This window comes from Rattus rattus, chromosome 3, assembly GCF_011064425.1.
Source record: "Rattus rattus isolate New Zealand chromosome 3, Rrattus_CSIRO_v1, whole genome shotgun sequence".
NCBI lineage: Eukaryota > Metazoa > Chordata > Mammalia > Rodentia > Muridae > Rattus > Rattus rattus.
Window position 1 is genome coordinate 183,169,515 of NC_046156.1, and position 71,830 is coordinate 183,241,344.

General features: G+C 46.2%; 1 protein-coding gene across 1 annotated transcript; it reads left to right on the top strand.

Annotated features, from left to right (window-relative positions):
• Positions 1-6,555: 6,555 nt before the first annotated feature.
• On the top strand, positions 6,556-32,817 carry Snx18 (sorting nexin 18). Its single transcript, XM_032898870.1, has 2 exons — positions 6,556-8,691; positions 30,176-32,817. Exons 1-2 carry the CDS (start codon positions 7,098-7,100, stop codon positions 30,427-30,429), a joined length of 1,848 nt encoding a protein of 615 aa, XP_032754761.1. The 5' UTR covers positions 6,556-7,097; the 3' UTR covers positions 30,430-32,817.
• Positions 32,818-71,830: the final 39,013 nt, after the last annotated feature.

Sequence of the window (71,830 nt, forward strand, 5' to 3'; positions counted from 1 at the left end):
AGCTTCACTTAAAAGTGGCCTGAGGGATGAAGCAGACACCGTATTCTTATCCTGGTGATTCCTTGTGTGATAGAAAGCAGGAATGATGACCTAGGAGAGGTATCTGGAAGATGTTTGGGCGTAAGTGTGGAGCTCAGAAGAGGACTGTGGCAGAGACAGAGGTGAGGTGCTCATGGTGATGCCGTGGGATGACTGTTCTTTGCCCATGGTGATGCCGTGGGATGACTGTTCTTTGCCCATGGTGATGCCATGGATGACTGTTCTTTTACCCATGGTGATATACAATTCTTTACCCTTGGGATGTGGATGACTGTTCATTGAGGATATGGAGACTTTCGCCCATGGTGATGCCATGGGAATCTCTTGCCCATGGTGAAGAAACCCCCAGATATCAGAGGCAATGGTAATGTCAATGTCTCTTTGCCCATGGACAAATGTCTGTTCTTTAGGTGATGCTGCTGACATCTTCCCATGGTGATGCCTTGGATGACTGTTCTTGAAGTTTGGGACTGTTCTTTGCCCATGGTGATATGAAAGATCTCCCCCAGATACAGAGGCAAGCTAATGCCCTATGGACAAATGCATACACTCTGGGTTTGGGACTGCTGAATGAAAATGATCAACATATGATTGGATTAAAATGGTCTTGGAACGCTGTAAGCTGGAACTGTGTTTAGTACGCTTACCCTATGCAACACCATAGCTTAGCAGCTCAGCCCACCTTAGAGTACAGGCTGGGTCATTTCCCCCTTGTGAGCACAGGGCTGACAGAATACCATGACTCCTGCTGTTGCAACGTCACAGGCAAATCAGGAAACAGCAATGTTTGAAATGCAAAGGATGGTTTCTCCTGGATACATGTTTCATTGCACGTCAGCAAGCATAACTTGGACAGACATGGTGGTACACGCCTGGGACACTGGAACATACCTGGAACCTCAGAATGAACCTGCAACTTCAGAACATGCCTGTAACCCGACACGTGGGAAGTAGAGGTGGGAGGGTCAAGAATTTGAGGTTGTTCTGGGTTACATGAGACCCTTTCTTAAACAAACAAATAAACATAAAGAGAAAAGAGTCAACAACAACAATAACAACAACAACAACACAGAGAGAGAGACAAAATCTCTGGACCAGACAACATATCTGGATCAAATTTGTTGCTCAAACCAAATACTCAGTCGGATTCAGGTCTTGGTTTAACAATTTGTGACTTCCCCTTGGGGAGGAAACATATTCCTCCCGAGAGTGTAGAAATGTGAATGTGTTAACAGTGGAAAGAAAACTGGAAGCCACAATTCGGCTAAAGGGAAATTAGGGAAATACATCCAAAAGAACGCAGCCATCAGCCAGCCCAAGTGGAGCACTTCTGAGGAAACAGAACCTTTATACAGGGAGCAGGCAGGTTGTGAATATTAAATTTGTGTCCTTGATTGGATTTTGGAGCTGAGCTGTGTATGAAGAGGGTCCAGGTATGAGAATGAATCTCTCCAACAGTGGTGGATAGATCTTCAGAGAACTTTATGTTCTCCTGTAAATACTGTAACTCCTACAAAGGAAATGAACGCAAGAGCAGCCAAGGAACGGAAAATCCATCCAGGTGAACCCTCTGGCTTCGCCTTAGGAATAACTTGTTAATCCAAGAAGCTGATTTTAATAAAAAGCTGAGCTGTGGCACAACTAGTACTACTAGTAATACGCAGTTATTATTTTATTAAATCCCGATATGATTTAAGGCAGGAGATTTAAAGTTTCTTAAAGTTCTATTTTATGTATATAGGTGTTTTGCCTACGGGTATGTCTGGGCCTCACTTGTGTGCCTGGTGTCCAGAGAGGTCAGAGCCTAGCAGATTCCATAGAATTGAAGTTACAGACAGCTGAGGGCTGCCATGCGAGTACTGGAAATCAACCTAGGTCCTCTAGAAGAGTAGCCAGTGTTATTCCCTCCTGAGGTATCTCTCCAGTCCCTGAGGTAGATTCTTTCTTTGTTGTTGTTGTTGTTGTTGTTGTTGTTGTTGTTGTTGTTGTTGTTGTTGTTGTTTGAGGCAGGGTGTCTGTGTAGTCCTGGTTGTCCTGGAACTGGCTACATGGACCAGGCCTGCCTGGAACCCACAGAGCTCTGGTTGCTTCTGCTTCCTGAGTGCTAGGATTAAAGGCAGGTACTCTCATAACTGACTCTGATGTGGATTTTTATTATTTCTATTTTCGAGGGGTAAGAGTGGAAGAACTTTGTCCACTTATTTATCCATCTGATGAGCATTTAATCTAGCATGCAGGGCATCATGGTGAAGAATGATGACTTTTAAAAAATTCGTCCCAGTAAAATTCGAATTCCAGGTGTCACCAAGTAGACCCAGGGACAGTCAGTGGCCGTCCTTTCACCTTCTAGTGGACCTCTGACACAGTTTCTAGTAGGCGGCCAGCCCTTTTAATAATAACAATAATTTTGAGGAACCAGCAAAATACAGACCCATGACTCAGGGAATGGAAGTTCTCAAGACAGCTGAGTAGCTCCCAGGCCACTCACCAGCCACATGCCTTAGCCAAACACCCAGTCTGTGGTTGACAGCAGTTGACAGCTATGTGCCTGGAGGAGCGGCTGCGAAAACAGCAGGGACTAACACAATGCAGGTGAAAGTGCTTATAAAATCACTTGTGTAATGCCTCACATATTATAGTCCTGGTTTCAGGTAATTATGTAAATATAGTGTTATTTAAAAATAATGACCCTTTCGGCCAACTCCGTGACATTTCCAGCGATCTCAGAAAGGCTGTAGTCCTGTTCTGGATGGGTGAGTCAGCGTTTTAGTTTGTTGACTTGAGGAGAAGTATTGTTCAGCTGCCCTTTGAAACATTTAGTTTCAGCCAGAAGCAGCAGGGCCCAAACCAGTGGACCCAGACACAGTGAGAGTCACTTCTCAGAGCTGACATCACTTGGGGAGGAAATAAGTAGGCATTTTCTCATTCCTTCATTAAACAAATATTTACTGGTTGCCCGCTCTGATTTGTTCATTGCTGTGCCCTTGGTGTCCAGAATAATACCGCTGCCCGGAAGCACTTTGGATTCTAATAGCGGGAGGTCATTAATACAGAGAGATGTGTTTGTGTTAGGTAGTGAGTGCTCCAAGGAAAAGGGAGATGGGGCTATGGGTGCGGGGATGGGGGGAGGGTGATGATTAAGGCCAGCTGTCTCAACAAACAAACCCTCCCCTCCCCCACGAGCTTTCTATCTCACTTCTTGAGTCTTCAGCGGAAAAAAAAAAAAGCAGCGGGGGGGGGGGGAAAAGGGGAAAAAGGGGGAGGGGACCAAGTCAAAGAACAGCAGAGGCAAAATCATGGGCGTTCCCAGGAAGAGTAAAGAAACCAGCATATCCTCCTTTCCTCCCTCTCTCTCCCTCTCCCTCTCCTCTCCCCTCCCTCCCCTCCCTCTCTCTCTCTCTCTCCCCCTCCCACTCTGTGGAAGAGGCAGGCAAGAGCCATGCACCTTAGGCCTCCCCAGCCATGGGAGAAAGAGAAAATACAGGTGTTAGGGCCATCTAGTGTCCCTTAAAGAACTGTAAATATAAAAACATAGCGAAATGGGAAGTAGTTGACAGCGACGCTGACCGTGTGAACTAAATTATGAATATGTTCCATTTTCTAGAGCAGCAGTTCTCAACTACGTATCAGACATTTACATTGCAATTCAAACGGAAGCAGAATTACAGTTATGAGGTAGCGACGAAATAGTTGAGGCATCCCAGCATGAGGAACTGTACTAAACGGTCACAGCATTAGGAAGGATGAGAGCCACTGCTCTAGAGAAAAGCTTCCCAACCTTTCCCCACTCGTGATATTTTTATCCCAAGAACAAATTATACAACCTTAGGCACATAGCTATGTAAAATCATTATACAAATTAAAACATTTATTGATCATAAATCAATTATTTTAAACAATTTTTATATGCTTATGATTTTACCATTCAGTAAAGATAAAATTGCATACTGATAAGTGTGCCTGTTTGTTTTAGTGTAAGAATTACATCTTGGATGAATGTTTGATACTGAAGGGCATAGTATCTTCAGTGGTTTTCAGCGTTGATTGACATTTGTTTTTATAATCTTCAGTTCTTGAGAACTATATATTTCACATAAATACAAAAATGGCAGAAGTATATCAAAGGTCATTTCAGAAATTACTAGCAAACTCTATCTTATTCCAAGCCAAAGTTCACTTTTTTCATTTGTTTTGTTTCAGACAGGATTTCTCTGTGTAGTCCTTGCTGTCCTGGAACTCATTCTGTAGACCAGACTGGCCTCCAACTCAGGGACCCACCTGTTCTACCTCCCAAGTGCTGGGATTAAAGGCATGCACCACTATGTCCGACTCCAAAATTTACTTAACAAGTTTTTACAAACTTAAGAAAGCAATTCAAACAGCTGCGAGGTTAAACACTCAGGACACAGTCAGAAGATGATTTCATACATACGTGTCGAGGGAGGACAGCAATGGCATTGCACGTCTGACGGCATGCATCCTGCAAAGTGTGCTTATTGTGTGTTTGAAACCAAGGCTGTAGGGATGTTGGTCACGGGACATGACTAAACATTGCCAGAAGCACCTCAGACTCTCTATGTATTTGATTCTGAATTAAATATTTCTTTTTGCTGCCTGTTCAGGAAAATTTTACTGTTGCTAATCATGATCTTCCCATTCAGTTATGTGGCCTCTATATGGGCTTGTAACCCACCGTTTAAGCTGCGTTCTAGACAAATCTTTTATAAACGCATTGATGTATTTACTTCTGTAGGTGAGCGATTGCAGGTTATCTTTTTTTTTTTAAAGATTTATTTATTTATTATATACATGAGTACACTGTTTTCAGACCCACCAGAAGAGGGCATCAGATCCCATTACAGATGGCTGTGAGCCACCATGTGGTCGCTGGGAATTGAACTCAGGACCTCTGGAAGAGCAGTCAGTTCTCTCAACGGCTGAGCCATCTCTCCAGCCCGCTTGCAAGTTATTAATGTTTAAACACGTTTCCTCCATATTCATGACCCTCTTGGGGTAGAGTATTTCTTACCATTCTGACCACAGGGCCAAGCATCATGGCAGACTGGTTCCCTCCCTCCCCAAACCTGAAGAACATAAGTCTGAAATCTTTCCCTCACAAGCTGAGTACTCACAGATCTACGTTCACTCAGGGTAGACAACATGCGCACTCGGGGTATTAATAAACCCAATACCCTGGAGGGCCTTGGCTGTTGCCTCTGCAGTAGCTTAACCCCTCTGAATGACCTTCATGTAAACTCCCGGAATTATTATACCTGAGATAAGCCTGAAGCTACGGTAACTAACTCTGGAATTTAAAGTTTATTATCAACTGAATAGTGGAGTGAATCCACTCTGTTTTATCTGGAATATCCTAGATGGATATCTCATGAATCGCTACATAATTTAAGCTGTTTAGTTAGTGTTCACTTAGGTTTCTGACCGTGACAAGGGATGAAGTGGAATCCCACTGATTGGTCTGCACGAGAACCGTCATATTCGGAATTCTGAGCTGAAAGGGCTGCACTTGAGAAGCAGCTCATGAGTTAAGGTTTTGCATTAGGATGCAGTGTGGTGTACCTTGGTTAGTGGCTTTGAACAGGATGCTTTGATAACCACAGTGCTTAGGATAGCGCAATGAAATATTCTTCTGGTCTGATTGCCAGATTGTCATAGAAGGGGTCAGAGGACAGGCTGAAATTGATGACACGTGACCGTAGAACTGCAGTTAGAGGTATCTTCAAAGGATTAGGCTAGACTCAGTAAGGAGAGCACGGGAAAACAAGCATTGGGCAAATTATATATTGAAGGAAAATATACGAAACAAGGCAAACCCAGGATGCTGGTGTTGGTTAAACTCTCAGTTTTGATCTACTTAACACAAATTTATTGAAATAGTGAGGCCTCCTCAATGACCGAGGAGAAGTGTAAAGTTGTGAGCATGGGGGCTGTCCCTGTGGTGTACCACACCTGTAACTGCAGTTCTAAGGACCCTTGTTTCTCTTTAGGAGAGAGGCCAGAGATTGTGTCTCCCCAAGTAACAGCAATGGCAAACAACTGAACGGTGCTTACTCAGTACAGTAGCGTTTTACTTCCTTCGCCTGTAAGATAAGAATGACATTATCACAGAATCCACAAACTCTGGGATGGAAGGACAAGGCAAATGACTCGCTCAAGGTCATACAGCCGATCAGTGCCAGAACACAGCCTGGCTCCCTGAAACTGGAGCTCTCATTTGTTGCACATGTGCTAGCCCTCGGCACATTCACTGGTAACTCCTCAGCTCCTTTCTCCCCGCACCACCCTTGCCTCTGGTCAAACAAGGTTCTTCCCGAACTCTAACTTTGTTCCGGTCAGTCTCCACTCCTTGTCAACAAGATCAGAGAGTACAGGAAGGAAAGGAGCCGTACCTTCAGTGACAAGATGGGTATCTTGTGAGTTACTACATATTAACCCTGGCAAAGGCGTACTTATCAGTGCAACAGCTAATCTTCTTTGTGAAAGCCTTTATTACACGTAGGGGTTAAGGTCATTTTAGGAGCATTTACTCTGAGCAGTCAGAGAAGGAACAGCGGGCTATTGTAGATACAAATACTCACTTTCGTAAAAAACAAAAAACAAACAAAAAAACCCCACCCCCCATTTTATGACGTAAAGATCTAAACAATTTCAGATAATTTACTTCTGGAAATCCTCCCACCCACCACGTGGTCTCTCAAGCTCGCTCCTTTTCCATAGCCGCCACAAGGGGGCAGCTGCGGCCGCACAGTCGGCGCACACACGACTGCTCGGCCATCCCTTGCTCTTGTCTGGCACGCGGCTCTCGGCCATGGATTAGCTCCTCTGGGGACGTGGGAGGCCCGGGCCCCGCCCCCGGCCGGCGGTGGCCCCAAGCTGCAGTCGCTGCGGTGAGCAGAGAGGATCTGCACGGAGGCTACGAGCGGAACGGGGAGCAGACCGTGCGTTGCCCTCAAGACTCGCTCCCTTCGGCGCTCAGGGGCGCCGGTACTGACCGCGGGGCCCTCGGACCGGCCCGGGCTCGGGGCGCCAGGCTCGAGACCATGGCGCTACGCGCCCGGGCGCTCTACGACTTTAGGTCCGAGAACCCTGGTGAGATCTCCCTGCGGGAGCACGAGGTGTTGAGCTTGTGCAGCGAGCAGGACATCGAGGGCTGGCTTGAAGGGATCAACAGCCGCGGCGACCGCGGCCTCTTCCCGGCTTCGTACGTGCAGGTTATCCGTGCGCCCGAGCCTGGCCCTCCGGCCGACGGCGGCCCAGGAGCTCCGGCCCGCTACGCCAACGTGCCGCCCGGCGGCTTCGAGCCTCTGCCAGCCCCGCCGCCCGCTGCCTTCCAGCCGCTGCTGCAGCCGCAGGCGTCGCCGGGTTCCTTCCAGTCGCCCGGAGCCGGCTTTACCTACGGCGGGGGCGCCCCGCAGCCGTCGCCCCAGCAGCTCTACGGTGCTTACCAGGCCAGCCTAGGCAGCGACGATGACTGGGACGACGAGTGGGACGACAGCTCCACAGTGGCAGACGAGCCAGGCGCGTTGGGCAGCGGCGCGTACCCGGACCTCGACGGCTCGTCGTCGGCGGGCGGCGGCGCGGCCGGCCGCTACCGCTTGTCCACACGCTCGGACCTGTCGCTGGGCTCCCGTGGCGTCTCGGCGCCCCCGCCGCATCAAGTGTCTGGAGCCAAGAGCTCCGCCACGGTGAGCCGCAACCTCAATCGGTTCTCCACCTTCGTCAAGTCAGGCGGGGAGGCCTTCGTGCTGGGAGAGGCGTCAGGCTTCGTGAAGGATGGGGACAAGCTGTGCGTGGTGCTGGGCCCCTACGGCCCCGAGTGGCAGGAGAACCCCTACCCCTTCCAGTGCACCATCGACGATCCCACCAAGCAGACCAAGTTCAAGGGTATGAAGAGCTACATCTCTTACAAGCTGGTGCCCACGCATACCCAGGTGCCCGTGCACAGGCGCTATAAGCACTTCGACTGGCTGTATGCGCGCCTGGCGGAGAAATTCCCGGTCATTTCGGTGCCCCATCTGCCCGAGAAGCAGGCCACCGGGCGCTTCGAGGAGGACTTCATCTCCAAGCGCAGGAAAGGTCTGATCTGGTGGATGAACCACATGGCCAGTCACCCAGTGCTGGCCCAGTGCGACGTCTTCCAGCATTTCCTGACCTGCCCCAGCAGCACTGATGAGAAGGCCTGGAAACAGGGTAAGCGGAAGGCTGAGAAGGATGAGATGGTGGGCGCCAACTTCTTCCTCACTCTGAGCACACCACCTGCCGCCGCCCTGGACCTGCAGGAGGTGGAAAGCAAGATCGATGGCTTCAAATGCTTCACCAAGAAGATGGATGACAGCGCGTTGCAGCTCAACCACACTGCCAACGAGTTTGCGCGCAAGCAGGTGACTGGCTTCAAGAAGGAGTATCAGAAGGTGGGCCAGTCCTTTCGGGGCCTCAGCCAAGCCTTTGAGCTGGATCAGCAGGCCTTCTCCGTGGGTCTGAATCAGGCCATTGCCTTCACCGGAGACGCCTATGATGCCATCGGTGAACTCTTCGCTGAGCAGCCCAGGCAGGACCTGGACCCAGTCATGGACCTGTTAGCACTGTATCAGGGGCACCTGGCCAACTTCCCAGACATCATCCATGTTCAGAAAGGTAAAGCCTGCGGGGCAGGTGGCACGGGGTCAGAAGGTGGTGACTTTAATAGGCGTACCACTCTCTGGTTTCAGGCTCCTGGTCGTTCTCCCTGTCTGGGGACCCTTAGGGTTGTGACCGTTGGGATTTTCCTTACCGAGTTTTCAGTGAGTTGTTGGATTTCCTTCTAGTCAGAGGCTGACACACTCTTCAGAGTGCTAGTTGTCAGACCGCGTTGTTATTTCAGAGTTTGAATAGGCAGGGAAATCAGCTGCTCTGATCTGTAAGCTCGTGGACTGGGGCAGAATTAGTAGGGGACCCACGCCAGGCTAGGCATCTCTTTGAACGCTGCAGTGCCGGCAGATAGGAGGGACAATAGGAAGAATGGATGGATGACTGGGAATAAAGGTAAGTCAGGCCTTCCCTCAGTCCCTGCTGTGGCAGGGGAGTTGGGCCAGCCCTGTTCACAATGCTGGGGCAGCACCGGAACTTCCTGTGTCAGCTTGCAAACCGGCCTAAAGGCCCAACCTTCAGGATCTCCGACCTCCTTTCGCTGGGTTTGGAGTTTATTAACCAGCTGACATTTGGACTGTTCTTTAGGAAAATGATGTGGGAGACTAGTTGGGGCGAAGTAGGAATGTTGTGTCTGAGAGCGGTGAATTCGCTGTCCCAGTGTTAAGAGTGCTTTTTAGTTTGGTGTGTTACTGGCTTTTGTTAAAGCCCTGACTTTGCAAATGATTTTTTTTTTTTTTTTTTTTTTTTTGTAAACTACAGCAGTCATGCCTGACTGACCTGAGGCTTTCTGATATAATGGCTCCATTGACTGAGAGAGAGATGGGAGGTGTTGCAAGAACACGACCTTACCTCTGGAAGGGTCCAGTGTGGGGGAGGTGGCAGTCACCTACTGTAGCATCCTGGGCTGGTGGAAAGCTGCGTGGATAACCAGATATGGCCTTGGGAGGAGGTGACCTGCTGCTCTCTTCCTGGCCATGTGGGACAAAGCATTTGTGAGCCACCTGATCTTTGGCTTTTGCTTTCTTGTGTTCAACCAAGTTCTTTCTCGATGGTCTTTCTGGCTCTCTGGAAGCAAACAGAGCAAATCTGTGTCAAGCCTTCAGCTATTTGGAAATATCCGTCTCCTTGCCACTGCCTTCCTCTCTGCCCCTCTCCTTCCCCCTTCTCAAGTGTGACAAGACCTCAGACTCTTAAATAGGGTGGGGGGAGAGGGGAAGTTCAGAGTCCATGCTTGCTGCCGAGAAACTGTGGGACTAGCTTCCCAGAGAATAACAACTCTCTTGCCGATTTGCAGTTCACAGATACAGCCTAAGACTGAATTAGCCCTTTGAGCATTAATATTGCTGCTGGCCTGTATTTATTCTTTACGTTTTTAAGTTACAAATCCCTGACATTTTGAGTCTTTAATGCAAGACGTTAGCATTTAAATTCCACTGTATTTCTTCAGTCAGGTCACATGCTGGCCGCCTACTTAGGAATTTCCGTGAGTTTGTACAGAAGGTTGGCAGTCACCAGCGGAGGAGGGCAGAACCAGTACAGACACCCGTGGGGGCGGGCAGTTGTCTGTCTGCTCCACCTCTGTGTAGGCTCATTCGCTGGTTTTACTGTCAATCAGGCCTTTGGCACGCCCTGCTGTGGAAACTGTGTCTCGGAAAAGCTGTGTTTGTCCCGAGGGCTGCTTGAATGTGTGGTGGTTCTTTTAGTCTAGTCAGCCATTGAACTTTTTTAAATCCTAAAACTTGGATTGTCTCCTGTTGCCTAGATCTGGAAGTCCTCCCCTTTCAAAACTAGTGCCGTTTTATGTGGTTTAAACAGCTCTAGAGATTAAACATCTGTAGGCATTGGTGGTGAATTTCGTTTCTGCTGTTGCCTTGGTGTGTAATGCACGGGAGCCCGAGTCTAGACGACCTGTCTTTAGAGCGTTGCCACTTAAGGCTGCAGTGTCCCATGCATACAGCCAAGCGCGTCTGCTTACACGATGTATCTGTTAAGGGCAGTACAGTGAGGGACTCGGGGGGTAGCGACTCTCCTCGGTTGTGCAGTGGCTGATGTGCTGGAGTGACCTGAGCACTTGGGAGTTTGTTTACTGCTTGAGGGTTTTTTTTCCATCCAAGGTCTCAAAGTATAATCACATCAAAGGGCTTAACTGACTTGAGAATAGCAACAGCAAAACAGGACAGACAGACAAGAACAATTCAAAGAGGCTTTCCAGGATTGTGTTGTAGGCACCCAAAGTTTATGTTTTTGTTTACGAAGAAATTTTATAGTTAAGAAGTTCAAAACGTTTATCTTACCCTGGTGAGCAAGGTCAGTGCCTCACTTTTCATACGTGGTAAATTAAAATTAAATCTGATGAGGACTTCAGTTCCTCGTCAAGAAGCAAGTGCTTAGGTGGGTTGTGACCAGAAGGTTGGGCAGGAAACACAGGCCTTGCCATCCATCACTGTTCAGAGCTCCATTGCACCCCATGCGCTCGCTGCCTAGTAAGTTGTGGCTTTAGCAACCCCTTTCCTAAGAGTTCAGTGCGTTTTCTTGGTAGTTTTCTTTTTATTTGGTAATTCTGTGGCAACCCTTAACTTCCCTTGTAAGTGTAATTGGTGAAGCCTGGGAGGGGAAACAGGTTCTGCGGGATCCGGGTTGCGATCCTCCCAGTCCTTCTTCCTGGGAGCATTGAGTCTCGGAACACAGCACCGGCGCCCCTGGGAGTCTGAGCCATCCTGGTTTGGACCCCCACGACGGGATGAGGCTGGGTGCTCTTAAATGTGGCTGGCTGGCCTTGCTTAGGCTAATAAAGGTCTTGGTTAATGCTTTGAGCAAAGGTGAAGAGAACCATCTGGTTCCATCAACTAAATGACAATTCTAGAATTGTGTTTTAAAATCAGCTAATGGACTCTTAGCTAAATAGACCTGCTTAGTTCACGGAGCCAAGTGGAGGCTGAAGGGGTTGCTGCAGTCGGTAGTAGGGCTGGGTGGAGATTTAGAATAGTGCTCTGGTTGCAGTCAGTTTTTTTGACAGGAGCCCCTTCAGTGCTGTAGTCTGGTTGGTGCATGTGCTCAGCTCTGTCACTGACCTGGAAACCCTGTGGCTTTGATTTTGCTTCCCTCAGTGGTAGCGGAGTTTTTTTAACTTTCTCCTGTTTATCATTCTTTCGATGTGCTGTGATAATGCTGAAGCTGGTGACTGAGCAGTTGTGTGGGAGAGCGTTTATTATGGGAGTCACAGCACACTTCAAGCACACTCGGTTTGCTTTCCAAAGATAGGATGAGCCACTCTAGTCAATAATAGCCACATCTGGATGGTGGCAACCCATGGTTTAAAAGTTTTAAGTTTATCTCTTGGCTGTCACAGTAGGGGGACAACCACAACAGTGAAACAAGGAGACCCCTTGTTTTCATCTTTGCTTACAACTGTGGACTGCAGGTCTGGAGGGAGCCACGCAGAGCGGCTTCTTTATTCCAAAGAAAGAGGCATGGGGCCGCATTACCCAGTGAAAGATAACCCAATTTGAAGGAGCCTCTTATTGAGGGGTCCCCAGAGCTACAGCTCAGTGGGGACTTTCAGTAGTGACAGACGTCTGCGGCTGGGACCTTGTTTGTATCCTGCAAAGCAGGACTAGAGAAAGAGAATCCCACTTTTCGCACTCTCCACTTGATGCTGCAAACTCTCTTTCTTTGCTCTCTGAATGTTCCAGAAGGCACTCACTGCCTTTTCAGACAAAAGCTAGCCCCAAGACCTGAGGCTCGCCAAGAAGCTGGCCTGCCTGTCCGTCCTGCTGGGTAGGATTTCACCACTGTACTGCCTTTCACCCACCTGAGGAGGGTTGGTCCCGTGGCCCTCAGACATTAATTAAAGATAGCCGATGTCCAGGCAGGGCAGGCAAGGCGAGGCCTTGGTGCTCCCGCCTCCCTTCAGTGCCCCTGTCCCCTGTGCTAAAAATAGCCTGAAGAGATGGGGGGGGGGGATGCAGAGGAAGACCAGGAAGGCGGGCTGTTTACAAGTCCATCCTTTTGCTCTGGGCCAGAAATTGAGGCCGGTCCTTCTCTGAGTTTAACTTTTATCTCAATTGGATCTTTTTTCCGTTCTCCTATCTCCACCCCAGCTGTTGACTTCATTTCTAGATGTAACCCTTGTCCCGATTTGTCCTTTTCTTAGCAGAACTAAGGTAACCTTTGGTTTTTGAAGTAGAGGAGTCAGTTGCTTGGTTAAAGCTTAAATGTGACTGGCCAAGGACCACTCCTGCTCCTGATCCATGGCTGTCCTGCCTGGCAGCTATAGATAGATGCCTCTCCATCCTCCCGGCCAGGGGTTTTCTAAACTTTGAACCCTGCAGTCCTGTTTGCCCCACTGGGAAGCCAATCACAGCTGAACTGAGCGGAGGCAGGGGACTTTCATTCCTTGACAGTTCCACTGGGAACTCTTGGCACCCTTGGGCTCCATGGGACTTCCTTCTTGATGGGAAATGACACCCTATCAGGTCACCTTAGGATTTCCAAGCACGAGAAATTCTGTGGTTCACTAGGAAACAAGAAATTGCCCTTAAACTTAGGTTTCCTATTGGCAGCTGTATAAAAATCTGATGTACTATTTCTAATGTTTTAGAACCAGAGTTTACGATTAAATCGGGTGTGTCATTTCTGAAGCCCGTAATGCATGATTGTCACCAGTCAAGTGGTCTAGTAGCTGAGCTGTGTTTAATGCCAGTGTATCCAGAAGACAGAGACTGGGCCACCTGGCAGCTGGTGTTGACAGCACAGACTAGATCTTACTGGAGGCACGGACAGCGCTCTTTGACTCTCAGTGAGTTCTGGACAACTGATAAAGGGTGATCGTCCTGCTGTGGCAGTGCAGGGCAGTGCGGGGTTGTGGGAGTGTGGGGCAGTGGCAGTGCGGGGCTGTGGCAGTGTGGGGCAGTGCCAGTGTGGGGCAGTGCCAGTGTGGGGCAGTGGCAGTGCGGGGCTGTAGCAGTGTGGGGCAGTGGCAGTGTGGTGCTGTGGCAGTCTTGGGGCTGTGGCACTGTGTGGGGCAGTGGCAGTGTGGGGCTGTGGCAGTGTGGTCCTGTGGCAGTGTGGGGCAGTGGCAGTGTGCGGGGCAGGCAGTGGGGGCTGTAGCAGTGTGGGGCAGTGGCAGTGTGGTGCTGTGGCAGTGTGGGGCTGTGGCACTGTGTGGGCAGCGCAGTGTGGGGCTGTGGCAGTGTGGGGCAGTGGCAGTGTGCGGGGCAGTGGCAGTGTGCGGGCCAGTGGCAGTGCGGGGCTGTGGCAGTGTGGTCCTGTGGCAGTGTGGGGCAATGGCATTGTGGTCCTGTGGCAGTGGGGCTGTGCCAGGCTGCTGAGAGCCCGTGGATAATGGAAACAGGGTGTGTTCTTAGTGTACAGGTGGTACAAGGGAGGTTGGGTGGCTCGGGTCTGACTACTGAGCTGCAGTGGCCAAGAAGTCTTGTGTGCAGCTTCTGTCTGTGCACCAGTCCTGTCTGTGCACCAGCATGGTGGAGTCTGGTGGGCCTCACACGTGAGTGAATGGAGCCAGTTATGAGCAGGTAACTGGAACCTCCACAACCTTCCGTGGCCAGGAGGAGACTTCCTCAAGGTCCTCATGAGGAGTAAGTTCTGTAGTGCTTAGTAGCTACTTACTAAATGTTGGGTTTTGAGAACAGGAAGGTGCTTTAAAAGAATGGGAATTACTTTCCATTAAAACACAATTCAAGTAAGTATGCCTCCCCTCCTAGCAGCCTGCAGTTCCCTGCAGGCCAAGTACAAAAGCTGGAGCAATCATTTGCACAGCACTGGGGGATTCTGTTTTAATCAAGTCATTCCATAGCAAATACCAGAAGTATTACTGGCATCAGAGGGATAAATGGAGATATTATCTGGAGCGATCAGTATATTGTTTATGTAAATTTTCCCTTGTCGGCCCTCCTCCCACATCAGATTAATTTTGTGAGGGAACAGATTGCTTCAACATTTCTGAGCACCCTTCCTCATATCCCTACAGATAGGATCTGGATTTCCTAGATACTGCTTTTGTTTAGATGATTTTTACTCTGCTAAATAACATAGTTTCTATATTGAAAGTAAAACAACTCCAGGCCGCAGTAAACATTTCGACATTGTTTCAGGCTGGTTTCAGTAGTGTTTTGTCTGCCCCTGTGACTACAAGCTGGGAGCATGAAAATCCTTTATCAACTGACAGTATTAAGCTCAGATCAGTAAACATGTATCCCTGGCTAATTCATCAGATGCTTCTAGAGGGAAGTACCTGGCCTCCGGGTGCCTGCAAGGCGTTGTGACACTATACTGCCTTCCAGCAAACATCTGCAGCTTCTAGAACCCAAGTAGGGGATGTAATGAGTGGGGCCGCAAGAGCAGTCCGTTGGAATGCTTTTTTTTGTTTTGTTTTTGTTTTTGTTTTTTCTGTTTGCAAAGAGAACTTTATTTTGAAATCTAAATACAGTCGCTTTTCCCAAAATAAAGAAAATCAAGTAAATAGTTTACTTTTCGTGTTGCAACCAAAAATAACAAGGCACTGAAGGGAGGAAGGGCTGACTTTTGCTTGTGTTTGAAAGCAGAGACCCCATCTGGGGTCCCATTGGGAGAGAAGACATGGTGGGTCCATGGAGTGGACCTGAAGTATACAGTTGAGATATTTGCCTGCTTCCAACTCTGGAACAGGAAGCAGAGAGGAAGACTCAGGCTTCCTTCCTCTTCCTCTTTAGCCAGTGTGAGACCTACCCAGCCTCTGTGTGATCCTCAGTTTGCTTTTCTTATTAGCCCCTCATAGATGCCTAAAGATGTGTGTCCTGAATGCCCTAATCTAATCAAATTGACAGTCAAAACTAGCCATCACGGTGGGTATACAGTCTGATTGAACTGAACTGTATCCCGAGTACTTCAACCAGGGTCTCCATTTCTGTCCTTTGTAACTCCTGATGTGATTGGATTTTCCTCTGTGCATTATTTAGTGGGTTGGGTGATGGCCATTGGGAGAAAGGCAAAATCATTAAGTTTATTCATAGGAACTTCTAAAAAATAAACTCGATTTTTATTGCATAAATATTTAAATAGACATCATAACCTAAGCACTGCCAAGATTACATTATTAACCCGAGTGATTGCCGCCCTTGTGCAGCTTATATTCCAGCAGGGGGACAGTAAAAGCCAAACGCAGCAAAGCATAGTGCATGACAGATTTTATATATGTGAATGATATGTGCTCAGAAATGGAGCAGGGCGGGAGGGTGTAGGAGGCAGGATGGAGCACAGAGAAGTATGGTCAACACAGACCTCACTGAGAAGGTGGGATTTAACAAGGCCCTGGATAGCTGTGGACTAGGAAGGTTGAAGTACAGCCAGGGTCAAAGGTTGGGTCTAGAGGCCGTCCTAGTAGGAGAGTCCATCACCTAAAATCGGATTGGTACAGCTTTGTGGGGTCATTATCAGGGCATGTTAAAAGTTCAAGCAAGATGGAAGCTCTTCAGGATCATGAGTGAAGGGATGGCATCCATTTGGACATTTACCAGTTATGCCGAGAAAAAGAATGGCTCAGAGACTGGAGCAGGTACAAGCAGGAAACCAGTAGAAGTGGTAAGAAGTCCCAGCCTTCCCGAGATCTGTGTTGAAGGTGCAGTCTGCAGGTTAGAAGGGACGTTTGTTTATGCCTTGTAGATACTTTGTGCTCTGCGTCTCTTTTTGGCACAAGCCCAGGCAGAAACCCCGGATCGGACATACTGCGTGGAGTCTTCTATTGACGGTGCATCCCCTCTAAGCAGTCCCTGTGGGGCTTGGGGATTGTCTGGAGTTTGGTGTCTTCCTTCTGTGTCCCTGCATTTTTTGAGTGTTTTTTCATTTAAAAGTGCACAGGACCTGAAGATAGAATCTGCATATAGTTTATGGATGACGTCATTAATACGTGAGTGATTTTATGATTTTAAAGCCTTAGATTTACATGGCTTTGAAGTGACTTTCCAAAAATCACCGGAGGGAGGAAAATGAATATGTACCTCATGATGTCTCTCTGTACGGACTGTTTGGTGTTTGAACATGGGGCCCTTTTTGTTTAACTCAGCACAGAAAACCTCGTGTGCATTGATGTTATCGATGGACTTGCAGTCTTGGAGCTCAGGTGCTGAGCCGGTGGACCCTCCTGGAATTCACTGCTCTGTTGGGTAGGATGTGAGTACGGAGAGTCCAGATAAAAGGCACATTCACCGCAGAAAGAAGGGTTGTCAGCTAGCATTAGCGGTCAGGGTGGTCTGGATGGCGGGTACTTGGTTTCTGCTTCGAAAGATAGTCATACTTGAGTTTTGGAAGAACATGGATGGAGAGTACCTGCCTGGCCCTGTTATGCTTTAGAATGGGTGTGATAAGCACATAACAGCTGGCGCATTGGTTCTAGCATTGAAGTCTGTGAAGGAGCGTGCACACGCGGGACACATGCAGGCGTGGTGCCCGCTGATGGTAGTAGATCTGGAGAAGGGATTCTTGGTTGCACAGTCTCATCCTAAGATAAGTTTTGAAAGCAGTTGTAAATTTGCAAGCAGGGAGGGAACCTCCCAGATTAAAGGAACTGTGTATGCAAAAATCAGTGCTGGCAGCCTCTCAGAATCAGCAGGGCCACCATCTACTGAGTGTCAAGTGCATGCTGTGTGGACATCAGTAGTTCTCAAAAAGTGCTTGTATTTAAGTTTCCGGGGTTCCCAGCCACTGTTGGAGTGGTGGCGGGAGTGATAGAAGGTCGGTTAACATGACAGGCGCTTTGGTGTAGGAAGCTTTTGAAATAATTGAGGCAGGACATAGTAAAGTCCTGAATGGAGGCGGCGTCATGGGATGGAGAAGAGGAGACGGGAGTGGAGAGAAGGGACCTAAAATGACCTACAGCATTAAGTATGGAGCGACCAGCGTAGATGCTGGCAGAAGTCTAGGCTGCAGGCTAGGTGTACGAAGGTGCTCGTTACTGCACTTGAGCTAAGGATGGTGCTTATGCTTCTAATGGTTCTGTAAGTGCTTGCATAATAACCCCAGTTTCGCTTGTTGATCTGCAAAGCCCGAAATATTTACTGTCTAGCCCTCAAGGAAAATGTTTGCTGAGCCTCCTGTTAAAGAACAAGCAGGACCGTGGAATGGAGGTACAAGTGGCGATTGCCACTGTTAGCGAGTTTGCTCTGTGGCTTTCACTGTTCAGGCGTACTAGGGGACATGATGTCATAGTTCTTTGAACAAGTGCTTCACACCTGTCCTTTATGGAATTAGTGCTAGGTGTTTTAAGCATTGGTATTAGCTGCTGTATTAGTTTCCTAGGGTGCCGTAACAGGTCCCTATAGTCCGGGTGACAAACAGTAGCCTTGTGTTCCTTTACACTTCCGCAGACTGGCTGTCCGGAATGAAGGTGCTGGCAGAACCATCGCTCCCTCTGCAGATACCACTTCCATTCCTGGTTGCTGGGCTGCCTCAGGGTAGTGTGGCTGTAGGTGGTCACTCCAGCCTGTACCCATCGTGACATGGCGTCATCCCTGTGTGACTGACTGGCTGGCTCTGTGCCCCTTTCCTCCCTGCCTGCTCTGTCAGGTGTGCCTCACATTTGACATCAGCTCACTAATTACATACATGCATGCTGTGTGGACATTAGTAGTTTTCAAAAAGTGCTTATATTTAAGTTTCTGGGGTTTACAGCCACTGTTGGAGTGGTGGAGGGAGTGTATAGAAGGTCGGTATTAATATTAATGTGCAGAGACCGTCTCCATGTGGACAGGATTGGGGCGATGTGGTTCAGTCCAGTGCAGTTAGCTAACTTTCCCCAAGGGAGTTCTATCTCCTGATGGTGATCGTCACAGCTGAGTCTGAGGCAGGATGTCAAAGGCAGGATTTGAATTAATCTTTCACCTTGAAACCGGTGTGCTTTTTGCTATGAGAATCCTCGCTAGGAAACAGAGTTGTTGTCAGTTGTTCAGCCAGTAGAGGTTTTTCAACTAAATAGTGACACCTTGACCATGTTCAAAGTAGCTGTCATATTTCAAAGGCTCACCACGTACCAGGCATGGCGCTTCATGTTCTATTTTCATTCTACCCGATTAAACCTCACGGGAGCTTTTGAGGTAGACACCCCTCTATTTCCACCGCTTCACAGGTGGGAACTGAGCCGTTGATGTGGGAGCCCGAGGTCCCCGCTTGCTCCCTGGCGCTCACTGTAGACCTCACTTTAGGAAGCTCTGCCCAGGCACGCGGAGAAGAGGAGGCTTTTGAGTAGGACTGCCATGTGTGCAGCCTTGGAAAGGAGTGCGTGAACTTGAGACATCTGTTAGCTCAGGTGACAGCACTATGACGTGGTGCTGGATGTGTGCGGGAGCCTGTGTTACCTTAGGTGTTGAGTTTGGGTGAGGCCAGCAATAGGGACAGACAGAGAGGGAGAGGAGGCGTGGGGTGAGGAGGCAGGAGTGGGGCTGGAAGGAATTGTGGGAAATCCTGCAGTCCCAGCTGCTTTGTTTTGTTTTGTGTTTTCAGACTGGCCCTGTAAGTAACCCAGGCTCACCTTGAATTTAGGGATGTCTTCCAGCCTTGGCCTACATGCTGTGATGGAAGACGTGCACCACTGTGGACCATCACTGTTCTAATTAACGGGAGAACTCTGCTTTCCTTTCCTCTATGACGATAAAGGGAGCTTCTGGCTAAAATAAGCCAATAGTGAAGCCCCTCCTCTTGAGGCTGGCAACCTAAACGAATGATACCAGCTCTTGACAGGGACCAGCAGAGGCTTCCAGTGGCCTGGGGCGGGCGTTAGGCCTTGGATGTTCATGGGCACTCAACTCCTGTTGTCCACAGCTGCATACACAGAGATCAGCATGGGCCGTCTCAGTGCTCTTGCTCTTCAGGCTTGTACTTTGAGTATACCTTTAAACTTGAGCTTTTCTAGGTCTTCTGTTTTTGTCTTTGGTTGGTTGGTTGTTCTTGTTCTCTCATCCAAGAATGTTCAGACATGCCAGAGGACACTTGGTCCCTGCCAGCACAGGGGCGCAGGGAAACCACGTGTTGGTGGTGGGGGTGGGGGGAGTTTCAGTATAAAGTGGCTGATTTAGGATCTGCCCCCAAAACTTTGTGATCATCGGGTGGTGTGCAGGGGCAGCCCTCATGGAGTGGGCACAGTGAAAGAAATAAGAGATGGCCTGAGCTAGACAGCAAAAATACATCCTCTGGAGCTCTTCTCATGGTTCCAGATTAACACTGTTCTCTTGGGAGCCTTCGAAGCCCAGCCTCCTGGGAGGCCCTGGCCCTGGGCTTCCAGCTCGCAGCTCCCAGGCTCCCGTGCGGTGCCTCTTCCCACTAGACCTGGCCTGCCCCTGCCCCTGCCCCTGCCCCTGCCCCGCCCTGCCCCTGCCCCTGCCCCTGCCCCTGCCCCTGCCCCTGCCTGCCCCTGCCCCTGCCCCATGGGGAGTGTCGTTTCAGTTTAGCAGCCCTGTGTAGACTTGATTTTAGCCCAAGCTCCATTTTATCTTCCCAGAACAAAAGAAACCACGATTTTTACTCCCAGCTAGATGTACTTTCCGAGCCCAGCTTCTCTCTCTGAGTCCAGCTTCTCTCCGGTATGATTCCTGGGTTGTTTTCGAAGGTCTGCTAAATATAAGTGCCGGCAGCTGGCCGACACTGCTTAGTGGGATGTTATGGCCAGAAAACATTCAAGAAAGGAAATAGTGCTTTGTCTTTTTTACGCTCAGAGTTTTTAAAAGTCTTCATCTGTATTTGCTGATGGAGGGGGCCTTCAGCCTTTTCCCCCTGGGACCCGCTCCTCTGAAGTAAAGGCATACTGTGTGCACAGAATCCTCTTAGAACTTCTGTCACACAGTAGTGTAAAGTCTCTTTGGTTCTAGAGATTGGCCTTGGGGTTTCTTTCTCAGGAGCTAAAGCATCGTGAGAGCCTTTATGAAGTTCCAGCTAAGGACTTTCTGTTCTTAGCACATTAACTGCAAGAGACCTGACTTCAGGCTTCACTGGGGGAAGGAGGCAAACTGAACCTTTGATTACTGAGTGCATCTTGATGTTCCCATCCCTGCTGGAGGTCCCTCTGCGTGGACCTTGGTCACTGGGGTCCAGCTGTGCTTGCTGACTGGGTTCTTCAGGGTATAGCAAGGCTTTTACCACGAACAAGCAACTTACGTTTTATTTTTAGGACCAAACCGAGCTTGAAGAATGGAATTCTTTAAATGAGTCTTTTTTTTTTTTTTTTTTTGTTCCCCCATTAACAAGCAGCCAGGTTTCACTCATTCTTGTCTCAGCTCTTAAAATATCTCCAGACTTGTCTTCATTTAGTGCAGTTACGAGTTGAAAATGAATGCAAATTAATTTACCTTTAAATATTTTAGTGCTTGGCTTCGGTGGCATTTAAGCCCTTCAAAGCCTTGTTTTGGGACCAGACATCTTAAATCCTGGAACTCTGAGAGGCTGAGTTTAGGGGATTGTGAGTTCAAGGGTAGGCTACCTACCTAGTAGGACTATGTCTCAAAAACAGACACAAGTGGACAAAGTGGTGCTTTCCCTGGCACAGTGTGTAAGCGTGCTCAGATCCTAGTGAGACGTGAATGGCACAGTGTTTAAGCGTGCTCAGATCCTAGTGTGACTTGAGTGTGTGGAATTTTTGAGGCAGTGTGCATGCTGCTACCTGTGACGTGGGCAAGGGAGTCCCTACCCACCCCGAGATCAAGCAAACTGCCAAGGTTCCTAGTATCAAGTGGGTGGAGACCCAAAGAGAGGAAGAAAAGGGGTGGGGAAGAGGCTGATGAAGGGAGGAGGGCTGCAAGGGTGTGGGTGCAGTAGAGGGAGGAGAAGGAAGTAGGCCATCTTGGCTAGATTAGCATTCTCTTTTAGCATTGGGAGCATAGGGAATGAAAATAACTGGGCTACCGTCCATACCTCCCATATCTGCGCTCTGCCCGGTAACACCGAGGCCTCTGTTTACTGAGGAAGCCCATCGGAAGACCAGAAATCTACCTATGCCTTTGGCACACGTGTAATTCCAAATCAAATGAGGTGGTTTTTGTTTTTTGGGTTTTTTTGTTTTTTTGTTTTTTGTTTTTTTTTACACCACTCCCCTTTTCTCTCTCAAGGGAAAAAGCAGCGGATCCCTGTTGCTTAGTGACTGGGCCTTTTGTGTAAATGGCTTTTGAGGGACAAAACCGGGAAGGCTGAGGTGCAGAGGGAGAATGTGGGGGGCACAAAGAGGGAGCCCCACACCAGCCCTGGCAAGTTTTTAGATGGGGTTGGGGCATCTCCTGAGGCCGTGTATAGCCCAGGAGTGAGGAGGAGCTTTTCCTGTTTCCTTTGCCAGTTGTGCTAGGAAAGGTGCTTGTCCCTGTAGAGCTCAGCAGGGCGCCGGCAGGCTTGAGGTGGGCTCTCAGTGTTGGTGAAAACCAGGGCTGTGGCTCCCATGCTCTCTGAAATGTTTGGGAAGCAGCTGTTTACAAAGGGAAATACTTTAATGACGTCGTATGTACAGTGTAGCTCTCTGTCACATGGTGCTGACTTCCTTGGCTCCCCAATGATATTAATAACCTTCGTTAATAATTACTTTTTGACTCAGTATTCATCGCAAACATGAGTAACATGTTCCTGATAAAGGAGCATGTGCAAAGACACGCCTCCCTGGCTTTGCTCATGGATAAGACTTTGCAAGGGGCCCTGCCCTGGTAACACACTAAGGTAGGAAGGGGACGGAAGTGAATCTGAGACCTTGGGGGTTTGTGGAGCTGATTTTAGTGCTGGAAATGTGGGGCAAAGTTCCTTCCAAAGGTGGGTGAGCGTGAGTAAGGTGTGAGAAGGAACCTTGCTGAACTTTGTAGTTAGAGTCTGCATTGAAGTTTAGGAGATTTTGTTCATAATAGCAAAGTAAAAACATTGGTTTATTTCCTCATAACTCTCAAAGTATGGAATGGGAAAGAGTCCTTTTGGTCTTTCAGGACTACTTGGTCTCTCTAGCCCAGGCTGGTCTGGAATTCACTATGTTGTTCAAGTGCCCCTGAGTTCATGGCGCGCTTCCTGCTGCTTCCAAGTACCTGAGACACTCAGCTCACATTGTGCCTATGGATGCGTGCAAAGCTGTGAGCAGTCAGACACCTGTGTAGTATGAAAGCCACAAGCGCCAGGCTGTGGCAGGTGGGAATGGTGGGTTCTTTGAACACATAGCCCTGGGACATTCTGGACAAGTGACAACCTCTAAGATTCTAGAATTATACCAGAAACTTCCGAGCACCGTTCAGCTTTAAATAAATAAGGAAGGGAACCGGGCAGCAGCAGTAGCCTGCGCACCTGGGCCTGAACTGAAGCTTGCCTCTCAAGTCCGTCAGGCCCGGAGTGACGGCACTGGTGATCAGTCACTGTCTGTGGACGTCTGACTGCTCCTTTAGAAATAAATCATTTGTTGAGTGAGATTTGGTTCTCTTATAGAGGACTCTGGGTAATTTGTCAAACTAATTTAATAAATGTCCCTTTCAACACCTATCTTAGTTAGACTTCCATCGCTGTGAAGAAACACCATGACCAAGGCGACTCTTATAAGGACAACAATTAATTGGGGCTGGCTTACAGGTTCAGAGGTTCAGTCCATTATCATCAAGGCAGGAAGCGTGGCATCCGCATCTTTTTGTTTTTGGTGTGTGTGTGTGTGTGTGTGTGTGTGTGTGTGTGCGCGCGCGCGCGCGCGCGCGCGCGAGTCTGTGTGTTTTCCGGGACATGGTCTCTGTGTAGCCTGGGCTGTCCTGGAACTCTGTAGACCAGGCTAGCCTAGAACTCACAGAGACCTGCCTGTCTCTGCCTCCTAAATGCTGGTATTAAAGGTGTGCACAACCATCGCCTGGCTAGAGTTCTACATCTTGATCCTAAAGCAATACGAAGGGACAGATACACTTCCTCTAACAAAGCCACATTTCCTAATAGTGCCACTCCCCATGGGCCTACGGAGGCCATTTTTATTCAAACCACCACAGTGTAAGCTTGTGTGTGTGTGTGTGTGTGTACGCGCGTGTGCGTGTGTGTGTGTACATGTGTGTGTGTGTGCGCGCGCACGTGTGTGTGTGTGCACGTGTGTGTGTGTGTGTGTGTGTGTGTGTGTGTGTGTGTGTGTTTCCGTCCCTTTGTCCCACTCACAGAGCCCTCATAGGAAGGGGCCATTAGTGTGTCTTAGAGTCCCGTCTGATGCTCTGGGACAGCCTGTGCTACCTCTACCTTCTGAGGAGGTTGCTTAAGTGTTCACCTCACTTCTGGCCCCTTCCTGTGCTTGGAGCCCATGTCAAGAGCACATTTCCTGTGGGTGACTCAGCTTGGACTGGGTCCACCACCTTCCCGTAAGAAGCAAGTCCCCTGACCCACGAGTGTCCCCACATCTCCTCTGAAGAACACACCCTGCTCTGTAGTGGCCACTTTAAAATCAGCGCTTCGCTCAGGTTACCCCAGGAGTGACTGACTGTCTCCTGCAGCCCAGCAACATCCCATTAGAAACCTTCCCACCCATCACGCTCCATCCATCACGCTCCATCCATCACGCTCTCCTGTTATTTATTAGCACAAGCTCACTCTATGGAAACGATTTCACTGTGACTTTGTACACATTGCACACCTTGAGCACAGCCCACCCTCCTGTCCTCTCGTCTCCGCCCCTCCTACCCCGCAGCTGCCCTTCTGCCTTCTTGTCTTCTTTTAAATCTAGATTTCTGCATGAGAGACGTGTGATGGTTGTCTTTGAAAGTGAGTGTTCTATTTCACGTAACATGGGATTTCCCTGCAACTGACGTTATGTGTAGTGCTGCTGTGTGCGCATGTGTGTGCCAGCGTGTTCCTCCAGTAGATCTCTCACTGAATCCGGAGCCCACACATTTGGGTAGACTGCCGAGAGCCTGCCCTCCTCTGCCCCGGGATGGCAGTGTGTGGGGCGTGTTGCAAGAGTACTCCCTGAGCCTAGCTCTTGTGTGGGTCGGGTGCCAGGATCGAGCTAAGGTCCTCGGGCTTGCCCAGCACCTGACTAAGCCATCTCTGCAGCCCCAGTTTGTACTTCTTTATGGCAGAGTAATTCTCCATTCCCCATGCCCTCCACATTGTCCTTATTCGTGTATTCTCTGAGGGACACCTTGGCTGACTCCAGAGTCTGGCTCTTGTGATTAAAGCTGTAGTAACTGTCAGGTGAGGTTATCTATGGTGTGTGTAATGATTTTCCCACAGCAGCTTACCTTCCACCAACCCCGTGTAACGCCCGCTTCAAAACACCATGTGCATTTGCTTTTCTCCTCTGCCTCTCTTTATCCTTTTTAACGTGGTGACATCCATTCCGACCGTGGCGGGATGGGAGATCCGTGTAGTTAGGATTTATGTCTTCCTGAAGATGACTAAGAATTTCCACGTGTGTCTTGTCTGTGTGTACTTCTTGGAGAACCATTCTCTTGCCAGTTTTCGGTCTGACCCGTATGTTCTTTTCTTTCATTTAGAAACTGCCGCCCTAATCACGGGCATTAGGGACCTTTGGTTTAACAGTGCTCCCCGACCTTAGACCTCGGACATAATTTCTTCCCCTCTCCTTCGCTTCTGATGGAAATGTGTGGTCCCTTTGCTCCTCTGTTCTGGGCAGGGCTTTTAGCTCTTTTTTACCGTACTCCACGGTCAGAGACAGCCTCAGTGTTGCCTTCCCGTGTGCCACAGCAGGCTGCAGTGTGTGCCCTTCAGAGTGCAAGCGTTTCCAGAGAGGGAGCAAGCTGGCATTGATCTGACTCGCCCACTCTTCCTCGCCAGCTCTCCTTACATCTAGGTTTGACGGAAAATTTTGCAAACAAATTAATTTTGATAATTCGTGTTAAACACAAAAAGATGTGAAGTGAAGGGAACTGCTCAGAATTCCCAGATCGAGGACTGTCTGCTGTGGGAATGAGCAACTGTACGAAACCCAAGGCCTAGCCCAGCAACACTGGTAATTCACTTCCCACTGAAGCTCCTCAGAGCAGGATGTGTCTGTCTTTGCTTTGGTCAGAAGACAGAGCTCAGTGAGTGGAGGTGGGGCAGACAGAAGCTTCTGGAGCCCTAACAGTAGCTCTCTTTCCCTTTCACGTGTCCACGTACCCTTGATGTGTGTGGCTTAGGCTGTTTAAGTCTCAGTATTCCGTTTACTCCCAGTCCGGAATAGTAAAGTAACTTGTAATAATTAATCTTGTTCTAGTTGTTAGAGGTCATAAAATACAAAATATAACAGCTTTCTCGTGCAAAAAAAAATTTACTTTTTAAGAAAAAGGAAGTACATGTTGCTTCAGATGTGGACACCCCCTAGTTATGACTGGACTGTAGGCAGGCCAGGCTGCTGGTCCCACCCCGAAGCCGTGCTGTAGAATGCTGCAGTTTTCTTTCATTTAATTCCTCAGCATAACTCTATCAATTTTTTTATTTTTAATAATCTTGCTTTCTTTTGAAAAGTAGGTCCGGGAGGCACTGAGTTAGCGACATTTCATTTAAAAGGCATTATTTAAAGAGATTGCTCTACATCATGAGTGACGGAGCAGTGCAGTTTGAGACAGGGTCTGACTGTGTAGCCCAAGGGGCCTGGAATGTGCCAGCCTCTGTGGTGGAGGCGGAACCCTTCTGAGTGCCCACGGCTCTCACCGCTGAGCGTGCACACTCACACCTTCACATACTGTTCCATGTTCTCCACTGTTTGAGGCATGTGTACCTCGCTACCTCAAAAATGATTTGAGCCTTTGTACAGGAGCCACATTTTTCATGGACGCGTCTCCTGCTCATCTCTCTGCTGCAGACTTGACTGACGCACTGTGCCAGCAAACTTGCATTTGTTAAGTGGGTCAAACTGGAATTCCGGGTGGAATTGGCTTAGGGCACTCATTCTTCCATACGCTCAGTCCTGTCCTTTTAAATTGACGACAGTGAGCTGCCTTGTGTCAGAAGTTACGGTTTACCTGTCAAGTAAACCATGCATTCCTAAAGGGCGGTGATATTTTGGGTTGGAGTGGACAATTTATGTCATATTCTGTGGCTTCTCAGTAGATGGAGAAAAAGAAAAGAACAAAATCTCCCTCTCGGGTTTGAGTTTGTGTTTAGACTTTGAAATACTGTAATGTGTGCTTTTTAATATTTAAGATAAGAAAACCATACGTCTTTAAGTATAAAAGGTTTAGGTTAGTCAGATATAAATAGTTTCTTTTACACATTCAGAGTGCCCTTTTGAATTACAGGTTTAAAGCAAAAGTCAGGGGCTGGCGGGAGGTTCTTACTGTAAGAGCGCTGAGCACGAGGGCCTGAGTTTGGATCTCAGCATCCACTTCACAGAGCTGGGCATGGCTTCACCTGCTGGTGATCCTAGTCCTCTGGGAGGAGATGGGAGACAGGAGTCACTGGGCTCGCTCCAAGTTCAGTGAGATAATAATGTTAGAAGGGAATAAGGTGGAGGGAGAATGATTAAACAGGGCACCACACTCACATACATATGTCATATCCACTCCCCACCACACACACGCACACACACAGATACATGTACACACACATATACATGTACACACACACGTGTGTGTGTGTACCGGCATCTGCGGTCAGGAGGGGAGCGCTGGCTGACCTGCAGGTAGGACAGGCTCCTCTCTGCCCACCTTGCTTACCTGTTCAGGCACCTGCTCCTTTTCTGCATAGTTATGGTATTTGCTTCTAAATCAGTTTGCCTGGGTAATTCTCAGGCTCACATGGTGAGCAACTCAATTTCCCTTATTCACGTAGTAGTAGTAGTATCTGCCGTAGGCTGAAGCAAGGCTGGGGCAGTGTGCCTAGCATATATTAGGGCTGTTTTTGACAATGACCATTTACTGTCTGTCTGTTCCCTGATCTATCTATCTCCCTCTATCCGCACTACCCTCAGCACAGCACATGGCATCTAGCTGATCCTTGGAGCAACTGTAGTGTAGCTAGTCTGTGGGGCATTTTCTGTCATGGCATAATCTGTGTTACCTTTGGGAAGGCACATCTGGCTCCCATCCAGAACTCTGAGCTTTGTGGTGTGGTGTCACTGTGTCTGGCTGGTGCATCTGCCCCTTGTGAGCACACAGAGGGTTGGGGCTAGAGTACATGTGTTTAATTTTACCTGTTCCACAAACTCAACATGTCAAACACATTAGGCTCACCATCAATATTCCTTAACTGAATTAAAGCCGTTACATGGGCTGTAAAAATAGCAACTCTGTCCTGTTTACCTAACAGAGTCACAGGTGGAAGAAAACTCAGTCCCGGATTTTTTCTTGGCCCCTTGAACACTCACACTTGGAAGCCTTGAAAGTTGTAACTGCTCAGAGTTCCTTAGCCTTTAGCTTAGGGGACTTCATTCTCCTGAACTCCCATGTCTGCTGAGGAGCCAGAAGAACCCCACAGGGAGACAACTGTTACAGAACTGCATCAGCACCTGAGTGGGGCGTGCACGGGGCAGCCGTGGGAAGCACGCTGTGGCTCAGTGGTCGGTGGGAAGCTTGGCTCGTGTTTGCACTCTGGACGATGGCTTCCAGAGGCACACAGTCAGATCACAAAGACCCCCCTGCTTCTCTCTCTGCCATTTTAAAACGTGGATTTTTATATCTTTGGTAGTCTTTTGAAATATTTTTCTTTCTCTAGAGTGTTGCCTCTCAGTATTCCCTGTCTTTTCAACCTTTATATCTGTACATATGTGGGAAGCCTGTACAAATGTAATAAAGACATTATATTACAAAAAGGCATGTGGGTAGATGGGGCCTTTTTAACATGAAGCAGGCAGGGCCAGGCATGGTGCACATCTTTAATTCTGCACTCAGGAGGTAGAGGCAGACCGTTCTCTCTCTCCAGGCCAGCAAGGAGTTTACAGTGAGACCCTGTCTCAAAACCACAGTGATAACAACAGGCACATGTAAAACTTCACTGATGCTGTCAGACTGGGAGAAATGTTGAAGGTGTCAGACTTCCTTACCTGGGCAGGGGTAGTCTTGAAACCACGCGTTGCCTCGGGGATCCTGGCTGCTTCTGTCTAGCAAGCATCAGGGTGGAATGGTGCCAGCACTATGTCTGTCCCTGCTGTGCTGTGCTGTGCCCTGCTGCTCTGGGATGCTGCCCATTTCAGTGAAAGCTCTCATTTAGAAAGAGCTCAGGAAAAATGTGTGGTATGTACATTCTTCCAAAGACATGCATTTCTCTTGGTAAACTTTGCTGTTGGTGGGTTTTCACTCTGGTTAGCGTGAAGCAGGGGCGGGGCCACACGAGCTCACTGATAGACCCTGGTACATCCCTGGTCCTGTGTTTTTTACAAAAATTATTAACCCGGCATTTTGTTTGAAAAGCACACTTTAGCCTTAGTTGAATACTGATTTACTCTCTTAATTTTCAGACTTGAAGGAACTCAGAAACAAGGTGGCCTCCCTGGGTAAAAGCAAGGAACATAACTCTAAATAGGTTTCTCCTTGGGCATCACACTCCGGGCTGCTGGGTCCCACGCCTGGTTTCCACATTCTCTACTCTCTGCCTTTTAGATCACTTTAGTCGTAAGAGTTCTAGATGCCTTTGGCCATCTCCATTCTAGAGCTGCTAAAATCTGTTCAGACCGTGTGAGTGTCAGTGTTGTTCAGCCCTGAAACCAGTAGATACCTTCATGTCCTGCCTCCTCTGCCGTCTTTGTGGCATGTGCTTCTGAGGAAGAGTCCACCCTGTGTGGCACCTGCCAAAATGACCAGTCCCATCCCCCTACCCTGCAGCACTAGATCAGAAGCTGTGGTACTTTTGGTGACCTTCTGAAACAGTCATCAGAGCAAACTTAAAACCCACTGCCCCTGTACCTCTAACCGTTCACAATGCAAGTGTCCTAGCTGTGGTCCCCAGAAGATGCTACCCGACTAGGCATACAGGCATACGTCACCCACTGCCATCAGGCACATCATTTAGGTGAGGCTCTGAGGTACAGGCATGGGCTTGGGTACCCTGACGGCTTCATTGTACACTGGCAACATTACCCAGCTCTCCCCCACCACACCCAACCATCGCTCGCTTTCCTGCTTGAGTTGGTACTGACATGCTTCAGGGGTGACTCTGACCTTTCACAGTAGCTCTGTAGTGAGATTCTTCTCAGGAAAGGGATTCATGCTTTATGGGGTATTATTTCTCAAATTGTCTTAAACGTTGTAAACGCTAAAAGTGTGGGTGTGAGGATTATCTTTAAAAGGACACGTCTTTGTACCTTTTTGTTAGGTAAGCATGTCAAGAAAAACAGTCTTGGTCACCATGGGACGTTGGTTTGGGGAAGTGACGTTGGCACAATGGTCAGGCTGCTTTATAAATTGGTATTTACGGTCACCATTTTGAATTTCCAAAGGATGCTGAAATCGTTTAGACAAGTACTGAGAGTACCGAGCTTCCTGTGTAATACTTAGCTATGCCATTGGGATATATGTGTACGTATGTATGTATGTATGTATGTATGTATGTATGTATGTATGTATGTATTTTAATTAATTATTGTCTTTGACTGCAGGAGCTCTTACCAAAGTAAAGGAGAGTAGACGACACGTGGAAGAAGGGAAGATGGAGGTCCAAAAGGCCGACGGCATTCAAGACCGCTGTAACACTATTTCCTTCGCCACGTTGGCCGAGATTCATCACTTCCATCAAATTAGAGTAAGAGACTTTAAATCACAGATGCAGCATTTTTTACAACAACAAATAATATTTTTCCAAAAAGTGACGCAGAAGTTGGAAGAAGCTCTTCATAAATATGACAGCGTCTGATGGCTGCACATGGGACGGCGCACCTGTTTTCAGTTCAAGGATAATTTCTACAGCAGAGCAGAAACTGCTTTCTAAGAGCTATTGCCAACTATAGGCGGTGGTACAAGGACGGTTTTGTGTTCAACTGAAACCCGGCTGGATATATAATTATGTAGGAGAGAAGCAGTTAATATGGTTATGTAGCAGAAACAGTACCACACTTTGTAACTAAATTATACTATGTATGCCCACACTACCATTGTAACTTTTGATAATGATTATACTATTTGCCTTATTGCTTTTGAAGTATGGGTATATTAGTGTGTACTTTGTAGACCTCAAAGCCCATGAAGAGTCTCAAAGAAGCTGGCTGGGTGAAGCCTGCTGAGGATGCCTTTTTAGTCTCATAGATCGAGATGACCTAAACTCAACCTACTCTGTTTACAAACTCCAACTAGAGCAGCTCTGCGACTTTGTGCCTTCAGACCGGTTGTTTTCCTTTCTGTCCCACCTGTGTTCGAGCCCCAACTTCTGATGGAAGGAGCGAAAGGCGGGCACTGGTGACAGCCGATGAAAACCTCCCATTTCTGGGTCAGTGGGAGAACCAGTGGCCATCACTTTGCACAGGAAGCATCGCCTGGTAAGATGCTGGCAGTGACAGAGGCATGAGACGCTCGCTCTGCTGTCTCTGGGTGTGAAGTCTCGTAGGGGAAAAGGCAGCGCGCCGTACTCCCTTACAGCTGTCTGTAGCACACGGCCTCGACTCCAGGGTCACACAGACTGGGCCTGGGGGTTTCAGCAATGCCCTTAGCACGTGGGGAAGAATCCGATCGGGGATAAAGTATAGAAGCAGTGGGTGACAACGCACTCCGTCTTAGTTTGGGGGAGGGTCTCCTGTCTTTTTTTTTTTCTTTCTTTCTTTTTTAGCTTGAAATTTCCTTTTAATGTTCAGCTTTCTGTTTTGATTTCAAATGGATCTACACTGTTAACTGAATGATGAGACTCCACTGTGATTCACTCGTTTACTTAATCAAAAAATTTCAGGGATGTCTGTAAATTTCAGTGTTGTGCACAACAAGAAGTGCTGTTGGTTGATTTAAGGAGGGACCAGAAATAATTTCTACTATTCCAGTACTGAAGGAAAAAAAAATACTGATTTATACTGTTTTTAAAAACTAAATATTGATAAAGCCCCCCCGTCAGAAATTTAACCTTAAAAATTATTTTAAATATCATCCTATATTATTAGAAGGGAACTACAAGTGACTGATAAATACCAAAAAGATTCACAAGCAGCTTCATTTAAAAAGCACAAAGAGGTTCTGGTGTGAAATGCCCAAATCTCAAATGTTTTCTGTAGTTTTCTGTAGTTCTGAGTTTACAGATGTAAAAGCTGTCCCTGAAGGCTGAGGAACTTGTATCTGCTGTCCCTGTGAACTACACTCGCACCACCCCAGAAACCCTGGTGCTGATAGGGTAGCTTGGGGGTACAGTCTCAGAGGGGGTGAGCCACAGTCACCCAACGGGGTCAGCTTGCAGAAAGACCAAAACAGGAAAGGCGAGTGGGATAATCACTTAACAGCACATTCACTCTCTACGAAGTAATCACATATGGGTTGAAATTTGAAGAGCAGATTGTGATCATTTTGACCTCTGGTCAAATCCTTGTACTTGAGAACTTTGAGGCGGACGTGGCATCACGTGGCGTTGCCTTTACTACAGGCCCGTGGGACTGTTGCCAAAAGCCGTGTTCTCTGAAAAAAGCAGTCCCTCTCGTTGACTGCAAAGTACAGTTAGGTAAAGAAAACCCATATATATTTAAAAAACAATTTTATTCCAGAATTTTGGACGTTATAAGTTTGAATTGTCACTGAAGAAGCAAGCTCTCCTCATTTCAAATAATTTGGTCACATTTATTTGCCTCTTCGTTTTGATGGTGGTTTGATTCTTTTTTCTCCTAATGAAGTTAGTAAACTTGTGCAGTAGTAGCAAGGACATTACCTGAGGTGTCTTGTATGATCGTGGTTTAGCCAGGGTGGACACAGCTTAAATCACAAACTAAAGATCAAAGTACAAAGACGTGTGCAGTCCACGCTGCCTCCTCCCAAGATAACTTTCCTCCCTCCTAACCGTGTAGCATAATGCCACCAACTCATGGGGCTGTAAATGAATTCTGTGGGTTAATGCACCAGACTTACCAGTGTCCATTTTCATCCAAGATCCTTACTCTCTAACGTTCTTGGTCCTATTGAAACATTTCAGTATCTAAACATACTGCAATGTTAATACCCAAGAGAAAAGCCATTACGTGTATGCTGGTCACATGATCAGTGTGGTACAGTTTTGTTACTGTTGTTGTTTTGTTTCGTCGTTTCTGTTTTTTTAAATAAACTATCACGCCCTTCAAGACATCACTTGTCTTTATTTCCAGACCTTGTAGTTTTGCTATGTAACTGTGTATAAAGGGAGGGTGGCCCTGAGCCTGGTCTTACCTTTGAATTGCAGGCAGGGAGCTGTTTATGGGTGGTAGGCATGGTGCAGTGAGACTGGTTGTACACCTATGCGGTTTTCTAGGTGGCTGTGTCCAAAGGCACAGATCATACCCTGAATGGGGAAGCACATTTGAAAGTGAAACATCACAACCCATTGGCAGACGAGAGTTTCTCAGGCTTCCCTGGTGCTGTAATATAGCAGACCCTCAAATGCTGGCTTTTAACTGACTCGTATTTGGTTGCTGTTCTCATAACTAAGAACCTGAAAGACGTTTCAGTTTGTCAAAGTGAACACATCGTGTGTTTCTATGTACGCCTTCACATGCTCAGTGTCTACTAAGGTCCTCCATCCAGGGGCTTTAGTTCTCTCTGAATCAAATCCTCCCTCCGAGCCTTTAATGTCCTGGGCGTTATCTGCTTTTCTCATTTCAACTTTATCTCTGGTTAACAAAGTTAGTCAAACTGGGTATTATTTATTTTGAGATGAGAAATGTTGAATATCGTCTACTTCCTTCAGAATGTCATGAGTAGTGTGGGTCAGACGCGTTTATTTTTCCAAAAATAAACAAAGGTTGCTTCGTCCTCAGCTTCAGTCGAATGCGTTTCTTCTTTCACCAAGGAAGCGTTCTCTAACAGGAGACACGTGCTTTCCGTCGGCTTCCGGCTGTACTGGCCACTTGCACGATCCGTGGAACTCTGACGGGATTAACGTCAAGCCCTGCACCATTCAGGTGGTCTCACTCAGTATTTATGTCAGTAAGCGGAGATCTTTGAGATGATAGTTAACTTGGATCCAACCCCAAACACACAGTAGGTGTCAAAGTGAAATCCTTACAAACTGTCTGCAGTGGTTACAAGAAAGGGGTGTTCTCAAACCTGCCAAACCCAGCAAACGGTGTACAAGGGACCTGGGCTGTCCCACGAGGAGCCAGAGTCCCCGGGGATCATGTTTGCTCCCTTTGGGGCGTTGTGAGGTGATCTCTGCATCATTACAAACCTGCCTTCCCTCTACCTCAGCCCCTCCAGCCTTCCTTTCTTAAAGAACCTGCAAGGGAAGACAGGAAGTGACTGACTTCTCTCACCATGGACTGTATCTCATGGTCCACACAGCGAGCCTCTGAGGAGGAGGAGTCCATCCGTTGCCATTTCTGTGTGAGTTAAACCCTAGGGAGGCCTGTGTCTTTTCCCAGAGATCACACAAACTAAGGGCTACCCCTGACACTCATTCTGGGATCTGACTGAAGCCTGTTTTAACTGGCTTTATTGGGTTACATATCTCTGCTCCTTAACATTCTCTAACCCTCCTTCCCCCATGCTGGGTGGATAAGAACCCTAGCATTCTTTGGCTGTGACCTGAAGGTGCAGAAGAACCGTCTAAGTCTGCTTTGCTGGGGAGAGTGGTATGGAGCTCTGTCCTAATGGAAAGAACTGACTGAAGTCTTGACAGACGGGAAGCTGTTAGAGCTCATTGATGCCACCTAACTCCCGCCCCGTACAAGTGAGTCGTGCCATAAGAATGGCCTTGGTTGAGTGTGGGTTGAGATGTTTGATCCCAGGTAGAGATGCTGACAAATACTACTTGACCACACAGGTAGGAGCAGCAGAGTGTCCTCAGGTGTTAAGTTCTGGTTACTAAGAAAGAGCACAGAAGGACAGATGCTGCTGTACCAATACTCTGGACAGGAACCAGGAAAAACCCCACCGTGGAAGCCAAGCCTTTTGGCTCTACCCCAGGCCTCTGAGGTGGAGAGAAGTCAATCGGGGTTGGCTGGAGGCCACAAGTTCTAACTAGGCACGGATCCCTTAATGCCCCTACGCCATCATTCTTGTGGTAGACCTAGAGCTCACATACGTGATAGTGGCTGTCTGTCTTTAAGAACAGTCAGTCCATCCTCACTGGTAAAGTATTTGAGTCATGCAGATATTGAGGACAAGACTGATTGTCCCGTGAAGTTAAGTTCAAGAGGGCCTGAAACACTCCAGAGGGTGTTCTGTTGCCTTGTGACTTTGTTAGCCCATTGAGAAATGGACTCTGAGGTTGCAGTCTTATTTTCCCTGTGCTTCACATTTTCATACACTCCAGGAAATGACTCTCAGGCCCTCAGGGTTGCTGGGTTGGCAGGCTATTGTGCAAGCTGAGCCAGCACATCAGAAGAATGACACTTTGGAGCCAGAGGCCTGGGTCAACTTCCTCACACCCCATATGACCTCAGGCAGTTGGCTGACCCATCCTTGCCTTGTCTTGCTCAGTAGACCTCCTAAGAGTTCATCACACTGGGAGCCTATTGATTCAGACCACCATGGAAAATCCTTAGTCGTTTTGCAATTGTCTTTCTCTAAACAGATATTGGAAGTGATAATTGATTCCAGAATTAGGTAATGACTATCACATGACCTTGAGCTAGTGTATGTGTCTAATCTGCAGCCTATAGGCCTCATGTGCTCCGGACAGTGAGTTATTTTCATAACTCTCTTGGATAATCCTCGATCCTGAGCTTCATAGATGACAACCGTGTGTTGCAATGTCTGCTGGTTGTGCGTCCCTGGGCTTTTCTGAGCTAGTTTTCTCATTTTTAAGAGGATATAATGACTCCTCAATAAAGACGGCACCAACTGGATGGCAAATGACCCCTGAGCACAAAGGTGGAAAAAGGGGTAAAACAAAGGTCCCCAATTATAGGGTTCAAAGTGACATGAAAGGTTTGGAAAATGAGAACACGGTGGCAATAATGCCATGGAAAAGGAATCCCCAGCAGGGTCCCAGGCAGGCTTGAGTTCCTGCTTGGTCCAGGACAAAACCTTCCTCCATCAGCCCCACTCTGCAGAGCCCAGCCCAGCCTCCTGATCCTGCAAACCTGACTCCCATCACTCTCAGATGCCGTGCACTGATGAAGGGGTTTGGGGTCCGACTCATCCTTTACCCTTGGGTACCGATCCCCTGGCTTTCTAAGAGCTAAGTGCCAGTGTTTTTAGGGAGTTGTCCCATAGCTCTAGGCAAGAAGAAAGAGCGGAAGACAGCTCAGAATTCTGCTTTGATTTGCCAAATTAATAGTGGTCCCATTGAGTCACTCTTCTACCTCTTACCTTGTACTTGAAACCCAAAGGAGCTGCCTGCCCGGTGTGGGTTCCTCGCTCTCACCTTATCAAGACGCAGGCGTTTGGGCTGGTCAGTGCCTTCTCTCCGGGAAGCTGAGTTCTTGGTGCCTTGGGGCCACTTTGGAGGCAACCAGGGCTGATGTTCAGTGTTAGTGTAGCTCAGGTTAGATCAGATAATTTGTTACTTTTGTTACTTCTGTTCTACTTTTGTTCAACCCGACTGTTTTAAAAAATAGCTTATTCCTTAAAATGGTTCCCTTGGGAACAAAAATCTTAACAAAACAAAACCGAGGTTCAGTCAAGGATTTAGCAAACCAGATTCAACCTAAAACTGACACTGCCTCTGAGTACTTGTTATCAAAATATTTCAAATCATTTTTTATATCACCTGGCCCGTCTGGGAATTCTCTTCCAAGCTAGCTGGAGTGGGTAGGCGGTAATGTGCAGCCTAAGGCTGTGTGAGCTTAACTTCATAGACTGCATAAATCACAAGGCCTTCAGGAAAGTAAGCTGGGATTCCAGAGCAAATGGAGCTTCCTGAAATGTTAATGGCTGTTAGCCTAGAATCCACGGAAAATCTGACCTCTTTATATGCCGACGTTGACACGATCCTATGATACACGTCCACAGTGTCTAAAGTACCAAAACCTGTGTATCGGTCATTTTAAAAGATAACGATGCCATGTGTCTGTAATCCCAGCATTCAAGAGTCAGAAGCTGGGGCATTGCTAAATTCTAACTTAGCTTGATCGACATAGCACCATAGGGCCCACGTAATGAACCTTCTCTCAAGTAAATAAGAATCTATGTCAGTATAGAATTTCCAAAGAAGATTAAATGAAATAAGAGAAAATATCTGTCATGCTATTCCAGTAAACAGAACAAATGCTTATATGTGGTTGGTTATTTCATACATGCCCCCAAATTGGTAACAAGGTTATGCTGTTTGCTTTTGGGGCTGAGGACTTGGGGTAAAGAGCGGGGAGGCCTGTTGGATCTTTTGTGTTTGAATGATTGACCCTGTTTGGTACTCCAAACAGAGCTGGAAATAAAATTTGAAATTGATAAAGGGACCAGGAACGTTTAAGAGGGATGTCAGAGAGGTGGGTAGGGCCACAGCTCAACGCCCCTGGGACCTTGAAACAAATCTGTTCACTGTGGTAGCCCTTGTTGAGACCCACCACTTTTGGAATAACTGGACCATACACTGTAAAGACAAGTGTGACCAGGCCATGGCCTCTTGTTTTGTGTACTGTGAGCTATCCATTTGTCTTTCTGATTAAAAGCCCTCCCGGCTACTGATCTGTGTGAATCCCTTTTTGAAGCTCCCTTCTCAGCGTCTGACCCCTCCTCTGTGCTCATGTTACTGTCATGGTGGCATTTAGCCGACAGTTACCTGTGGGTTCAAGGCCAGGACTTCTTTCTCTTACCATCTATATGTGAGTCTGATTCTCGGGCATGATTCTCTTTTCTGTCATCACATCCATGCTTAATCCACAGGACTCTTCAGCAATTTGGTGGGCAAGGAAGCTGGGGCTGGGGAGGGCTCACAGTCACCCCTAGAAAATAACAGATCTAGAAAGAGGCAGCCCTGGGAAGTGAATACAGGTCACCTGACCCCACAGCTCCCAAGGCAGTCTAAATCACTTGTCACCTGGGGTGATCCCATGCAAGGTCTCTGTCTCCTCCCTGTCCCTGTCCCTTTCCCAAGAGCCCCGCTGTTCAATGAACCAGCAAATGCAGGCACAGGCAGCCTTAATCGCAGAAAACCCGAGTGACTCCCCAGGTTGGTGAATGATACCAAATGGCACTTTAAGAAACAAATGAAATGGAGACATTTGAGCCCTGTGCACCAGCACTGCCAGCACACACAGCCGCCTTCCTGTGAGGGCCTCTGTTCACAAAGACGGGCCTCTGTTCGCCTTCCAGGAGAATGGCGGGCCGGCTGGCCGCAGAGCGAGCGGCCACAGAGCTGCTTTGTGCAGCGGGGCACTGCCTCTGTGCGCCAGCCTGCCGATGCAGATTTGTGGCCCTGCAGAGTGACAAATCCCCCGCCTCCCCTGCACATCACACCCTTTTGAGCCATTCATGAATGGATGGCTGTTGGGTTTTGACCGGCAAGTCCTAGTCTGCTAAGTTGCTGCTGCTCAGAGGTGGGAAAAGCCTTTAGGAATCAGGAGGAAGGGAAACCTCTTGAGCTGGAGGCCCGGGAAAACTTAGCATCGCCAAAGCTGCTGGAGTGGAAAGCCCTATGACTGTGAAAAACATGTACTTACTATAAAAGCCTTTTTACTTAATATAAAAGCCTCCAGTGAAACAGACCTCAGACCAACACGTTCGCTGCTGGGGACAAGTCCTGTGGAAACCATCGTTTCTTCAAGGACACTTACCCGGATGAGCTACACATTGAAGTAAATTCGTTTCAAAAGCTCACGAAGGCATCTGTCTATGCGGTAGAGAGATGTGGGTGTGGGGTGATGAAGTGCTTCATTCACTCGACAAAACTACTTGGCTGCCTATTGTGTTATAGACTCTGTCCTAGGCCTTGAGGTGCAGTAGTGATAAAACTCACCAGACTGTACATCCTACCGTATGGAGAATGGGAACAAGTTCGTTAGTGACATGAACAATTAGAAGAGAGCAAGTGTTCCAGGGACGAGCCGGAGGATGAACAGTGAGGGACAGATTTGCTAGGAGCTGGTCAGGAGAGGGCTTACAACTTGAAGGATTTTAGAGAGAGCCACATGGATTACCAAAGGCAGAATGTTGCAGGGCATATAGAGCAGAAGCAAAGGCCCTGGGGCAGGAGCATACCTAGCATGGTTGAAGGATAGCAGGGCATGTGGTTATGTGAGGAAAGGTGGGTGAGGTGGGGTAGTCTTGCAGGGTTGAGTGGGAGATTAGCCTAGAGGCGAGGGGGGAAAGAGCAGAGGGGGTCAAATAGGTCAGGGAATGATGTGCATGTCCTCTAAACAGGATGAAGAGTTCAGTGGAAAAGGTTAGGATTTGCTTTGTGGGACCTGAACAGTGGCCCCTGAGCCTGTGAAGAAAGGCAGGCTAGACTTATAGAGCGCTTTGAATCCTCCAGTGTGGGCGTGGTCTATACCAAGATTGTGGCAGAGGATGCTCAGGGCAGCTGGGTTAAGGCCCTAGGCCAGAACAGCATATCCCCAGGTCCTCGGCAAGCCCAGGAGCAGTTCCTGTGTCTTCTGGGCATCTATCATGGGTGACCGCCTACTTTTGATTGTTGACTTATTTGTACTTTATTGACTGCATTGCTCAGTGAATTGTTGATTCCCTTAGATAGACTTTCCTATGTACTGCTTTTATAAGGTAGCTTGGGGGAAGGGGGTTAGCCTATCTAAGTCCTAGGACCACCTCACTACTGTCTTCAGGTATAATGCCCTGACCTAGAAAACCGCCTTCCAAGTCTCCAGGTACCACATCTATTTTCAGTTTTTGATTGAGTTTCCTGAGAACTTTGCCTCTGGGATCAATTGAGTCTGCCTACTTGTCATAGATTCTGGTCATCCCTGGGATCTCCATTGCAGGTCTAGGTCTGTCCATCAACCCTGGGTACTTTAGTACTGCCTGGTCAGGATGCTGCCACTTGACATTGCCGGCTGAGTTAGCCGGCAGTCTGAGGATTCTCTTGGATTCCTTCCCACTGCCCAGGGCACAGTCGGTTTCCTAGCTTTCTGTAGCATGGGCTTTTAGCTGTTTGCTTGCTTGCCAGGCTGCCACGTCTCCAAATTGACATGCAAAGCTACTTATCCCTCTCTTAGTACTTTTGGTTCTCCTCCTCCGCCCCCCCCCTCCTTCTTCTCCTTCTCCCCTCCCCCTCCATTACTTACCTGCAAATGAACTAGCAAAACCATAGATTCTTTTCCTTTTGGATATGATCTTTTGGAACCAAGTTTTACATCAACATCACCCAAGGACCTTTAAAAATGTTATTCTGCTGGGCTGGAGAGACGGCTCAAGATGGTTAAGCTGGTGCACTCGTGCTTGCTTTTGAAGAGGACCTAAATTCATTTCTTAGCACCCACATTAGGTAGCTCACAACCGCCTGTAACTCCAGCTCCTGGGGGATCAGAAGTGTCCAGGCACGTACACGTATGTGCACATGCATGCATGCATATACACATAATTAAAAATAATGAAAAGCCTTTAAAAATAGTGTGACGCATAAACCAATCAAGGCAGTGTCTCGAGGGGTGGACTCAGGCACCAGTGTGCTGCGAAAAGCTCCCAAATAGCTCTGAGTACAATGTTACGTTCCTCAAACAAATAGAGCAGGGCCGGACCCCACAAACTATTTCGACTTCTTTACAGCTCAGAAATGCTCTCTGAGTGAGGCCTTATAGAGAGTCCATTAGGGAAGGGATTAGAACAGTGGTTCTCAACTGTAGCGTGTAGTGTCTACTGCCCTGCTTTATGCTCTGGGCAGACTGCACTACCAGCCACCGCTTTGGTTCCCTCGGATGAAAGACATACACATTAGCTTATTTTTAATATATATATATATATATATATATATATGTGTGTGTGTGTGTGTGTGTGTGTGTGTGTGTGTGTGTGTGTGTGTATACATATATATCTATATTAGCTCAATGGCCAGGCATTTCTAAGCCTCCTATAGCTAACCTTTTCCTTACCTTCACTCCTACCGCAACACCTCGAAATCTGCCCTCAGCTTAGTTGCATTTCTAATCTCCTGCCTGCTATCCCAGGCCCAGTCTGGGAAGCAGCCTATGGCCACTCCAACCAAGGTTTCACATGGCTGGTGGCTCTCTTTCCCTCCAAAGCAGGGCAAAACTTTTCCCTCTCCTTCTCCTCCTCCTCCTCCTCTTCCTCTTCCTCCTCTTCCTCCTCTTCTTCCTCCTCCTCCTCTTCCTCCTCCTCTTCCTCCTCCTCCCTCTCCTTCCTCCCATCTGTACTAGCCTGCCTGCAGGAACCTGATGTCCGGCCTCTTCTGCCTAGTCATTGACTGCTAGCATTTTTATTGATTTATCAAGAACCAACTGGGGAGTGGGACCTTCAGCATTCACACTCAGATTACGGTTCAAAGCATCAGAACCACTCCCTACACTCAACCTTCCTAATGCTGTGTCCCTTTCATTCAGTCTCTCACGTTGTGGTGATCCCCAACTATAAAAGCATTTCCTCGCTACTACATAACAGTAATTTTGTTACCATTATGAATTATAATGTAAACAAGTGCTATGCAGGATATCTGATATGTGACCCCCAAAGGGGTTACAACCCACAAATTGAGAACCACTAGATTAGAAGAAGAAAAACATTCACTATATAAACCTTAACTCTCTGCTCCATTACCAGGACCCAAGGCCTGGAGCGCCCTTTGAGTTAATGTGGTCTGGTGTATAATCTGGTCTGAGTAGCACTTTATAGACTGTGTGCATGGGTTAGAGGTAGCGGTTTGCTAACTGTGAATGACTTCGATGCATCATGAAATGTTTCTCATTCTTCAATGCATTTGGGGTTTTCATATCCTGGAAGTGGCCTCAGCCTGCCCGGGAAGTGGGGTTTGGCCAGGCCCCAGACATGGCCAGGAAGACAGAGATATCCAGAAGTTGGATCTTTCCTTTCAGAACTCAAGACATTGGGAAGTCTCCTAACCCTGCCTCAGTGGGAGGTTCCGTGTGTCTCCTATTGCAAAGGTGGAGGACTGAGGATCGGGAAGTTTCAGGAAGTTCCCCTACATCCCCCCTCTCCTCTATTCTGCTTCTTTGCTCTTTAGTTTCTGGTGTTTAACACCGTTCCTGGCACATTGATTTAAGAAATAAAGAGTGTGCTTAAAGACCTTTTCACCCTTAGGTTCTAATTGCCATGTAGTCCCAAGCAGAATGACTTAAAAGCTCAGTGGCCTTCTTCCTCTCTCCCTTCAAGTTCAAATTTGTTGGCAAGACATAAGCCTCTCTCTCAGGCAAAGTACAGAGTCCTCAGTATCCATTGTCACAACACAGTGTTTTACCAGGCTCCTGCAGGTGGGGGTTCCAGCATCTGCTAGGGCTCAGATGTGACACGAGTGTGCTGGAGGCTCGGTCCTCTCCGGTAGTGTTGAAGGTGGCATAGTACCTATAAGAGGCGAGGCCTAGATGGGTAAATCATTGGGGGTACCATCTCTGACGAGGCATACCGTCATTCTTGGGAGCAGCTGTGTTTTCACGACAGCAGTTAAGACGAGAATGAACCCGTCTCTAAGTCTTTCTCTGGCTGCTCGTCTCACATGCGACCTCCTCCACACACGTCCGTGCCATCGTGATGCCTGTTATCACCAGTCCCTCCCAGGCGGCTGACCAGATGGGGTGGTAGTCTTTGTTAGGACAATAGGAAATTAACAGGTACTGTTGCTTACAGGTTGTTGCTGTTGTTGTTGTTACAAAGGATGCTTCAGTGAACACCCTTACTCATTACATTAGCTGTCTGCTATTGTTGGAACACACCATCACAAACTCAGTTACTCAGAAATGCATTACTTTATAGTTCTGGACGTCACAGTCCAAAATAAATAGCACAGAGGTCAAGGTGTCAACAGGATTGCCCTTTTCTTTGGAGACTACAAAAAAAGAGGCTCTTTTTTTTATTTTATTTATTTATTTATTTATTTATTTATTTATTTATTTATTTTGTCTTTTCTAGCATCATGACGATGCCTTCATTTCCTGGCTCCAGGCCTCTCCCATCTTGACAGCCCACACACTGACGGAGTCTTTCCTAGTTTGAATCACTGTGACTCAGTTTCCTCTGCTGTCCTTATTCACATTTAGAAGACCCTTGGGACTACACCGGGCCTAACAGGTATAATCTAGGAGACTCTTAGTAAAGCAAGCTGATTGGCAACCTTTATGGAGGATGCAGCCTCTGTTGCCTCTTGTCATGAATGTAACAGAGTTACAGATTCTCAGATTTATGATGTAAACATCTCTGAGGACAGCCTTATTTAGTTTACCATAATCATCTATCTTTGAATGTTTGTTTGATGATCTCTGTAAAATAAATTACCTAGAAATGAACTTGCAGAATTGGGAAAGATCTGCACACTTCATTTGCCTTCATAAAGGTCTAGAGTTTTACACCCTATACATGCGAGTCCCAGGCCTGTCACCCTCCAGCCTGAACATATTAGAGCACTGATTCATTGTCAGCTTTACTGTTAAAAGTGATTTAGTACTGCAGAATATGAGAACTAATAAAATCGGACACGTCTATTTCCCTACAAGCTGATGTAGCACAGATGTATCCAGAATCCAAAAGCCAGTTGTGTTAGCCTTTCAGAGGACTGTATTTTGCTTAGGTTATCACTCATGTAAGTTCACATGGTCTGAGTACCAACAGTCAGTGATGTACAGGATCAAGAATTAGGGAATACTTACGATAATTTTCTGGCTAAGAATACATACTAGGATTTGAATCCACTGATTTATTAATTTATTGATTTGTGCATTCATATTTAACACACACCTTATAAATGCCAGGCATTCCCAATTTCCAGGAACTTACAAATCCTTAAAGGGGCTAAGACACAAAGGCCAGTACACAGCAAGTAATTGACACTTGATGGTTATATTTGTATAAAACCCATCCATTTGGATGTGTACTGTCCTGTTACAATGGACCACTTTTATTCTGGACATTTCTAGGCTGTTAGGGAAATAGCTACACAATTATGTAATATGAAGAATAGTGACCCAAACTTTTGTCTAGAACAAACGTTTGTCAAATATCAAAAGGGTAGTCTCAAAAACAGACTCTCAGAAATAAGCCAATCACACAGTTTCAGCAGGTAGCACAAGGTGCCTAGAACAGTCAAATCCATAGACACAGAAAGTAAGATCATAGTTGCTGGGGTTGGAGGACAGAATGGGAGTGAATGGTGGATGGGCAGAGAGCTTTAAGGTTTTAGTTTTACAAGAGGTTGGGTGTCAGTTGCTTGGCAGTGTTAACTCTCTTAGTGCTAGTTAACTCCAGACTCAAAGAAAACTGAGAAAGTAAAAATTGCACGTCATGTGTTCCACCATTTAAACCCTTTCAAAAATGCTCTCTTCCAAGCAGTCCTGGGAGCAAGTTACTGTAAGCGCTCAAGTAACATGTCTGTTAGCTACGTCTATTCCTTGCCTGGGTAGTACTTACCCAAACCTCTCCAGTTAGATACTGATTGATCTATGTGACAGATGAAGAGGGCTCCATAACTCTGCAGTCATAAACTAGAATTTGAGCCCAATTTACTTTTCTCCTCTCTTCTCATGCTTTATAACTAAAGGAGCCCAACTGATTTGCACAGAATATCACCCTTTATACTCTCTAAGCCAGAAAGAACCATATTAAAATTGAGCTGGTTCTGTTGGTGGGAGCCTGTAACCCAGGTACTTAAGAGGTAAGAGTTGTGTCGGAGGGTCAGAAGCTTAAGGACACGTAGTGAGTTTGAGCCCAGCCTGGGATAAATGGGCCTTGTCTTAAGAAAGACCAGGATGAAAAGATGATTCCCACAGTAGGGCACAGTAATTCACACGTGTCTAGCTTCAGTAGTCATGAGGCTGAGGTAGGAGGTTGGAAGATTGTGAGTTTCAATCCAGTCTGGGCTATTTCATCAGAACTGTTTTCAAAACAACAACAAAAACCCTACCAAAACCATGAAAAGACCCCCCTCTCCCACACAAGCACAAGTCCCCACAAGCTTATTCATTCAGAATATCAAGGCCTTGGAAATACTCAGCATCTACAAGTTGATGTTACTAAAAAAGTTCTTCCTTCCTCCTCTCTTTCTTTCTTTTCCCCCTGCCCTTCTTGCTGGCAGTGTTAGAGTCCTGCCAAACAGCAGGGCCACCAGCATCAAGGTGACCTGTAATTACACTATCTTTACCAGGGCTCTTTTGTTCAGAAGGCTAGGGCGGATCTGTTAGAGATCACACAAGGGACATGCCCAACCCGCTTCTCCTCCTACTCCCAGCCTGGATGACATCATATAAGAAGTCATTTCCTGCTTGATCCTTATCTCTAATGCTCACTAAATTAATGGCCTCACGTCCTTCACTCTTGTGTGTAGCATTTGAGAATGGAAGTACAATAACTTCCTAATGAGGTTTATGCTTATGACCCCGAAAGGTCATGCATTCGGTTGGTTTTCTCCTCTCAAACGAACAAACACCAAAAACCCCCAGAAACAATAGTTTGGTAGAACAAACGCTGCTGAAATCCAGTGAGCACTACGGCTGAATGTATTTCCAACCCACAAAATTTGCTGAAGACGTGAAACAAGGCCTAACAGACAGTAAGAAGTTTTACAACTGGTTGAAAAGGGGGGCGGTTATTAAAACTATCACTGTGTGATGCTCTGAAGCTGATTACCCTGTACAGGAAGGGATGGTGAAAACAGCAGCAGAACGATATTCCCACCTCGCCACCAGAATGCACAGTTGCCCGTTGCAGAGGGAAACTGGATATCAAGTGAGAAACTGTCAAATTCTTTCGGGGCAATTCAGGTGACTAAGAGAAGCCAGCTGTAAACCGCAGCCATCACCAGGGCTGAGGTGGTTATGAATAGTCATTACGAATGTTCGCGTTTAGATGACTCCACTCCGGAGTCAGGCCGGCTGACCAAACTCACTGAAGACTGACACGCCTCACCACCATTAATTATCACAAACGTTTCCTTCTGTGCCCCAGAGGTTTTGGGGTATCCTCTCGTTGTCAAGTCTTGACCAGGTGCTCTCTAATACAGCAGAGGGACAGGATGTTTACTTTATATGTATATTAGTGGTTTGAAGGTGAAATGATTCTGGGCCTTGGGACTCCTGCCTTTAACGTGAGGGGTGAGGGTTATGCATCTTTCTTAGTCCTATCAACAGGAAGCAGCTATATGGCTGACAGAAACGGACAGAAGGCAATGAGTTCTAAAATTTGAAATTGTTTCATTCGATCGTGATTATTTTGTTCAGAGGGGCAAAGTTAACAAGCTGTTTGGATTGTTCTCAATGGAGGCGATTGGGTTTTTTTTTTTTTTAATGAGAAAATTAATACATGGCAAATGACTTGGAAAGTTTAGGAAGGGTGAGGGAAAACAATCACTATGGTTTTAAGCTATTTTGTTTTGTGACCCCCGACCCCCGCTGAGTCCGTGGCTACCAATCTCTTTCGAGCCTCAGACACCCATGTCACTCTCTGCTGTTGGGTACTAAGAACAAAGTGATTTACAGAAGGTCATATTAGAAAGAAGTGAGACAGACATGGATTTTCTGAAGCTAAACTCTGATTAGCAGGTTACACATATATGCAATATATATGTGCGATTATATATGTATATATTTATATGCATGTTTGGTCTTTAATTTTCCTCATAACCATTCCACAAATTTAAAACTCAAGCATCTTATTTACTCGTATAAATGTGACATTAACCACTTTCTATTCTGTTGTTATTGAATGCTTAAGTTTTTTCCATATTTATACTTGTAGAGATGAGTACCTTTTTTGATACAGAATATTAGCTTTTAATTTCCCTTGTAGCAAATTACTACATACTCGGTGGCTTAAAACATCATATACATGTTGCTTTCTAGTTTTAGAGGACAGAAGTCAGGACTGGGTCTCACTGGACTAGAATGAAGGTGTTGATAGGGCTACACTCGTACTGCAGGATCATGGGAAAATTAATCCCCTTCCGCTTTCCAGCTGGGCTCATGGCTACCTTCCATCTTCATAGCCAGTAAGGGCTGATGAAGCGCCTTTCATAGTACATTCCTCTCATTGACTCTCCTGACCTCTTTTTCTACCAATAAGCTCCTTGGTGACTCTGTTTGGTCTACTTAGGTAATCCAGGATGAGCACCAAATTTCAAACTCACTTGCTTTGCAACTTCAAATCCATGTAACCTCACTCTGTAATATAGCACAATCATAGGAATCATAATTTTGGGGACCCCTGGGGGTAGACATCATTCTGCCCCACATGCAGTATTCTTCTAGAAGTCTATCCAGCAGAGAGAATCAGAGGAGAAGACACAGAGGAAGCTTAAAGGCTACCATGTCAATTAAAACTCTCAACTTATATCGCACTTGGGAGTTTAAGGGTTCCCGTCTTCATCATACTACTGCGAGGCACTGAGGAATACTGATTCTCAGTATCCTCCAGGTCAGCAAGATTATCAATGCTATATCTGTGTGTGATAGGAAATTCAGAACATGAAACTGTACATGGTGGAAACTAGGCTTCTTCCTGACCTGTATCCTCCAAGTTCCTCTACGATGACTCTGGGCTGACAGTAGACATGTTCTGTGTACATAGAAGCCCATATGTGATTGTGTAGCTCCTTTGATATAAATGGTATATACACATTGTTCTGATAGCTTTTGAGGCTTTTACAGTTAATGTGGGAAACACAAAGACCATTTTGGATCTAGAAGTTCTATGCAAGACTGCCACAGTGAATTAACATTTATTTGCTTTAGGCATTTTGACTCTATAGAGACTTCTTATCTCTTACTTAGAGGACTGGATGTGCAGAAACTCTACTTAGTATGGCTATAGCATTGCAGTATCTAGAGGCACAATGGAACAGAAGAGGCATATATGTTTTCCTCCTCAGAGCTCAGCATTGTTCTTACGTGCTGAAAACTGAATAATATACTATGTGATAAGAAGACTAGCTATTGCTGGCTGAGAAAAAAATGTTGGTGTAATATGGAAATATGCAAAATATAGCAGGCGAGCAGATCTCACCACTTTAAATTCATGCTTTTACACAGAATACATGATCACTATGTTTAAGAATCACTTTATGAAACTGTAGTGCTCTGAAACTGGTTTGGAAGATAAATAGATGTGATGGGAAAAAAACTATGATGAAATCGATTCCACCCAGCTTTCCTACAGCCAATCAATAAGCAGGGTGGGTCTTCCAACCTCATTTAAACAATCAAGATAAGTCCCCATGTGCATGCCTAGGGACCTGTCTCCCAAGTGCTTCTAGATTCCATCAAAGCAGCAATTAACACTAGCAAACACATGGTCTAACACAGTTGTGATGACAGAAGTCATGTCTCAGTGTCAAAAGACTGGACACAGGACGGGGACGATACTCCACAAAAGAGTAAAGCTCTTATTGGCTCCGTGGCACCATGTAAAAATGTAGTGTACACCTGTACCCCAGTGCTGAGGGGCACACAGTGGATTTTGGGGGCTCACTGGCCACCAAGCCTCACTGGAATGGTAAACTGTAGGATCAGAGAGAGATCTTGCCTCAAAACCTGATGCAGAGCAATAAAGAAAGCCATTTAGACATCAGCCATTGACCTCCACACATACCCACACAGGCCAGTGTACCTGCGTGTATATATGCACATATGTGTAACACACACACACACACACACACACGTGCATGCTCACACACAGACACACACTACTCACTGAGAGTTTTGACAGCTCTAAACAATAAAGTCATAGACTGTTTATAGGAATATAAATTCAGAAGCTATCAGTTTGTTTTACTTCAAATGTCAGCACATGAAATTTACAAGCCCCTTTCATGTTTGCACGGGTATTTCTCTAAGCTATTTCATTAAAAACAAGGATTGCTAGACTAAAGATAGCCATAAATGACACCTATCTCAGTGTTCTTTGTAATTTCAAAGCATTTGATGGTAAAATGAAACTACATGTAAAGCTTGGAATACTATAAAACAGTTTTTAAAAAAGAAAAGCATATAATTTTATATAAAAATGTACGTGCTAATATTCTACAACACCCTGTATATCTAAAACTGTATAAATGTGTTTTAAAAAAACGGTCATGTATGAGACTGTAGGGATTTGGATTTGTCAACAGTGGAGTGGGGAAGTTGGGGTCAGGCACAGCAAGGAACGGCTTTATACATATATGATCCACGTCTGTTCGAAACTTTACTCACCCAATGAGCTACAAAATTATTATTAAAATTAGCAATAAACATGACTGGTTCAGGGTAGATTGGCAGCTTCCTTTGTTCCACGAGGCCACTCAGATCCAGATTTCCTCCTCCTCTGTCACAGGATTTGACAGATTGAAGATTGAGGTTAAGGACCAGGTTCCTGGGAAGGGGAGATTAAGAATCGCACATGCATTGTCTTTAAGGGTAAGGCATGAATTAGCATATTTCCTCTCTTTCCATGGAGGACCACACACACAGAGAGCTATACCTCGGTGGAGAGGTGCCTGAGAATGGAGGCTCCCCTCCCCCAGAACCCAGCCAGTGACTCATTATTATTGTGGAAGGAGGAAAGATGTGGTGTTGGTCAGCAGCTGCCTTCTTCTCCCCATCTGGTCTTGCTACAGAAGTAGAAGTGTTCTACAGCTGTCTCCACTTCCAGGAAGGGCTTGCCGTGTCACTGAAGCTCCCCACAGCACCTGTAGTCACTCAGACATAGTCTGCAGTCTACTTCTCTTGTTCTCATCTTTTCTGGGAATTGTTAGGTTTATCAAATCTGTGCTGTCGCAACCAATCCTTGCTAGCTCTAGAGCAAACTTTACTTGTAGGACTGGGTGTATGCATGTGTTGTGTCTATATGTGCATATGTGTGTGCATGTGTAAGCACATTTGTGTTTGCATCTGCATTAATGTGTATTTGTGCATGCGTGTAAGCGTATGTCTGTATGTGTGTGCATGTGTAAGCATGTTTGTGTGTGCATGTGTGTCTATGTGTGTCTGTGCATGTGTGTCTATGTGTGTCTGTGCATGTGTGTATGTGTATATACCTGTATGTGTGTGACTGTGTGTTTATTTGTGTCTGTGCATGTATGTATGTGTCTATGTCTGTATGTACATGTATGTGTAAGCATGTTTGTATGTGCATGTGTGTTTATGGTGTTTGTGCATGTGAGTATGTGTATATGTGTGTATGTGCATGCAGGTGTGTGTGTGTGTGTGTGTGTGTGTGTGTGAAGAAAGGTGTGCTTAGAACCTCAGGAACTGGATATGAGGGTCAACATGACATATGTTAAGAGTCAGGTATTTTTATGACCCAGAAAATGCTGGCGAGATGTGAAACATGAAGAAAGGAAAGAGATTGAGCACACGCAAAGGTGAAGCAGAGGGATCTGGACCAGGCACAGAGGATGCTTTGGTGTCTGAGAACTGATGCTTTATTCTAGGATTGGAAGAATGCAGGCGTTGGCTGGAGGGAATTATGATTTCATCTGTTCATCTTACAGCCTTAGAAAAGTGAGACCTGGGTACAAAGTACACTTCTAACTAGCAGGGGGTCTGCTCAGCAGACATGGCTGAGAGATGTTTAAGAACTAGAGTGACTTGTGCCCCAGCAGACACTCAGAAAGCTCTCACCTCCACTCGGTGTGGCCCAGAGGACTGGCACACCCCTTCCTGCCTGATCTCTGAGTCTCCTGCCACCTTCCCAGTGCCCACTGTGCCTGGGCTTTTGCTCCGGAATGTCCTTGTAGAAGTGGGCAGTTACTGCTACAGGGGAAGCACTGGCTACATGGCTGGCACTGTCCTCCCTGCTTAACGAGGACCTCCCTCCTTCACTGATGCACTATTTGCTTTCAAAGTTTCCATAGAAACCATGTCTATAGTGCTGGACTCAGCCTTGGCCCCATTCAAACACTTTTTTTTTTTTTTTTTTTTTTTTTTTTTTTTTTTTTTTTTTTTTTTTTTTTTTTGTGAAAGTCACAAGGTTTGGTCCTTTTGGTTGTGCCCTCTTCACGTGTCCCTGATTTCCCTCTGCTCCTAACATGTGGTTATTCACTCGGGCCAAGGCCGCCTTAGTCACACCAAGGTTTGTGCCTATGCTCTTGGCAGGACTGCATCTGAGGAAAATGATGTGCTCTGTGACTCGCTTCCTGTCAGCATCTTTACTAGTCACTGGATGACATCAGAGCTCACACACCTGACCTTGTGGTGCAGAGGGAGCCTCCATTAACCACATAGGGATGCACATACTAGATATTGCCCTGTTGCCAGAAAGATGTTCTCTGGCAGTCACTCCTACATCCTTCCTTGCCTTTTCAATCATCTCCCCACCCTGTGTTGACACACAAGCACTGCCCACTTCCAAGTCCAGAGGGATGGTGGTGAGCCCAGACCATCTCCCTTTCAACCAGGTCTCAGCCATCATTAGAAGCCCTTGGTTGCTTGCATCTGGAATCACAACCATCATCTTTCAGTGTGACCTCCTGCGAGTGGCTTCTATTCTTTATTTACTTAAACAGTACGAACTCACTGTAGAAAGTTCAGAAAACAAAGAAAGAATTAAAGGAGAACATTAACCTTGCCTCACGTCCGGAGTAATCCCTGCTCACTGCTAATACTTCTTGTCTGCTGGGCTGTTCTGTGCATGCATACACATCCGTAGTTTTAAAAATGTAACTGTGTCGTTCATGACACTTGTCAAATATCAATCCATTATCTATTCCCGTGCAAAATCAGACTTCAACTTAGAAGGGTGATATCACAACGCTTTCTTATACCTCGTGAATCCTGTGTGTGAGAGGCGAGTTGAAGAAAGGGGGCATGGCACGCAATTGCTCCATGAGGTCTGGGGTCTCATCTAGGGAAAAAAATGGCTGGAGATGACTGCATTGTTCAAGATCTGGAGACAGCTGGAGGTAGGCACTCAGATTCCTGGATTCATTTGCAGCCGTTGGCTATGGTGTCTTCTTATAGCTTCCCTTTTGTGGTTTCTTCCTAACTTAGTTGCCTAAGGGTAGTTGGATTTACATGGTGGTTCAAGGCTCTAGAAATGGGTGAACAAGTTCAAACTTATGTGATGCCTTGTGTGACCCAACCTCGTGTGTCTCTCATCAAAGGAGTAACGAATCATTATGGATTGGGCATGAATGTTAATCTCCAGCTGGTGGTGCTCTTTAGGGAGGCTCTGGGAACTTTGAGAGTCACAAACTGGCTGGAGGAAGCAAGGTCACACTGGTGGGGAGTCCTTGGGGGAGTTCTTATCTCTAGCCCCTTCCTGCTCACATTCTGTCTCCTACTGTGACACGAACAGCCAACCTCCACCACACACCTCTGTATGTCCCATGACATGGCCAACTACAGAAGCCAAGTGACCATAGACTAGTCTTAGATAGATCTGAGAGACCTGCGATTAGCATGATATCTTATCACCACTGTGATTAGCATGAGACTATGCAGAGGCATGGGAGGCTCACGATTTCCCAGAGACCCCAGTAGTTTCTTCCACAGGGCTGAGCACAGCTGTGGAGTTTGCCTTCAGTAAATATTGGCCTACTTGTTACCAGACGCAAACGATTCTCAAACAACACAAAAGTCTTGCTTAAAGGACTTCCAGAGAACGTTAAAGCCTTTATCCTGAAAGAGAATTTCTTACAGCACTCAACCATTTTAAATACATGGGGAGTGGGGGTGGGGGTTCATAGTATTAAAAGGCTAAACTCTATGCCTTATAGCTATAATCCTTCCAGATCTCCAGGTACAAACACACACACACACACACACACACACACACACACACACACACAACTCCCCCCCCAAAAAAAAACCAAAACCAAAACCAAAACCAAACCAAAAATGTTTTAAATATCCAAACCTCTTTTCCAAGTTAATAAATGACTCAGAAACTTCTGTGGTATAGGCCTGTGCCTCTTAGACTTCTCCTAATGTTCTTATTGTTTTTGAGTTGGATGAGGACTCTTGGTTTTTCCTTCTCCAGGGCAAGTCTCTCTTTCCTTGGCCCCATCTGTGCCTTTTCTATGCAGAAGGAGGGGGAGAGGCAGCCCTGGAGAAGAAGCACGGAGCCCCTCCCAGTCCCTTGGGTGGGGATGTCAGAGCAGTCTGCAAGCTGCTCTCTCCGCTGCCACTGCGAAAGTGTCTGTAGGAGAAACACGGCGAGCTTGAACCTAAGATACTTGGGCCTGGCTTTGGCCATTTACAGGGGATTATTACCTGCTCCGAAATAACTGTCTAGACAACTGTTGAGAATGTGGTTAGAGGGCATTCTTAGTTCCTCTTTCAGTCTGACTAAGCGCTGACGGAGGCTAACTGGTGGACTGGTGGAGCTTTTCATGCTTTCTGGGTATTGGGAAGCTTGGGTCCTTGAGACTTCTCTGAGACCTGCCCTTTCTGTAGGGTGGTGAGTGGAAGTGGGTTTTGCATCTGATGGAGAGCCTCTTGGCCATTCTCTGAGCGAGCTCTGAGCTTGGATGGGCACAAGCATTCCGATGCTTCTGTTTCCCACAGAGTGGGAGGACCTTTCCTAGAGACTGAGTGGAGATTCCCTGACTTCCTGGAGACTGTGTGCACTACACTGCACCTTTACCAGTGTTGCTCCCCAACAAATGACAAGCAATTCTTTACTGGGTCCCTACTGTGTATCAGCTGTAAGATTAACCAAAAGATAAAACTGGCAAACAGGAAGGATAGCATCATAGTCTTTTCTCAGGATCTAGTCCTTTCCTTCTGTTACCAGGACCCTGGGATATTTTTTCTTTTAAAGGTGGAGATGTTGACAGGAGTGGAGGTGGGTGTTATGGGGGAGAACAAAGGCTATTGGCTCAGCCCTGGGTGATTGATTTACTCATGATGATATCCTTTTCTCACGTGCCAGCTATGAGAATTAATGACAGTTACCCTGGGGGCAAAGAAGGCTTGCACTTTGCCTAATAAAAATGTAATATATGAGAGTAATAAGATGACTACTACTTCTTCTTCTTCTTCTTCTTCTTCTTCTTCTTCTTCTTCTTCTTCTTCTTCTTCTTCTTCTTCTCCTCCTCCTCCTCCTCCTCCTCCTCCTCCTTCTCCTCCTCCTCATCCTCCTCCTCCTCCTCCTCCTCCTTCTTCTCCCCCCCCCTCCCCCTCCTTCTTCATTTGCCTGGAATACAGACTTGAGATCTATTTTCTGATAGATAGGAATATGGAGAAAACACCTACGGCATCTCACAATGACAGGCTCTGATGTCTGAAGCCCTCAATCAACAGTAGTCAACTCCCTAACTTCTCATTTGTTGTTGTTTAAGTTACTCTTGACCCTTGATCACCAAAAGTTGGCTACAATCCTCAGCAGTAAGTGCCTGCTTCCCAAATTCTACACTGAAGTCCATCGCCAGACGTGTAGTTAGCTGTAGCCCTGGAGTATGACTGCTTTGGTTTTGCTTTCTATTCTAGTATGCTCATGTTTCCTGTATGGACCTCCAGAAGAGCAAATGGTATGGTTTGAGAAGGACCAATGGAAAAAGTAGCAAAGACAAAGATAAAAAGATAGAGCTGGGATCATGATACTGGGAGGATGTCAAGATAAGAAACTGGGCTAAGCCAGGCTTGGTAGCACAAGCCTTTAATTCCAGCACTTGGGGGACAGATGCAGGCTAATGTCTGATTTGGAGACTGCCTTAGTTGACAGATTGAGTTCCAGGACAGTTAGGGCTACACTGGGAATCCCTGTCTGGGAAAAAAACAAAAAACAAAAAACAAACACAACAAAAGAAAGGAAGGAAGGAAGGAAGAAAGAAAGAAAGAAAGAAAGAAAGGAAGGAAGGAAGGAAGGAAGGAAGGAAGGAAGGAAGAAAGAAAGAAAGAAAGAAAGAAAGAAAGAAAGAAAGAAAGAAAGAAAGAAAGAAAGGAAGGAAGAAAGAAAGAAATTGGTATAAAACTCCTTCAGAAGAAGTGAGACACTATAGAAGACAGAATTTTGGGGAAACCCACAAGGCCAACTTTTCCTGCTGGCCACCAGTGTACTGTTAGAGCTCAGCGTGTTCACACATTTCCTGCAACTTCTAGCACGGCCTGGGATGGCACTGGATGTATTTTAGCCAAGCTATGTCACGACAGTTCCATAGTGAAACAGCAAAAATGAATATAAAAATAAGGAACCATTCCGTTTGGTCCCCCTTCATCGTTCTTTGTGTCTGGTCTCTGGTTTACTTGGCCAGCTGAAGGGAACATAAGGGTCTAGAAAGCGGGAGTGCAGAATGTGGGGCCCACAGGAGGCTTTTCACAGCTGCCATTGTGGGTGCTGGTGATCTGAAGGAAAGTGAATCAAAGATGGGACAGAACCTTCCTGTGTCCCCAAGAGGATGCTCCCTGCAAGGTCCTGGGAGGCTTTGGCAGTAAAAATGCATCCTCTCCCCTTTCAAGGAACTTATCTTCATGAAAAAGGCTGGTTTCTCAAAATAAGAACCAAAGGAAAGAAATCTATTTTACTGAGGAATAAAATAGGTGTCTGCATTTCACAGAAAAGCCCGAGTGGATCTATATACCCCAGCAAAGGTTACAGTGGCTGAGGCAGAGAGTTTTTGAGCAAAATGGAGAAAGACAGAGAGAGAATTCTTAGTCAGGCCCTTGCCCGGTGAGGCTTGTAAAACTGACCAATAAAACCGAGTTACAGAGCAGCTTTGTAGAGGTCTGCCACAGAGAACACTGGCCTCTGTCTCCTTCCCTCCCGTCCTCCAGCCTATGTTGTCTTTCGTGCTCTTGTAGGCTGGTAGCATTTAGCAGAATGCCTTGAAAAGTGTGTTTTGATGATGCTTTTTTGAGCTTTTGCAAAAGAAGTGATTCCTCCCTCTTCTCTGGTTCTTTTTTTTTTTTTAATCATTTTGTTTTGGTTTTGTTAGGTGCTTTCTTTTCACAGTTTGATCTTTTTACTCGTATTTTTTCCCCGAGTTCCATAACTGCAAGCAGTTGTGATTTTTAAATTAGTTTAGTAATTTGATGGCCAATTAAAACATATACCTTCTATTTAGCTAGACTAGAAATGAATATCTATCTATATCTATATCTATCTATCTCTCTCTATATATATATCACATACCACACATATAGAGTCATACTTTTTTTCTTTTCAGAAGTGCTGTTAATGGTCATGTATGCCTTTCACTTTGAAATTGTGAAAAGATTTCAACTTGTTTCTGTATCATTTGCAGGGATCCTCTGCAGGCACACATAAGGAGATTTATACACAGATTATAAACAATGAATTGGAAAATAGGGCACCTTTTTGATTGCTTTCCCTAAAGACATTCATTGAAAACATCCTGAGTAGTTAATCTGTCAAAGAAAAGAATGAGAAGCAGTCTGACAGCCAGGCTCTGTCTGCCAGAGGTGTTCCGGCCCAGGATGGAAAACTTGGGCTTGGTAAATTAAAAACAATCAAACAAAAACTTACATGTCATATGTAGTAAGAGATAGTCTAGATAGTTTCACCTCTGTTGTGGGGGAACTTTTGAGGAAGCACTGACAGTAGTTGTCTTGGTTTCCACTTCTGTGATAAAATCATAAACCATGACTATAAGCAATTCGGAGAGGAGAGGGCTTAGTTCAGCTTACACTTCCAGGTAATAGTCCATCACTGAGGGAAGTCAGAGCAAGACCTCAGGCAGGGGCAGGAACCTGAAGGCAGGAACTGAAGCAAAACGCACAGAAGGATGCTGCTTACTTGCTTACTCCTTGTGTCTAGCTCACTTTGTTTTCTTATATACCCCAGGGCCATCTGTACAGGGTGACAGTCCTTATACTGGGCTGGGCTCTCCCACATCAATCATTAATCAAGCAAATGCCTTGAGCCAAGCATGATGGTACAAGCCTTTGATCCCAGCATTTGGGAAGTAGAGACACATGGTTCTCTGTGGGTTCAAAGCCAGCCTGGTCTATGACTCCAGTTCCAGGACAACCAGGGCTTTTCTACAGATAAACCTGGTCTCAAAACAAACAAATAAACAAGCAAATAAAAAAGGAGCATGTCTACAGACAGAGGTAATTCCTCAATTGAGATTTATCTTCCCACATAACTAGCTTGTGTCGTGTTGACGAAACCCAACCAGAACAGTGGTAAAGAATGTGAAGCTATGGCTGGCTTGGTGGTTCCCCAGGAAAAGGTAATATAATACGGGGGTGTCTGCTTGAGGAAGCCAGACTGGGTGCTGATACTGAGGATGACTTGGTTTTAAAAAGACTGAGAGGAGTAAAGCTGACCCCACAGCAGCAGAAGGTGAGGGCAAGGGCCTTGTGGAAAACCAGACTGAAGAGTCCGTGTGGCCAAGCTGTTGTATATCACTGGATGACACGTTAGTCCCCTGTGTTCACTCTGTGTCAGGGGTAACATGAACAGATCCTTTATAAATATTGTTGTGTCATGTTATATTTGGGAAGATTAATTTGGTTTCACTGTGTGGGAACGATCAGAAAAGGGAAGAAGCTAGGGGCGGTGGCAGGCCAAGTTAGGACATGATTGTCCAGGAAGGGAATGAGTATTTTAGGAATTTAGCTGGGGTTGTTATTGCTCTGAGGCTAAATATTCCAAAGCAACATACTGCTGAAAGGAAACTTTTAAAAATGTGATAAATTATGTATATTATATATTTATATATACACATATATAAATTATAAAACCATGCCTGGGTTTTACTTGGGAGTGAGTCAGGATGTCTGATCTCTCTTTGACTAACTTGTTCCTCCCACTCCCCCCTGCACCCACTCACAGGTTTCCTTCCTTTCTCCTCCCTTCGTTTGGGCTCCGGAACTTAGAACTTAGCACTAACCACCAGCCAGCGGAGCAATGGCTTAGCGAGACGAGTTGGCAGCATGGTTTTCTGGATCGCCTATGCAGATGGAGTCTTCCTAAACCGATGTTCCTTATCACAGTCAGAGGGGAAGCTGTTTCCTTGAACCTGATGTCCGGTCAGCTAATGTTGCAATTGGCAAAAAGCATCTCATTGTTAGTGTGTGTTTCCATCTAGCTGTGCTAAAACTCACTGTGTTGGGGCAGGGGAGGGCAGACACACGGGCATCTGCACCCATCTGGAGCTGACACACATCCACCACACTGAGTTCTGGTAGTCACAGCCAGCCCTTTGCAGAGAGTCATTTGGGGACCCGAACGCCAACATATTCAGGTTGGATGTCAGACTATGTCTCTTTGTCCTGGCCCAGCTCTTCACTGAGAGCACGGCTAGAAGTGGCACATGGAGAACTTTGTCATCTACAGGTAAAACTCAATGGGAAGATGACGGGTTCTGGTTTGCTCTGGGTAGAGCCTCTATCAGGACCCTTTCCTTTCTTCGATTTCTAACGACCTCTCAGGTAGGGGTAAAGACTGCATCCTAAAGGAACTCTGACCCTGAGAGAGCACAAACTGGAAGTCACGGCAAGTCCCCCGAGTACTGCCTGGGGATACATTCAGTGACAACATGTTTTTACTTTTTTTTTTCTGTTTATATAATTTTTGCCTAAATATAGAATCTGTTTGGAATGTAGGGAGGAAAAAAGAAAAGAAAAAAACCAAAGCTCAGCGAATAACTCATTACCACTGGTTTTGAGAAAAATCAACCAACCACAGTAATTTCATTTCAGGAGGGGCTCTTCATAAGTATGGAGTCTCTTCATTATACCCCCTCTTCGTTCTTGAACGTTTGAACAGGATCAGATCTGTTCTTTATAAAGCTTTTGCTGTGTGGGCACGGCCCGCATCCTCCTCCTCCCTAACTTCTATGAAGGTTATGGACAGTACCTGGAGTGGTTTGAATGAGAAATGTCCCCCACAGGTATGGGAATTTGAACTCTAGGTCCCTAGTTGGTGGTGCTATCTGGGGAGGTCTAGGCCTTGATGGAGGAAGTACGTCATGGGCGGTGGGATCACATGGCTCTCCCCACTTCCGGTTTGCCCCTCTGCTTTGTGCTTGAGGTGAAGGATATAAGTTAGCTTCCTGCTCTGGCTGCCATGCCTGCCTGTGTGCTGTGATGCTGTCCTCACCACCATTGACTGTAACCCTCCAATTCCACAAGACAAAAGAAACTCCTCTTATACGTCGCCTTGGTCAAGGTGCTTTAGTACAGGCACCAGGAAGTGCCACAGTTCTGTGTCATTTATCCCTCACTTTGCGCTGCCTTGCTGCACCGCTCACCGCTCACCGTTATGTGTTTGTCAGACGATGGTGACACATTTTAGAAAATGGGTTCCCGGGCTGGAGAGCTGGCTCAGTGGTTAAGAGCATGGACTGCTCTTCCACAGGTCCTGAGTTCAAATCCCAGCAACCACATGGTGGTTCCCAACCATCTGTAATGGGATCTGATGCCCTCTTCTGGTGTGTCCAAAGACAGTGACAGTGTACTCACATACATAAAAATAAATAAATCTTAAAAAAGATTTAGAAAGTGGGTTCCCTAATTGTCTTTTGGTGAGCACCCCAGAGGCTGAGCATATGGATGAGAACTTGACAATGACGTCATTGTTCTCATTTCAGGAGCCAGATCCCACTCTGGCCTTCACTTTACTGCAGAGTTGGCACGATTCAGTGGTTATCATGAAAAACAGCTGTGCCATGGTGGAATTCCTCCCTCGTTAAAAGACACAAAAGAGCTGGGTGGTGGTGGTAGCCCACGCCGTTAATGCCAGCACTCAGGAGGCAGAGGTAGGTGGATCTCTGAGTTCGAGGCCAGCTTGGTCTACTGAGTGAGTTCCAGGGCAGTCAGGTCTACACAGAGAAATTCTGTCTCACAAAAACCAAACTAAACAACAGCAACAAAAAAAAAAGCCACAAACAGCTATGGCACAAGAAGCAGGCATAGGTTTTTAGGTCAGTAAAGTCCAGGGCTTGCTTTCCTGGGCAGCATTAGACAAGTATTTTTACCAGAGTATAACTTTCCAAGTGTATAAAACAGGAATCAACTTCCCTTACTTAACTTCCCAGGATTTGTTGGCTAAATAAAATAAATTATATAGAACTGTAGATCCTAGGAGCTCTGTCAGGTATGTAAGGAATGTAATTTCTTTGGTCAACTTTGAATATGCTACTTAGGAGCTGGGATTAGGAGGCCCAGGATCCTTCCACATGGATCTTCTGTGATGGAGATTTCAGAGAGTTTACTTCAAGGGTCAAGGGTCAAGTCTTTAGTCATTGCTATGCGCTATCCAGTCTGCCTTGTGCTACTGCCAAGACCTGCTGCTGCTAATTCATCACAGATAGGAAGCAGAGCCCTGGCTATTATCAAGGTCACAGTAGTTCTGGTCATTTTAGAGGGAGCTTCCATGAAGTGTTTATGTTTGTCTTGCATCAAGAGGGGCCGTAAGTGTATGTGTCGTCCTAACGTGTTGAAGGAGATGGATAAGGGAGGGCACTTCAACTGAAATATAGTCTGAAGCAACAATTTTTAACGAGGCTTCATGTAGCTGGGGCATGGCCGTCAGTGTCCTTGTAACAGGACTGATTTGTATTTACCCAAGACATGGAGTGGCTGTGAACTCAGAAATAAACGCAGCAGGACGGGGCTCTCCTCTCTGTGCGTTGAGAGTGCAGCGTTTTGAGAGTGCAGAGTTTTGGCAGGATATTTCTCAGCCTCCAAACTGGGAGGTGTGTGTCCATTCCAACGCCAACCACCAGGAGAATGGAGACGAAGAGCCCGGCCTCACACTGATGGGTGGTCTTGGAAGAAGGCCAAAGCCAGCGAGCGTTTGAAGGCCGATCCTAGGGAGCCCAGAGGAATGTGTTATTCTAGACTGAAGTTTTGAGACCGACACATACATACCTTGGACCATGTGCCTGAGCCTTTGCTCAGTGGATAAAATGTAAAAAGAAAGACAAATATATACGTTACTGTGAGTTGCACATCTGACAAACTCCTTGGGTCGGCTGAATGGATCAACAGTGTATCCAGAGAACTGGGCTGTGCTGTAGCACGCTGGGTTGGTAGGGTATGTGGAACACGCCCCAGCCGGCTTGACTCCCTGGCCTTTAAGAACTTGGATAAAGAGCAAGGATTTCCCAGGGATTAGATGCCTTGAAGCTGAGATTGTCTTGCCTGATTTGTGTGCACTTGGTAGAAAAAAGGAGACTGACTGACCCTAGGCAGTATGGTGGTGGCTGGGGCAGGAGCTCAGATAGGGAAACTGTCTTAGTAAGGGTTTCATTTCTGAGCAGGGACAGCATGAGCAGGGCAACTCTGATAAATGAAAATGGTTCATCATGGTTGGCTTACAGTTTCAGAGGTTCAGTCCATTATCATCATGGTGGGAAGCATGGGAGCATCCAGGCAGGCAGACATGGGGCTGGAGGAGCCAAGAGTTTTGCATCTTCTTGATCCGAAGGCAGCAGAAGGGGACTGGATTCCTCAGATAGCCAGAAGTAGGCTCTGATTCCACACTGGGTGGAGTGTGAGAGTAAGAGACTTCACAGCCAGCCTACGCAGCGATGCATTTCCTCCAACAAGGCCATACCTCCTCCAACAAGGCCACGTCTCCTAATAATGTCTCTCTTTAAGCACTAAAACACATGAATCTATGGGAGCCAAACCTATTCAAATCACCACAGAAAACATAAGGAAGCTTCTAGTGGACACCTGGTGGGCCAGATGCTCCTTCCTGCCTGCCTCTCACACTGCACAATCAACAGGTTCCTGTAGCATACAGATGTGTTTTTAAGGTCTAAGGGAGGTTAAGAAAAGATGAGTCTTCTTAAGGGCCAACCTATCTGATGCTCCCTTTCTAGGAGAAAAATGGAGGTCAGCCCTCAAGACAGGAAGCAGGATGGGGAACTGGGAAGCATGTTATCTTTTATTTGGTCTTCCTCTCCAGTGGTCTCTGACAATGGCCAAATACAATCCCAGGTTTTAAATGTCTCTCCTTCACAGTAATTCCTGTATGAAATCGACTAAATTCTTTACCAACAAATATTTATAAGTACAGCTTCAATGAGATGGTGCTGTAGAGAAATAAGGGACAGAGGTGGTCCTCTCAACACAGCTGGTCCTTGTTACCTCATTGGGAAACCAGCCACGTAAGTTAAGACACTAGAGACAATATGATACAGAGGAATGAGGCCAGACTGGTGAGAGGCACACACGTCACAGACAATAAAGGAAGGGTGCCAGGCTGTGAGTCTGCCCTCACCGCTGGGATGCCTGAGTAACCAATGGCAATCCAGTCAGGGGAGGCAGAGCACACAGTCTGTAAGAGGGGGTCCTTTACTGTGTCTTCCCAAGTGAGAACCAGCAGAATCTGAGATGGATGATGTGGTTCCCGGTCTCTTGTGTACCCAGACGCTGTTGGAGTACGCTGGGAGTTGGAAACGGGTATTGTTGGATTTGAGAATCCGTGCTTCTCCTCGGGATGTCTACACACCAGGCAGGAAGGGGAAGGCTGAGCCTGGGTTGCGAGCAAAATCAGGTTTGGTTCCGAGGGAAGTCTCCCTTTTCCCCTCTATAGTGATTCTTGATGAAGGAGAGGGTCCTTACTTGTTCAAACTGTTTTATTTGACGGCGAATGTGAATGCATACATCTGACTCAGGGTGAACCAGGGGCTAAACACCTTTTGTGGGAAGGAGTTCCCTGGGAAGGAAGCTGATTGGCTGAACACGTGGGGCCAATCTAGATACCTCTTTAGCATGGAGAACTCTGGGTTTTTTATGCTATGTGATCTGTTGTCATGGTCCTCTCAGTGGGGTGTCATGGTTACATGTTCCAGATCACACAGTTTGCAAGGAAGCTGGCTCCATGCCTGCCATTCTCACCTCTGAGATTCCCGGGGTTCTGAGCCTGCTCAGGCTTACCAGGGCTTCTGTCTGGTGGCACGATCCACTTGCCGAAAAGGGATACTTGCTGAAGGAAAGGATGTGTTTTCTGTAAGTTTAGTGACAGATTTCTAATCTCTCAGCTTCTGGAGATAGTCCCTTACTGTCACCCTGAGGAAGTAGAATTGGTTGACAGGATGCCCCCTTGAGTTTCCAACTTCTGGTGAACAGGCCAGTCAAGGTCTATTCAGTCTTGACTCTCAGAGTGAACTGCATCTGAAAAGTCTTTACCTTCCTATCATTCTCTTTTGTTTTGGGTACTGTGGTAGTTTGAATGAAAATGTCCCAATAGGTTCATGGGAAACAGCACTACTGGGAGACCCGCCTTGCTGGAGGAGGTGTGGCTTTGCTGGAGTAGGTGTGGCTTTGCTGGAGGAAGTGTGTTACTGCACGTGGGCTTTGAGATCTCAGAAGCTCGAGCCTGGCCAAGTGGCTCAATGTCTCTTCTTGCTGCCTGCCTATCCAGACGTGGAACTCTCAGTTCCTTCTCCAGCACCGTGTCTCCTGTATGCCACCATGCTTCCCATGATGATAATGGACTAAATGTCTGAAACTGCAAGCCAGTCTGAATTTAATGTTTTCCTTTAAGAGCTACATTGTAAAGAGAATAGCTTGTGTATTGAATGGATGTATCACCTGTCAACTAGAAAGCCTACGGCCTATGGCTTAGACAGGAAGTAGAGGTGGGACATCCAGGAGAGAGAATGGATTCTGGGATAGAGCCAGGCAGAAGATTCTCAAAAAAAGATGTGAGGACATGGACTTGAGATAGCAAAGTACCTGAGCACAGGTAATCAGCCACATGGCAGAGAGCAGTTAAAATAGATGGGTTATCTTACATTATGATCTAGTCAAAGAAGAGCCTATATGGCCAGGGTATTCATAAATATATTTTTAGTCTAAATCTTATTTCTGGGAGCATGGGTCTGGGAGGTAGAGCTAGGATTAATTTCAATATTGCATGGCCTTGGTGTCTCTTCACAGCAATAGAAACCCTAACTAAGACAGGTACCTTAATTCACTCAGTATTTTTCAACAATTTTCGAATCTTTACGTTTAAAAAGATTGGCATATAAACAAGTGGTTAAGTAGACACGTCAGTAAAATATAAATAAATAAGCCTTGGCCAAGTTGAAGAGAGACAATCTATTAATCCATTATTTTGTTCTTTTGCAATTGAGAATAGCATTTAACCGGAACAAAAGGCTATGCTCCAGGGTAAATTACTATTTCCATCTTCTGTAGGCTGGAAACTATCAACAACCATGGAAAGGCAAGAAACAAAGCAAAAACAAAAGCCTTCGTGTTCCATCGTAATGTGGTACTCAAGCCCATGAACTGCATCCTATATGCCCTTCTTGTTGGGCTTGCCAATGTTGCTGCTTCCCACTGGACCCACTGAACTAGAACCACTGTTGCTCCGAGAGCCTGCTAGTGTTCAGGTAGGGCTCACTGTATCCTTGCCCACAACACCAAATGCAAGTAAGCAATGAGAGCTATTGTTGGTCTTCGCATATGGCCTGCAGTAGGGCTACAAGTTGACCCTCTATTCACTATCCCACTTTGTGCACACTAGCAATTCCCCCAAGAATTTTCTGGGCATGTGGCCATTGAGGACACAGTGTGAACTCCCATGGCCCCCTTGCAGTGATGCATGGCCATCTGGCCAATGGATTGTGAACAGATGCGACGAGTCCATCTTCTAGGTTGTATCTGTAAATGGGAGAGTGCCCTGTTCCCTGTCTCTTTTCATAAAAACAGGGAAGGGTTGCAAGAGAGCTGTCCTCTAGTGAAGCCGGGCAGCAAGATCAAAAAAAAAAAAAAAATGGTTTCTGGAGCCAGTGCCCAGGGGCAGAAGTTCTCAGATGTTTCTCTTGCACAGCACAGTAAATATTCATAATGAGACATTTTCACATTTTCTTCAGGCCAAAAGCCATGCATAAAAACTATGTTTCTTAAGTAGTTGTGTTCAAATGTGTTTTTAAAGAAATATTCTAACCACTTCAAAACTATTGGAAAAGGAATACAAATAAATTGAAAGTAAAATTACTGATGTCCATTCTTTAATAACCACATCACTTCTGAGTGGGGCATGTGTGCCCGTTGAGTACTGAACAACTTCTGAGACCACTAGTTCACCCTGGACGGCACTACGGACGTTTGCTCTCAGGTTATCCATCAAACTGAGCTTCGCGAATGCATGAAGAACTGTGAGAAAGAAGATCATGAGAATCTAAAGCTTAAATTCCAAGTTGCCTGAAGCCATAGTCCTTTCAGCATCCGGCAAATGTCAAGGATCACAGTGTTTTCTTCAAATGTCTTCAGTGTTTAGCAGTTCATTATTAAAATAAACAGATTACAGATTTTCATTTTATTAGACAACTTCTGTTGTTCTTATGCCACTGTAACTTAAAATCTCTAAGAGCAGACAGACGTTGGTCCTACTTAATAGTTCAAACTCTTTTAAAAAGGAGTAAAATTATAGCCAGAGGGCTAAGAGTATAGCTCATTGGTAGAGTACTTGCCTAGTAGGCATGAAGTCCTGGGTTCAATCCCTAGCACCTCCTGAACTGGGTATGTAGGCACAGGCCTGTAATCCAAGTTCTCTGGAGATAAAAGCAGGAGAACTAAATTCAAATTCATCCTTGATTACATAGCAAATTTGAGGCCAGCTATTTGAGACTCTGAAAGAAATTACTAAATTGCTTCACTTGAATGTCCCTCAAACCTATAGTTGTTTCCCGTCCCCTCCCATGAAGTTACTGTTTACCCTTTGGCCTAGAACATCTTCCTAAACTGTTTTCCTTTTCTTCTCTGTCTTTTGTCCCACTTGCCATTTTACTAGCTGCGAGCCGAGGGCCCACAAACCTCCATGACTCTAGATACCTTCCCCTCCGGAATGCTGCCTTCACCTCAATGGGACCTCAATGGGACCCTCAAGAGTAGTCACCTCCTCCAATTAAGACCATTCAGACCACACCTCCTAATCTTCTCAAACCATCTGCCAAATGGGAAACCAACATTCAAATACTGAGCTTCTGTGGGCCGTTCTCATTCAAACCATCACAGTCTGTTTCATCTAAAGAGTCTCGTGCTCAGCTAACTCTTCTTTGCTTTTGAAATGTGCCTCTTTGCACCGCTTAGGTAATGAAGGTTGTTCATAATCACCAACCTTCATCACCTGAGTGATGATAGAAGCTCTCAGCTACTGTCTCAGCGCCATTCCTGCCTGCCTGCTGCTGTGCTCTCCACCATGATGATCAAGGACTAGCAGCCCTCCAAAACTGCAAGCAAGCGCCCATTAAACACTGCTTCTATAGGATGCCTTAGTCATGGTATCTCTTCATAATTATACAATAGTAAGTAAGAAGTTGATATCTGGCTACTGTTGTGACAGGCCTGAAAATGCTGCTTGTTGGCAGAATGGGACTTGGATTAGGAACATGGGTGAATGATGTAAATGGGGCTCAATGGGCCATCCTACTAGGAGTATGGGAGACTTTAGTGCTGAGATCAAAGTGGACTATAAAGGCCCAGCTCAGGAGGTTTCTAAGGGAAGAACAGGACAGCTGGGGCAAAGGGAATTCATGTGATAATTTTAGCAAAGAATGCGACTGCTTTCTGCCCGTGTCCAAATAATCTTTCAGAGGTTAAGTTGCAGAGTTTTAGACTAATGTCGATGACAGAGGAGATTTTAAGACAATCTAGTACTGACTGTGTCATGTGGTTATTAATGGTCATTCTTTTGCAGACCTACAATGAAAAGGAGCAAGTGGGCCATAAAGAAATACAGTGTGTACAATTTGAGGAGAAAAAGAACCTCAGAGAATGTAATGTTAGAGCCAAGTCTTTGCTCAAAGAGATGAGAATTTAAGGAATTTTCTTATTCCTTAAATAAGAATTTGAGGGATTTAGTTCCCTTTAAATAGAACAGAGAGAGGTGTGCCCTCAGGGTAAGACCCTGCCCAGCTAAGCTTCCAACTTGTGAAAAGCAAAGCTCATTCAACAAAAGACATCACCTGGCTTTATCAGGAAAGATACAGGTGCAAGGGTTTGTGGAAACTTCCTCTGCTGCTAAGGCCAGGGGTGTGGCAAAGGAGTCCCTGCATGGAGTCCTGGAAAAGCCGTTGCTGGAAGCTGTGAAAGTGAAGCCTGGATTGCAATGGAACCCTCAAGATGTTTGAGATGCCAGACCCTTGGGATACGTGCCTAGGAGAGCTGCAAACAGGGTGAACCAACCTATGAAGAAGTGTGTTGTAGTCAGCAAAACTGGAAGGAACAGGAGAAATGAGGAGCCATTTAATAAGTCCTTTGGGAAGGATTAGGAAGTATAACCTTACTGGAGGAGGTGTGCCACTGGGCGTGGGCTTTGAAGTTTCAAAAGCCCATGGCAGTCCCAGTTTCTCTCTGTCTCTGCCATGTTGGAAATAGAATCACCCTCTGAAATTGTAGACAAGTCCCAAGTCAAATGCTTCTTCTATAGGCTATCTTGGTCATGATGTCTCATTTGCAGCAATAGGACAGTTACTAAGACAAGACACTTAAAGCCCAACATCTTCAAGTTTAGAACCAATGTTCCTTTTTCCCCAGGTCAGCCTGTCTAAAGGAAGATGTTGGTCTTTGTATTTGGCTCAGAGGAGCAAGATATGCCTATTTAGTGGATTCTCCCATTAAATTAAGGCAGCACTCCTAGATGAATGCCCCTCCAGAGAGGCTCTCTCCAGTTCTTAAGGCAAATCACAGTGACCATTATGTTCCTTTGAGGTCCAATAGATCTGATTTTTTTCTGGTTGACTTCTTCTGTGTGTATGCTAAGAAATTTAATGAGTGAGCAACACATTTCCATGGATCATGACCATAGATTTGTGACTTAGGTGTGTGAGTGTCTGTGCAGGCTCTAGTTAGAAGCAGGGAAACTCTAGTGACTAAAGCAGTTGAGAACCTTCATCTGATTCTATTGAAGCCTCCAGTTTTAGCCTGTAAAAATGAAAGAATGAACCTTTTCCCTCCTCCCATCTGAGCTGCCTTCGCCTTGCTAGACTGTCCTCAGTGGGATAAGAAAAGACAGAGCCATTTACCTGGAAGCGGACAAGTTAACTCCCTTCACTTAGTCAATGAACAAACTGCTCTGACTTGTACACACGTCTTTCCTGAATCCTGGTCCTTGTTTGTCACTGGCAAACTTAGACCAAGAGCCAATTTCATTAGTAAAATGATCAAGGTGGTACTTTGTTGCTGTAAAATTCTAAAAAAGAAAATGCTGTATTTTACCTTGCACAAGATCTGGTACTGTAGTGCCCCAAGATACCTGGTAGACATCTTCATCTCAGTCCGCAAAGTCTCTCTCACCTGCTTTGCTCTATCCCATATCACACTGCCGATGGCTTCTCTACCCATCTAGTTCCCAAGGCAGGTTGCCACCATGCCAGAAATATACATCCCAATTCTGTGGCGGCCTATTGTCTCCAGCCACCCCATACTTTCTTGAACTTAAATTGCCACATGAAAGAACACACAACACACTAACCTCTGATCCAATTGATAAGATATAATTGCCCTCCTGGACATGCAAAACCCTGTACACATCCATCCCTTAAGAATATTCATAACGACTTGTAAATGTGCAGAGAGCAATCTTAACATCTGCCTCCATGTTCTCTTGGCTGCCCCTCTCTTTTTTCTCTGGTTCCAGTCTCCTCCTCTCTCTAAAACTTTTCTCCTGCTCATCCTTCCTTCTCATCCAATGATAGGCCTTGTTCTATCTTGTACCTGCCTCCACCTGTATGACATCGTCCTACAGTACTTATAGATCTCAGTCAATAAAAGATGACCAAATTAACAATTCAACCTTCAATCTGCTCTGGGAAGGGTTTTAATTGCTAGAATTATAATTTACTTTATGTCATCAATACTTTGTCCTTTTAGTCAGGACAGGAGGGATCTTCTTCTACTGATACTGGAGGTTGGAGTGCAAAGATAACACAATAAGACTTTAAAGGGTCTGCTTGCAACTTGGATTTAAGGATTTTCTGAAACTTGGATCTTTTTTAACATAAAAACTAACATGATTAACTTTAATCTATACTATTTAGGTTAGAATACAGTTCTACGCCAAACTCTGTGGGTCCTTCCAGCTAATCTCCAAATGCGTAAATGGCCTTGCCTCTCTTTTACTCTAATTCACCTTATAATTGGAAATTCTATTCACGCATAAGTTATACTTGAATAATTCCAATAGAGGAAGACGGTAAATGGGACAAGGAGTCCATAAGTGTGTCCCTCCTGGTAGTTTTTGAACATAGATTACCTAAACCCTTGCTTAACACCTTGGCTCCAGTCTGTGTCATAGGGTTTCCAACATTCTGCTTTTCACTCCTGGCTAGTCGCTGTAAAATCACATTTTACTATTCTGTTGCTTTATATCATTTAACACTATAATTTCACGATCTATGACAGCATAGAAGACACAAACAGTGTTTGTCTTATTTTGGTGATTGGGCAAGAAAAGTCTGAAATGCAGAAGAAATCCGCAGGCAGACTGGCCACACTCCTGGGCTTCTTTGAAATCAAGGTTATTCTTGGGACACAGCCCAGTTGGGTACTCAAGGGTGTCTCCAAGAATTATGTCTTCTTAACTCCTGAAGATAAGTGGGTCAGTTCTTCAACTTGGCAAATTAGCTACCTTTGGGAACTAGACAGTCATAATAAAAAGCTCTGGTTGAAACTTAATGACGTAGACTAAGCTACGAGCCAACTTTATGCCAGTGAAATATTTATCCCTGTCTTGTATTTATTGGCAGCACATAGTGCTGAGATCACAGCAAATTCAATAACAAATCCTACAAGGCAGCTTGAAGCAAGCAAAAAATATTGGCTCATGGAGCAGGCAGCAAGAGGCTTCCATGCTAACCACTGGCATGAGGGACTGGTAATTGTTTCTCAGGCTAGGGGTAGGCAGTGGGTGGGGAGACAGGAAGCATCCCAGTACTTGTATCTGTCTAGAAGGAATTGTTCTCTGTAGTGAGACAGGACTTTACCCAGCAAAATGTGTCCCACCCTGCCTGCTCAGGACACAGAACTGTGAAAATAAACCAGTCACTGAATGTGCAGAGAAGAGCTGGGGCACACTCAAAGAGTCTTAGAAGAAGAGCAGATGGGGAAAGGATTGTGACTTAATCCAGAAGAACGGAGTTACTCATAGCCACGGGCATCTGTTTTCTCTCTGAAGTGGATGTTATCAACTTTGTTTTCAAGTCCAGAAAAAACAATAGACTTTGGGGATATGGGGTGTAGTTCAGTTAATAGAGTGCTTGCCTAGCATGGATTTGACCTGAAGGCATGGGTTTGATTTCTAATGGTGCATAAACTAGGTATGGTGGTATCTGCCTATAGTCTCAGGACTAGGTATATGGAGGCAGGGATATCAGAAGTTGGATTACTTAGCAAGTCCAGGGCCAACATAGGATATAAGAGAATCTTATCTCACAAAGCATAGCAAAACAAAATCCCAGGACAAGAAAAATACTGCAACAGATCCTCTGATTCTCTTGAACTGTTTCTACTCTTCCACCCATCTACTTTACTAGCAAGGATCCCAACGACAAATCCAGACAGGGATTTTCTCAAGGATGTAGTGACATGATAACAGTCCCCAGAGATCCAGGCCTCCCTCCCTTTCCTGCCTATAATATCTTATCCTGGTACTAGACTGGCTGTACAGTCAGATTGAGTGACTGTCGTTTCCACCAGATGGAAGAAGTCTCTTCTCATGGCAGTGACCCCAATAGCACTGTTATGGGAGCCAGCCACTGAGAATCTTGCCTTGTTCTGTCCCACCCCACTAAATTCAAATACCCGTGAAAAGGAAGATAAAATCATTCACTCTATGACCAGTAAAGAGCTTCTTACTCAGTGGGAATCTGTTCAACTATCAGTGACATGACTCAAGAACAAAGAAGTGAAGTACCCTCTCTTCAGTCTTCCCTCCATTAATTTTTGGACAGTTAGGGTGCTGGGATATAAGTGAGATTAGTGACCAGGAAGCTCCTAGACTAGATGCAGGTGGGTAGGTCCGTCCGTCCGTCCGTCTGTCCGTCCGTCCACCCACCCATCCATCCATCCATCCATCCATCCATCCATCCATCCATCCATCCATCCATCCATCCATCCATCTATCTATCTATCTATCTATCTATCTATCTATCTATCTATCTATCTATCTATCTATCTATCTATCTATCAACCTACCTACTTATCTATCTATCTAACTATCTATCATCTACTTACTTCTCGGGTTATACATCCCCTCAACATGTATGAATTAGGCATCCTGGATATCCCAAGCATTCTGATGTTCTTCACATCTCATTCTGGGGCCTAAATGTCTGCCAGAACATGAGAATTGTTTTATCAATTCCTTTATGACATCCCAGGAGCTGTTTCTGTCCCAGTCCTGAGACAGAACTATTTGGATGCTGGCACATGGAGCAGCCCAGCCTGCACAGGAGAGCCTGGCTACTTTTTCCTGATTTTCACATTAAACTTTGCTCCAGGACAACCGGTACCTAGCAGTAGTGTAAAAAGATAGGGGTGGGTTGGGGTACAATCATCATGGTCTGTTGAGAAGGGAGGTCAGTCCACGTTCCTCCTTAGTTAGCTTCCTTTTCTCCCTTTGACTCTTCTTTACTCCTATCGCCTACTCTGCCACACCCCTCTACATTGATTGTGTTGGCTCACCCCTTTCTCATTTCTTATTTACATGCTCTACTCCATGAGGTAATAAGAATATCACATGACTGAGAAAAACTGCAAGCTATTTTTAAAGAAAAAAATTACATTGTAAGCTGAGAATTTGGTGATCGGGGGTGTGACTTGAAGGCCGGTCTGGAGTTTCCCACAATTCTCTCTTCTTCCTGTTGATCTGCTTGCGAAATTTCCGAAACCAGCGTTTCCTTTTGATAGGCAGAACCCTCACACAGCCTCGTCACACCCAAGCATCAGATAGGATTTCTTAACTGAGGAAAGTCCCTGCACAAGTTGTTGCTATAGAGGGATGGTTATCACGTAAGGCATAGTCGTGGGAGTGACTAAGTCTTTGAAAGTTTCTCAATGTAGAATTTAAGGGAGATTGGGCTCCATAATCAAACATTGAAGAAGAAAGGCTGCCTGTTTGGAGATTGCACAGGTAGCTGAATGTAGCTGCGGGAGTTGGGTAGAGGCCGGTGGGAATGGCTGGAGGATGGCGAGTTGTTAGAAAAGTGAATGACAGGTGTCAATCTGCATGTGGTCTGGCAG

What these genes read in the sequence shown, in the direction of transcription:
- Snx18 (XM_032898870.1), top strand. Translation starts at nt 7,098, where the DNA reads ATGGCGCTACGCGCCCGGGCGCTCTACGACTTTAGGTCCGAGAACCCT. An exon ending in CATCATCCATGTTCAGAAAG is followed by an intron (nt 8,692 to 30,175) that starts GTAAAGCCTGCG and finishes CTTTGACTGCAG; the next exon opens with GAGCTCTTACCAAAGTAAAG.